Source organism: Bombina bombina, chromosome 2, assembly GCF_027579735.1.
Source record: "Bombina bombina isolate aBomBom1 chromosome 2, aBomBom1.pri, whole genome shotgun sequence".
NCBI lineage: Eukaryota > Metazoa > Chordata > Amphibia > Anura > Bombinatoridae > Bombina > Bombina bombina.
The window spans coordinates 350831589-350903677 of record NC_069500.1 but is presented as its reverse complement, the minus strand read 5'-3'; the positions used below and the strand labels follow the sequence as shown (position 1 = coordinate 350903677).

General features: G+C 37.7%; 1 protein-coding gene across 3 annotated transcripts; it reads left to right on the top strand.

The window, feature by feature from the left end:
* The first annotated feature begins 16521 nt into the window (after positions 1–16521).
* ATP2A2 (ATPase sarcoplasmic/endoplasmic reticulum Ca2+ transporting 2) lies at positions 16522–56315 on the top strand. 3 transcript variants are annotated; one of them, XR_008400629.1, is made up of 21 exons: positions 16522–17200; positions 18333–18350; positions 20133–20215; positions 23382–23486; positions 25229–25367; positions 30341–30421; positions 31307–31392; positions 31484–31948; positions 37408–37496; positions 37976–38078; positions 39220–39351; positions 39439–39561; positions 39821–40039; positions 40736–41071; positions 42858–43078; positions 43599–43801; positions 44101–44186; positions 44518–44651; positions 44735–44852; positions 44936–46489; positions 55504–56315. XR_008400629.1 is itself a non-coding variant. In XM_053701733.1 (21 exons), exons 1-21 carry the CDS (start codon positions 17083–17085, stop codon positions 55515–55517), a joined length of 2994 nt encoding a protein of 997 aa, XP_053557708.1. In that variant the 5' UTR covers positions 16522–17082; the 3' UTR covers positions 55518–56315. The 3 variants fall into 3 exon arrangements, 2 of the variants coding, with proteins under 2 accessions (XP_053557708.1, XP_053557707.1); XM_053701733.1 differs by having other exon boundaries at positions 44936–45056; XM_053701732.1 differs by lacking the exon at positions 55504–56315 and having other exon boundaries at positions 44936–46587.
* The last annotated feature ends 15774 nt before the right edge of the window (positions 56316–72089 follow it).

The following is a 72089-nucleotide window of genomic DNA, read 5'->3' as shown; positions in this document are numbered from 1 at the left end:
AGTCAAAATTATTATTACATTTAATCAGAAAACAAATTCACACAGGTTTTTGCATGAATTTTTGGACTTATCTAATACAGCAGTCGTGACTATGTGGAATCCTTGTCGGCCTCTTTTGAAAGTCATATCTTGACCTGCAGAGACCTTTCCATGTGATTTACCATTCAAATCAAACAGTTTTGTGTACTATTTCTGTAGGTCTTTCATTTAATTCTTTGTTTTCTAACAAACAAACAAATAAATAAATAAATAAATAAATAAATAAGTAAACTATGTATATTGTTTATATAAAGTATATCTAGCATTTAAATAAGCACACCTGCTTTGAGTTACATATGATGTGTGTAAACAAATACAATCACATTTGCTATAGATTCTTGTTTTCTAAACAAGAATGTTACAACCCCAATGTTACAATTGAATTTCAGCAGATCTGGACAATTGAATAAGGTCAGAGTCCACATCTGTCATGCCTGCTGGCTTCAGATTTCTGTTAAATCCTCCCCCTGCCATTCAGAACACCTCAAACCTTGCAGGATGCCTACAGCATGGCCAGTGCAAAGATAGCAAAGGTCCTTTTTTGCCTGCATTGCATAAGTGAAGTGAGTCAGTGGCAAACGCTCCTCCTTACTCTACTATGGGAGGGTTACAAGGATAAATTAAAAACATAAGCTTTGTCAGTATCATATACAGTTGAAAAAGAAACAGGAAATATGAACTTGTTCCAAAAATGCTGACACTTCTTGTATAACTTATTCTTAATAAGGCACTAAACTCCATTCAACACATCATATAATGCAAAACAGTTAACAGTAAAGAGCAGTTCTAGAAGTTATACTTTAGATGCAGTAACAATGTGAACAAAAACATCATCATATTTCCATTTGAATTGCTTTGTTCTCTTTCTCTGTTGTACAGCTGCACACAGTAACTGACCTCTATACTGCACCTGCTTATCGTCTCCCTACTGCAGTGTCTAGGATACTGCTGTAGCTGGTCATATGGTTGGAGGCAGCACTTGGTGGAAGCAGTCAGTTCAAGTAGCTTAGGAGAACACATTGTTAAAATAGGACTTGCCTTGAAAATCCAGTGCTGATTACACCTTTGAGGGTTAAAGGGGCTACAATTATATTTGAGGTGGTATATTGCTTCCAATACAAAATAAACAACACTATAAACAAACCAAGTCTGAAATTGCCAAAGGCACAGTTGTCTTTAGTACTTTCGAGTGCCACCACAAACCATCCATCCTCCATAAACTGCAGCCACAGCTTTTTAGCACTTAGACTATAAACTGTTTAATGAGACTTACTTGTAGGGACTACAATGTACCTATAATTTTACTGTTCATGTTGTGTAATTCAGTAAAAACATTTATGAAGTTTATTACAACTTAATTTTGGGCTTATAAACTTTCTGTAACCAATGTTCTCAGTTATGATTTTCAGTATTTTGGTTCATCGGCTATCATGGATAAATAAAGGCTGGAAAAGGCTAATAAAACTATTTAAATTTGGTAACCCAGAATCAGTCAATCAATTTCAGAATAACATCTTGAAATGTTCATCCAATACCTCACTCTGCTCAGAATGTGTTTGATTGGTTTGCTCATAAACAAAATCGTATTCAATAATGACAAATTACCAATGGTAAAGAGTGATATTTATCAATAAAAAAATAACTCTGGTCACAATTTGCAGCAATATTGGCCAATCAGAACACAGAAGGGTACTGTCATTAACCCTAACTGGTTAATTGTTAAGCCATTGAAATATTTAAAGGGATAGTCTACTTGAAATGTTATTGTTTAAAAATATAGATAATCCCTTTATAACCCATTATATTATATCATAACCAACACTGCTATATTAATACATTTTTTACCTCTGTGATTACCTTTTATATAAGCCTATGTAGACTGCCCACTTACCTCAGTGCTTTTGACAAACTTGCATTTTAGCCAATCAGTGTTGACTCATAAATAACTGCATGGGAGTGAGCACAATGTTATATAAAGTATATGACACACATGAACTAGCTCTGTCTGTGAAAAACTGTCAAAATGCACTGAGATAAGAGGTGCACTGAAATAAGAGGTGATTCTACCTAGGTTTAGCTTTCAACCAAGAAAACAAAGCAAATTTGATGATAAAAGTAAATTAGGAAGTTATTTAAAATTGCATGCCCTATCTGAGTCATGAAAGTTTATTTTTAACTTGACAGTCCCTTTAAATAAATAACTGCCTGACCCTGAAAAAAGAAATACTGTGAGGAAACAAGGCGGGAATCACATAAAATCTTGTGAAAACTTCTGGCAAACCCTCCACACTGCCCTACTGCCGCATGCAGACAAGCCTCTCTTGATAGGGGGTGATTTCAACCTAGCCCAAATACTACCACTAGACCGCAAAACTGAAACACACACAAAACGCCAAACACAACTCACTGCCAAAAGAAACAAGAAAGAAACTGACACTTTCTTCTTTCAAAAACGCACTAGGACTCACTGACTTGTGGAGACAAAGACACCCAACACAAAGGGACTTTACATTCATATCTAAAGCACATTGGCTATTTTTTGTGCTCCTCAAATGCATAGACAGGTCCCAAATATTGCAATCTTAGACATTACAATCTCAGGCCATGCCCCCATATGGCTGCAATTATGCCAAACCCCCCATAAACCCCCACAAAGAGCTTGGAGATTTCCCACATACCTGTACCATAATATAGAATTTCAACATCACCTAAGGGCATAATGGCTAGATTACCATACTTTTAATGCCCAGCACCTAAATACCCCTGGACTTTTTTGGGGTGCATTCAAAGCAGTCATGAGGGGACAAATAACCAACTTCACAGCACACTTTAATTCGAAACGCAAACATATAGAGAGAACCACAAATTCGTCTGTCTCTGCAGCATACAATAATTATCTGACCCACCCCTCCCTCCACAATAGAAATCAATATTATGAACTAAAGACACTAAGAGACAATGCTTTGAAACAGCAAGCTCTAGTATTCCAACAACACAGAAAGGGATGCTTCGACAGACATGGAAACAAAACTGGAAAGCTTCTCACCAACACAGTAAAACTCGCCTAACCCAAGTCATTGATAGCGGCCATAACCACTAGCAACGGCACACACACAGACAACCAAATAATCATGAAAGAATTTGTACATTTTTACACATCATTATATTCTAAACAAACCACACATCCTCCCGACAGGGACAAATTCTGGACACAGATTAAACCTCCTACCCTATCATCAGAACAATTAGAAATCCTGAATGCCCCTATACTTCTAAGTGAGGTATAGAAAGCTATAAAATCAGCTAAATTAGGTAAAGACCCAGGACTGGACAAAATTCCAATAGAGTACTATAAAATCTTACAGAGTGAGCTTAGCCCACTCCTAGCTCAAACATTTACTGCTTATTTAAAAGGTACAGTTCTACCCCCAGACGATTTTGCAGATGCACATATGTGCCTGATTTGAAAACCTGACAAGGACTTGACTCAGACCTCTTCTTATAGGCCCATATCGTTATTAAATAATGACTATAAACTCTGCACAGCCGTACTGGCGGAAAGACTCGCTGGGGGAGTGGGATAGGTCATACACACGGACTAGACCGGATTCATGCAACATCATTAATCAGTCACATCACTACCAGACGCATGCCTTCTCCTTATCCGCACATTATACTCCCAGCCACGAACTTCCGTTTTAGTGAATGGCGAGGTTTACCAGCCATTCATCTTAGAAAGAGGCACTAGACAGTGCTGCTCCCTCTCACCCCTTTTATTTAACCTGGCCATTCAGCAGTTAGGCATATATATTAGAAACGCAGTGGAAGGCATTAACATCAGACACCACTCACTACATCTAGCCCTTTATGCTGACGACCTACTCTTATACATTCAAAACCATAACTCCTGCGCGAGCTGCATTGAATGTAATGGCGCGGTCGGGTCGGGCTGTGACTAGACAGCTGGCCCGATGCGCTCTGAGGGAAAACCAGACCCGCTCAGTAGAGCACAGAGGGCGGGTCTGGAAAACCCTCTTCTTTTTATAAAAAATACCGGATATATTATGTAATAAAAAACTAGCACTAATATAATGTTATATAATTCTGCACTATGTGCAGAATTATATAACATTATTTTTTAGGTTTACTGGCACTTTAACATCACTCCCAAACTCACAGATATTCAATCCTTACTAAAGGGCTGGGCCAAACTACCCCTACCACTCTCAGGCAGAATCAACCTAATAAAAATGATAGCCATGCCCAAACTCCTGTACCCATTACAACTATTACCCCTATTATTGAAAACAATGGACGTGTCTACCATTAATGGAGCCTTTTCCAGATTTGTTAGGAATTACAAAAAAACAACGTGCCAGCCGACATAAATTAGCACTCCCACCAGATAGAGGGGGATTGAAACTTCCGAATATAGAGTGGTATAACTGGTCTACGTTAGCTAAGTTAACATTGGAGTGGTTGGTGGGTACCTCAGTATTCAATGATAGGCAACTGGAAGAAACCTTAGTACACCAACTTCACCTAGCTTTCCTACCGCATGCCCCACTACACTCCCTTCCATCCAAGGTCCCCTGAGGGCATGGTCTAGACTGTGCAGATGGTGGGGAACATCTCATACAGTGGGGCAAATAAGTATTTAGTCAGCCACCAATTGTGCAAGTTCTCCCACTTAAGAAGATGAGAGAGTCCTGTAATTTTCATCATAGGTATTCCTTAACTATGAGAGACAAAATGTGGAAACAAATCCAGACAATCACATTGTCTGATTCGGAAAGAATTTTTTTGCATATTATGGTGGAAAATAAGTATTTGGTCAATATCAAAAGTTCATCTCAATACTTTGTTATGTATCCTTTGTTGGCAATGACAGAGGTCAAATGTTTTCTGTAAGTCTTCACAAGGTTGTCACACACTGTTGCTGGTATGTTGGCCCATTCCTGTATGCAGATCTCCTCTAGAGCAGTGATGTTTTGGGGCTGTCGCTGGGCAACACGGACTTTCAACTCCCTCCAAAGGTTTTCTATGGGGTTGAAATCTGGAGACTGGCTAGGCCACTCCAGGACCTTGAAATGCTTCTTACAAAGCCACTCCTTCATTGCCCGGGCGGTGTGTTTGGGATCAAAGTCATGCTGAAAGACCCAGCCACGCTTCATCTTCAATGCCCTTGCTGATGGAAGGAGGTTTGCACTCAAAATCTCACGATACATGGCCCCATTCATCCTTTCATGTACATGGATCAGTTGTCCTGTTCCCTTTGCAGAGAAACAGCCCCAAAGCATGATGTTGCTACCACCATGCTTCACTGTAGGTATGGTGTTCTTTGGTTGCAACTCAGCACTCTCTCTCCTCCAAACACGACGAGTTGTGTTTCTACCAAACAGTTCTACTTTGGTTTCATCTGACCATATGACATTCTCCCAATCCGCTTCTGGATCATCCAAATGCTCTCTAGCATACTTCAGACGGGCCTGGACATGTACTGGCTTAAGCAGGGGGACACGTCTGGCACTGCAAGATCTGAGTCCCTGGCGGCGTAGTGTGTTACTGATGGTAGCCTTTGTTACATTGGTCCCAGCTCTCTGCAGGTCATTCACTAGGTCCCCCCGTGTGGTTCTGGGATGTTTGCTCACCGTTCTTGTGATCATTTTGACCCCACGGGGTGAGATCTTCTGTGGAGCCCCAGATCGAGGGAGATTATCAGTGGACTTGTATGTCTTCCATTTTCTAATTATTGCTCCCACAGTTGATTTCTTCACACCAAGCTGCTTGCCTATTGCAGATTCAGTCTTCCCAGCCTGGTGCAGGTCTACAATTTTGTTTCTGGTGTCCTTCGACAGCTCTTTAGTCTTCATCATAGTGGAGTTTGGAGTGTGATTGTTTGAGGTTGTGGACAGGTGTCTTTTATACTGATAAGTTCAAACAGGTGCCATTATTACAGGTAATGAGTGGAGGATAGAGGAGCCTCTTAAAGAAGAAGATAAAGGTCTGTGAGAGCCAGAAATCTTGCTTGTTTGTAGGTGACCAAATACTTATTTTCCACCATAATATGCAAATAAATTATTTCCAAATCAGACAATGTGATTGTCTGGATTTGTTTCCACATTTTGTCTCTCATAGTTGAGGTATACCTATGATACAAATTGCAGGCCTCTCTCATCTTCTTAAGTGGGAGAACTTGCACAATTGATGGCTGACTAAATACTTTTTTGCCCCACTGTATAATATCCAAACGACTACTACTACAAGGAAACTCTACCTTTCTGCAAGGAATGACTACCCAAACATTTATAGCATGTAAAAATAACCGACTAGTCTCACTAACCCAACTATTTGAACCAGGCACAAATAATCTTCTACCACTCGTCCAACTACAGGATAAGCATAATCTCCCGAGAAACAGCACATTCGCATATTTACAAAGTACACACTATGCTCGCAAAACTCTTAACTGATGGAAGATAGAATATAGGGGGCGCCCTTGGTCAAACGAAACAAATTATATATGCAAATAAAACTAAAAACTGAACAATCTATCTAATGATAGATTAAACAATATGACAGAATACAATTGGCAAGTCAATAAATATGACAGGAATGACAAAGTCTCATAAATCAGAAGCAGGGTATTAGTTAAGGGACCCAGGTGTAAGTGGTAAATCCAGGTCCATGCAGCTGTCTGTGGATAGATTAAGGCCAAGATCCAGGATCAGCAATCTGTGAAAGTATAGAGAAACAGAAGGGCCACATAGCCTAGTACTGTATGATTATGTGAGAGATGGTGTGTAGAATGTATACACTCACATTTAGTAGAGCAGCTCTCTTGGTGCAAATAGAGCAGGCTGGAATCAAACAGTCACCCAGCAGACTGACTTCCGGTGTGGCTCGAACTCCAATGGGTCAGGATACAATATCCCCATAAAATGGTACACCAAATATCAGGGTGTAAATGAGAATAAATGGTATTGTAGCAAGTGCAAAACTTACTTTATTAACAACAAGTAAAAACAAGCAACGCGTTTCTCAGTCCACCAGTGACTGTTTCATTAGGCTTAATACAAAAGTATAAAAAACTTTCCATATATACCATACAAATAACCCTGTTCAATAAGCAACACCTGAGGGGGAGGGGTGTTTAACCAATTAAGAATGTCATGGCAACTAGTATATACAATCCATCTGCATCACAATATGGTCAACACAGCACCTGAGGTGGGGGGGGTGTTAACCAATTAAACATGTCATGGTAACCAATATATACAATCCATATGCATCACAATATGGTAAACACAACACAGAAATTATGAATACATGTATACCCATTATTTTATACATAGAGAGGTTAAAAAATTCAATATGGCACACAAGCAGCTTTTGGTATTAGAATATGCACACAAGCAGCTTTTGCATGAGAAATCGCTATATATGTTAAATAGAAAGTCAAAGATACATCCATTTTGGGGATACATCACTGATATACCCTCTTCAGTTACGCCACGTGGAGTTGCGGGAAGGTTCTCACACTCAAACTGTACTACCGGTATGGAGGCATTTAAAGTTTGGGAACAACGCACCCAACAACTTATGGAGTGGCACTTTCAGTATCTGAAAGAGGATTTCATATTGCTACTATCTTCCCTAACACAGCTGCCAAAACATGATGCTAAGAGTACAGGCCCTGAACCGGGTGGGGGGAACTGCGCTACACCAGCACCCACAATTCCGGAAAATCCAGAGATTCCCTCAGGTAGATCCACACTGAACCCTTGGTATCGCAGGTTGGGGCGAACATCAGATTTCTGCTTTGCGTCGATTATGACAGCAGACTTGGAAGTTGAGGAGGCTTTGTGATCTGGCATATCCCATACACAGGAGGACACACTATTTACAGCCTCATGCGTGCGCCATGATCACCGATCCCAGCTCCAAGAGACTACCACAGAATGTGGAGACTACTGCACAACCTAACCTTACAGCCAGGGATGTGTCCTTTGTAAAGGGAGACGTCAGCTTCGAAGGGGGAATGCATCTTCTTGTAGATACAAAATCTAATCTCACTAATGGCGGATCAATTATGAAACTGCAGCTCACTCTTGGCACTATCGCAAGTAACCCCCTAGAAAATATGGGGTCTGGACATGAATCTGCTCTGGAGACATATGAGGTAATTTTTTTATGCATCGCCCTCTGGTAAAGTTAATTCCAAACGAGGTATTGGCTAAATTTGTTCCAGGACTATATCTCTACCTGTACTTGTTAAGAGAAACGTTTAATATCATATATATTAATATGCTCTGGTGACTTTTCAAAAGGTGGTTCATATCATGTACTGTTTATGTTGCTTTATACGGAGGATTATATATTACTGACCCTATATCTCAAGTTTTGGTTTTATATTTCCTGTTGTACAAATGTTTATTAACTATACACTACTTGGATAGGTCTCTTAGAATGTGAAGACTGTTTTCACTGTGTCTAGCTTTGAAGTTTTTTTCGGTACTGGGTATTGTATAATGTGACCGCTAATGAGATTGCTTGGATACTTTAATTTCATACTTCCATGTTTTACAAGTGCATGTGGCTAATGTATACTGCCTAACTCTAGATATGCCTATAAATAATATATGGTTGCTTGACAATATACATTAAAAGCAATATTATAGATTATAGGCCTTCATTTGTAGCCCCTGGTTCTCTCCACGGTTATTATAACTATTTTGGGTTCTCTACACCTTCTTAACATTATAGACACTATCGGCTAGATTACGAGTTTTGCGTTAACAGGGGTGCGGTGCTAACGAGCAGTTTATGCTCACCGGCGCTCACCTACAAACAACGCTGGTATTACAGGTTTTTTTTCAACCCGGCGTCAGCCGCAAAAATGTTAGCGGAGAGCAAAATTTAGCTCCACATCTCACCTCAATACCAGCGCTGCTTACGGTAGTGGTGAGCTGGCTAAACGTGCTCGTGCACGATTTCCCCATAGGAATCAATGGGGCATATTCGGCTAAAAAAAAAAAGTCTAACACCTGTAAAAAAGCAGTGTTCAGCTCCTAACGCAGCCCCATTGATTCCTATGGGGAAATACATTTATGTCTACACCTAAAAGCCTAACATGAACCCCAAGTCTAAACACCCCTAATCTTACACTTATTAACCCCATATCTGCCGCCCCCCGCTATCGCCGACACCTACATTATATTATTAACCCCTAATCTGCCGCTCTGGACACCACCGCCACCTACATTGTACTTATGAACCCCTAATCTGCTGCCCCCAACATTGCTGACACCTACATTATATTTATTAACCCCTAATCTGACGCCCCCAACATCGCCACCACTATAATAAAGTTATTAACTCCTAAACCTAAGTCTAACCCTAACCCTAACTTAAATATAATTTAAATAAATCTAAATAAATCTAAATAAAAATACTATTATTAAATAAATTATTCCTATTTAAAACTAAATATTTACCTATAAAATAAACCATAAGATAGCTACAATATAACTAATAGTTACATTATAGCTATCTTAGGATTTATTTTTATTTTACAGGCAACTTTGTATTTATTTTTATTATGTTAACCTGGTTTAAATCATATGTATCGGATCGATCACAATATGTCTCTGTCTCTAACATTGACTCCCTCCCTCTCCCAGTCACGTGTGGTGTTCCCCAAGGTTCCATTCTCGGCCCCCTACTATTCACATTATTTATAAATGATTTGCCTAATGTCTGCAAATCCTCAACTGTACACATGTACGCAGACGACACGGTAATCTATGCAAACAAATCTGATCTGCTGCAGCTTGAAACAGTGCTCCAAGACCAGTTCACAGAGGTAGAAAAGTGGATCTCGAAAAACAAACTCTTCCTAAACACTGACAAAACGGTCACAATGATCTTTGGAATGGGACCTAAAATACATAAATTACAAAATTCCCATCTTCGCATCAAAACAAAATCCAATTGCACGCTGACCGCAGTCCACTCTTTTAAATACTTAGGTATGTTGTTAGACCCCAATCTATCTTTTGGACTCCACATAGAAAAAATTGCCTCTAAACTTTATCCAAAACTAGGTGCCCTGTACAGAAACAAATCTTGCCTCAGCCCTACAGTAAAGGAAAAGATTGTACAGCAAATGCTGATGCCTATCTTGGATTATGGGGACATAGTATATGCACCTGCTCCGCAAACTCACCTTAATAAACTAAATACGTTGTATAACTCGCTCTGCCGCTTTGTGCTACAATGTAACTACAGGACCCACCATTGTGACATGCTAAAAGAACTAAACTGGCTGTCGCTAGAATCCAGACGCACCCTCCATCTTTCCTGCCTTGTCTTTAAGAGCCTTTCTGGGAAGCTCCCACCCTACCTGAGCAGAATGCTCTCCCCTGCTATTCCCACCTCCTATAACCTCCGATCCAATAACAGCACATTATTTAGCTTGCCTCAATACAAAAAAAAAGCAGCTCGATCCTCCTTTTCCTACAGAGCGCCACAATTATGGAATGACCTCCCTCACACTTTAAAAACTTCCCCAAGCCTAAAATCCTTTAAGAGATCCCTCTATACGATCCTCCTTTTCCTACAGAGCGCCACAATTATGGAATGACCTCCCTCACACTTTAAAAACTTCCCCAAGCCTAAAATCCTTTAAGAGATCCCTCTATACATATCTCAAAACAGAATGCTCCTGTCATGGATAAATATTTCATACCTGCTCTATGTTAAATGTTTGCATATAATGTGTATTTTTATTATTGTTTTTGTATTTTATTGTACCCTATTGTATCAATGCAATGTTTTGTGATCCCAGGACATACTTGAAAACGAGAGAAATCTCAATGTATCCTTCCTGGTAAAATATTTTATAAATAAATAAATAAATAAATTATTACTGGTAAAAGAGCTGATTACTTTGGGACAATGCCCAGCAAAAAGTCCTTTTAAGGGCTATTTGTAATTTAGTATAGGGTAGGGATTTTTATTATTTTGGGGGGCTTTTTTATTTTATTAGGGGGATTAGATTAGGTGTAATTAGTTTAGTGTAATTTGGTGGGTTTTTTTTCGTAATTTAGTTTATTTTATTTAATAATAGTGGTAGTGTTAGGTGTAATTGTAACTTAGGTTAGGATTTATTTTACATGTATATTTGTATTTATTTTAACTAGGAAGCTATTAAATAGTTAATAACTATTTAATAACTATTCTACCTAGTTAAAATAAATACAAAGTTGCCTGTAAAATAAATATAAACCATAAGCTAGATACAAATGTAGCTATTAGTTATATTGTAGCTAACTTAGGGTTTATTTTATTGGTAAGTATTTAGTTTTAAATAGGAATAACTTAGTTAATTGTAGTAATTTTATTTAGATTATTTTAAATTATATTTAAGTTAGGGGGGTGTTAGGGTTAGGGTCAGTATTCCCTATAAGGTCAGTTTTGTGAGCAGCCCAGCAGTGAAACAGTTAAAGAACCGCACCCTGCAATTGGCAAACACTGCACAATAAAGACTGCAAGGTATGATTCTCTTATTAACAGTTTCACTGCTGGGCCACTCACAAAACTTAGAGGGAACACTGGTTAGGGTTAGACTTAGGTTTAGGGGTTAATACATTTAATATAGTTGCGGCAACGTTGGGGGCGGCAGATTAGGGGTTAATAAATGTAGGTAGGTGGCGGCGATGTTAGGGACAGCAGATTATGGCTTAATAAAATTTAACTAGTGTTTGCAAGGCGGGAGTGTGGCGGTTTAGGGGTTAATATATTTATTGAAGTGGCGGTGATGTCCGGTCAGCAGATTAGGGGTTAAAAATGTATTTAAGTGTTTGCGATGCGGGGGGGGGCCTCGGTTTAGGGGTTAATAGGTAGTTTAGGGGTGTTAGTGTACTTTTTAGCACTTTAGTTAAAACTCTTAACTACTGACTTTTAAATGCGGTAGGAGTCTTGACAGGAGAGGGTGTACCGCTCAATTTTTCCAACACTCGTAATACAGGCGTTAGGCAAATGCCATTAAAAAGATAGGATACGCAATTGACGTAAGTGGAGTTGCGGTATGCTCGAGTAACGGAAGAAAAGTGAGCGGTACACCTGTACCTGCCAGACTCGTAATACCAGCGGGCATTAAAAAGCAGCGTTGGGACCTCTCAACGCTGCTTTTTAAGGCTAACGCAAAACTCGTAATCTAGGTGTATATTATTATTTCTATATGCACGCTTAAATGTTGTATGTCCCCTCTGTTCTGTCTTTGCCAGAATATTAGCACATGTTTACAACCCATTATATACCTCTTATTGTCCTACTTGCTGGCGATTCCATAAGTCAGGTTCCCAACTCCTCCTGACGTTATGGTAGCTCATAAGTGACTAACACAGTAGCGACCAGATCTCTGTAGTTACTATAAGGTTTTGTGCCTATTGGATAGATTGGTGGTCAGTTGTTAGTGGTCGGCATGGTGTGGAATACTATATCTGTAAGATTACAAGCAGACTGAGGTGTATTACTGTTTTTTAATAGTTAGATTCTCTATAAATCTTGTCTATATATACATAGTACCCTATAATTCAGATTTATATACTTTGCATATACTTTGTTATATAGAGTTCATACAGTCACATAATGTTATAGTACTCACACTGTCCAAAGACCTTAGATCCTGACCCCTATAGTCAAAGACTTAGGTTCAGTCTGAACATGTTGTGCCACATACATATAGATAATATCTGAGATTTTTCAAAATTCTGATTTACTTAGGCCATAGTTTCCAAATTATGGGCTGGTTGGCTCCACCCCCCCACCCCCCCCCCACCCCATTTAAAAGTACTCTGGTTACCTATTTAATAACCAAGGGGTAATTTGCGGTTTCCCTTGATATGCACCTCAGTTAATTTACCTTTCTCCAGCTCTTACAGTTATATTTCTTTATATTATAGCCTGTAATAGTATGGATAGAGACTATGCAACCACTTACTAGATAAAGGGAAGACAGATCAGGAAAAGGATTTATAATTTTCAGCTTTAAAGGGACAGTCTAGTCAAAATTAAACTTTCACAATTCAGATAGCGCATGCAATTTTAAACAACTTTCCAATTTACTTTTTTCATCAAATTTGCTTTGTTCCCTTGGTGGTACCTAGGTAGGCTCAAACGGATTTCTAAACAGTTGAAAACCTCCTCCTAGCTCAGAGTATTTTGAAAGTTTTTCACAGTTAGACAGTACTAGTTCATGTGTGTCATATATATATATATATATATATAACAGTGTGCTCACTCCCGTGGAGTTATTTAGGAGTCTGCACTGATTGGCTGAACTGCATGTCAGTCACAAGCACTGAGATAAGGGACAGTCTGCAGAGGCTTAGATACAAGTTAATCACAGAGGTAAAACATATATTAATATAACTGTTGGTTATGCAAAACTGGGGAATGGGTAATAAAGGGATTATCTATAGTTTTAAACAAAAACAATTCGGGTGTAGACTGTCCCTTTAATACAACTACAGCAAAGGATACAGGTCTCTGAATATGTGCATTGTATGTATCTCTATCTAGGTAGTGTTGGAGGCTGGTGCAAACCAAGAGCCCTGGGTGGCATAAGGTTCTGAGAATATCACTCATTTAGACTATTCTAATCTTACATCATCTATAATTGGTTGTGCTGTAATGGATCTCTTCCCCTTGTCTACCACATATATACAGGTACTAAATAGCTTTGATAACACATATATTATTTATATTACTATCTGTAAGTTTGCTTATAATTACTGTAGGACATCTTAAGATTAATTATTCCACTTTGTTATATTTATATACTTGTATCGGTTTTATCTGCTGAACATATGGAATAGAGGTTACCAATGTATTAATTTGTATATACATATATGTTGTATATATTTGCTCTATATAATTTGTAGGTACAGGATAATGGTATACTGGTTCCTTCTACTAGTTTAATTATTTAATTATATATATTGTATCTAACACTGTTTCAACATTAGTTTGATTCTCCTACTTATACAATATGATACTAGTATGTTGAGGTCCAATAGAGGCCTCTAAGAATCGAGGAGAACCTTCCCATCTCTTAAACTACTAGAAAATGTGAGGTTTATCTTCTGCCTGTAGGAATTGACCTGTGATGTAATATATATATATAGATTGTATATCTGTATTAATGTGATTGATAGTATTCTTCTTTTTTGCATTCTATGTATACCTTTTGAAGTATTGCATGTATGTCATGTTACACATTACACCTCAATTAAAAAAAAAAAAAAAAAAAAAAATGAGAATTATAGCACCTATGCCAGGGATGGCATCAATTTCTGTGCCCAAAACACCATTGGGCCAGGCTAAAAACAATTGCTTGTCATGGAGGAGGATCTACCTTACATATATTAACAGTAAAATCAGTGGCCCAATGGACATTAACCCTTTGAAAATATCAGTTACTTATTAAAAAATGGGAATAAGAGTACGTATGCCAGGGTTGGCATCAATTTCTGTGCCCAAAACACCATTGGGTCAGGCTAAAAACAATTGCATGTCATGGAGAGTTATCTACCCTGTGTATATTCATAGTAAAATCAGTGACTCAATGGTTATTAACCCTTTAAAAAATATCAATTACTTATTCAAAAATGAGAATTACAGCACCTATGCCAGGGTTAGCATCAATTTATGTGCCCAAAACACCATTGGGCCATGCTAAAAACAATTGCATGTCATGGAGGGGGATCTACCCTGTATATATTCATAGTGAAATCAGTGGCCCAATGGTTATTAACCCTTTGAAAATATCAGTTACTTATTCAAAAATTGGAATTACAGCAGCTATGCCAGTGTTGGCATCAATTTCTGTGCACAAAACACCATTGGGCCAGGCTAAAAACCATTGCATGTCATGGAGGGGGATATACCCTGTATATATTTATAGTGATATCAGTGGCCCAATAGTTATTAACCCTTTGAAAATATCAGTTACTTATTCAAACATGCGAATTACAGCACCTATGCCAGGGTTGGCATCAATTTATGTGCCCAAAACACCATTGGGCCAGGCTAAAAACAATTGCATGTCATGGAGGGGGATCTACCCTACATATATTAACAGTAAAACCAGTGGTCCAATGATCATTAACTCTTTGAAAATATCAGTTACTTATTCAAAAATGGTAATTACAGCAGCTATGCCAGTGTTGGCATCAATTTCTGTCCCCAAAACTCCATTGGGCCAGGCTAAAATCAATTGCATGTCATGGAGGGGGATCTACCCTGTATATATTTATAGTGAAATCAGTGGCCATTGGTCATTAACCCTTTCAAAATATCAGTTGCGTATTAAAAAATGGTATTAAAAAATGGGAGAGCACCTATGCCAGGGTTGGCATCCATTTCTGTGCCCAAAACACCATTGGGCCAGGCTAAATAAAAATTGCATGTTATGGAGAGTTATCTACCCTGTGTATATTCATAGTGAAATCAGTGGCCTAATTGTTATTAACCCTTTGAAATTATCAGTTACTTATTAAAAAATGAGAATTACAGCACCTATGCCAGGGTTGTCATCAATTTCTGTGCCCAAAACACCACTGGGCCATGCTAAAAACAATTGCATGTCATGGAGGGGGATCTACCCTGTATATATTCATAGTGAAATCAGTGGCCCAATGGTCATTAACCCTTTGAAAATATCAGTTACTTATTCAAAATTGTAATATTTGTATTGGTGCCAACATATTCCCTTTTTTTCCAGCTTGTATATCCAATTGTGGTATAAAGGGAATTCACCTCCGTGTAACTACATTATATGCATCATATTGTTATTTGAATAAGCCTATATTTTTATTTTAAAGTCAATTTAAAGCAGTCTGACTAAAAAATGTGAATAAGAAACCAACTTCCACGAATAAGAAACAGCTTGAATAAGAAACCAACTTCCTTGTCGTTCAGAAGTGTCGCATTTTGTGATCTATGAAGAAGGTTGCACCTTCCATTGTAACCACAGGAAAATAGTGATGCATTATGCGCTTAGATTATGTTGCCTATGTTGATCATTAAACCCGTGAGTTATGACATTAAATGACCGCAATGCCCGTGCTACATCAATACCCGTAAAGCACCGATACTGCATTTTAATATCTAACCGATTTTTACAAAGTTACGGAACAATCCTTCACATGCAAACGGAAATATAATGCCGATGCAACCGCTTGTTTCCAAAGGATTAAACATGAAATATGATTGTAATGGTTACCAACCGGCGGCAATAGAAGATACTAGTAGGGTGCTGTAGATACTATGGGTTTAAAGCGCACTATAAGCTACGCCCCATATCCTCAGCTCAGCACAGGACGAGCTCCCCCACTGGTACAAGACAAGCTACGTCACCGTGATCCGGGATCCTGCTAGAAAGTAAGGGGCGTGGCTTTGGATCCACCAATCAAAGTTGTCCACATGCAGCGACCGTGAGCCTGGGGTAGCCGTGGAATAAAATGCTATAGCGGCTTCGTGTAGTTTCCACTGGAAGCGGGAGCAGCGAAGAAGGAGGTTCTGTGGTGCTGGCAGTCGGCAAAAGAGGCCGTAGCCACAAATATCTGGTGGTCGAAAACGAGATTTACTACTCACCGGGACGATTACAACATTCTATTAACCCAGGAAAGGCAGATTAACGAGTAGGACTAACATCAGACACGAATTTATCCCGGTTTAGGCACGGTTCATGACTTGTAGTAATCGAACAGAGAACATTGTCCTGGTTGTGGTGCGGAAGTCACTGAGCATCGCTCACCTGGGCAAGGATCCGCATTCTTCTCTGCACTCGCGTACCACGATCCCTGTATAGGAGACCTTTGAATACCCAGACCGCTGTTAAGGCGGTGAGATCGCATGGAAAGCCTTCTGTGAAGACACCTCCCCGGCCTTATTGTCAGGCCACTACCGATAGACACGAACACTTTGTGTGGAAAAGGGACACGCAGTGGGGGAAGGGAGAAATAGGATCCAGCCATGGAAAACGCACATACAAAGACAGTGGAGGAAGTTTTGGCTCATCTTAATGTGAATGAGAGCACAGGGCTGGGCCTGGAACAAGTCAAGAAGCTAAGGGAAAGATGGGGCCCTAATGGTACGTGTGGGCAATTCTTAACCAGGGAGGATGGGTGGGGAGGGAGTCGGGGAATAATAGCTTTATACATGCTGCAATGCGTGCAGTGATGCCGGCGCTGAGGATGGCACGTCCATGTGTCAGATGATCCTTATGTTGTATTATAGTGTAGGAAAAAAATAGTATTGCAGGAAAATGACCTATTTTGTATGCATCACACCTGTGACTGCTGTGCAGCATACACCACAGCGGATTGGATATCAGTTGTATTAATGTGCAAAGGAAAAATATAATTTATATCCTAGAGCTGTTACTGCTTTGTCATGTAGATGAAAGCTGGTGTAGCACTTCCTGGAAGGCCTATCCTGTGTCTAGCCGGCATCTCCGTAAGAGAAAGGACACATAGAAGATGGCTGACTAGATCCAACCTCGTGTTTTTTTTTTCTCTAATGCAAAAACCGGTCTCTCCACTTACCTGGAAAATGCACTAAAGGTCTGGGTTTTATACCCCCCCCCCTTCTTAATCCATGATTCAGTCAGTCACCTTCCTATTGTGTTTCCTCATCCTTATTCTGCAAGAACTGCAACAGCTTGATTACATTATTGATATAAAAGTAATTTTAATATACAGTTCAAGTGTGAAGTTATTAGTGTTCAATTGTGTTAATGTTAAACCACTTTAAGTTGGTCACATCAGATTTACTTCAGAGCTGCATGTGACAGCCGTTTTAGTAATGGATATTGAATTAAGATACATTATATCAAAAGGTAAAACCAATGTTCAGAGGCAATATAGTTAATTTGTGTCCTTTTAAAAATGCTCTCCCTTGTTTGATGTAAAAGAATGACATGGTGGTCCATAGCCATGTGAGGCAGTACTTGCACAGCTGCCTGGTAATGACTTGGCTAAATGCAGCATCCTTCCTTTTGATCAATGTGAAGTGACTAGATAGTGTGCCAGGAAATCTACTTAGTAATTGTTGCAGTAGTAACATGTTTATATTTTGTAAAATGTGTAACTACATACTTCACTATAGCTTATCATATTGCAATAGAAAATGTGTATATATTTAATTTTTTGTGTGTTTTTTTTTTTCCTCTCCTTTTTAATTTTTTTTTCTTTTCTTTCCATGATATGCTGCTTCTTCAACAGAATTACCAGCAGAAGAAGGTAGGCCTTTCTGTGTGTATGTATGTATGCATGTTTGTTTTGTTTTTTTAAACCCTTTTTTGTCAGCAACATGCACACAGCTGTTGAGACCATGACAATGGCTGTTCCTTATGGTGCCTAGAAAGCCCAGTAACATACCCTTCTGACCATAAGAATCTTCAGAGAGATTAGTCTCCCTTCTGTACCTCTACCCTATAGGGCAAACACAAGAGCTTAGTTACATTTTTTTTTTTTTTCTTGGAAACCAAGAAGGTAATTTTATTTTTGGACCAATTACGCATGGTTTTTCTATTCTGCGTTTTCTTCAGTTGAATGCCTTCATATCAGGGCTTGAAAACATATGGAATAGAAATGTTTTAAAATAACTACCTTGATTTGTAGTAAATCACATATAGAAGGGATTTAACCCCTTTTTTCTTATTACCTGCCCTGGGTCCAGTGACCTACATAAGGGAATTCTATGAGTAGTGGGCTCAGTCTGGCTCACTGAGCAACAGGAGAAATGCATAGGCCCTTAAAGGGACAGTTTACTCAAAAATGTTCTCCCCTTTAATTTGTTCCCAATGATTCACTTGACCTGCTGGAGTGTTTTTAAATGGTTTACAAGTATTTCCATTACCCTTATATTGGCATTTTGAAATAGTTTATTTAGGATGTGTTATCCCCACCCATCCTGAAAGTTTTTGGCCTCAAGGCCAAGCTGTGTTAACACAGCCAGTAGAAGAAATACAAGAGAAGGTAATAAAATGTTAATTTTCCATTGTTCTCTCCAAGTATTGGTGATTTGGTTTATGGACAGATCTAAGATAAAGAAGCAGGTATATGTACACAATGTGATAAAGTAATGAGATCTGATTATACCTACAAGCTCAACCCATTTTATTAGGTTGCGGCTTTAAAACACAAAATCGGCTAATTCATATACACAAATAAGCCTTAAAGTGAAAGTAAATCCTAGCGTTTTACAAATGCTAGGATTTACTATTGAAACAAATAAAGCTCCTTTATTTGATTCAATCGATCGCCGCTCTTAGCTCCTACAGCAGCCCACAGCTAAAAATTTTTGGCTAAGAGGTAACGTTTTCAACTCTTAGCCAATAGCCATGTGGTAAATCTGACTTGACACCCATGGGAGCCGGATTTACCGCCCGGCTATTGGCTAAGAGGTGAAAACGTCACCTCTTAACAATTTTTTTTAGCCATGCGCTGCTGTAGGAGCTAAGAGCGGCGATCGGTTGAATCAAATAAAGAAGCTTTCTACGTGAAGTATCTTATACTTCATGAATGAAAGTCCCCTTTATTTGTTTCAATAGTAAATCCTAGCATTTGTAAACCGCTAGAATTTACTTTCACTTTAAGAAAGGAAATCTCATACATTTTATATTCTGCAGCTAGTAAAAAAAATAGTAAGTAAAGTAATTGGAAACGCATTAAGGAGAAAACAATTTTATAGTATACTGTCCCTTTAACTGTGGCATTATACACTTCAAAAACTAATGGAGCAGGATGACTTGTATCCTTTTCACCAACATTCATGATTAAAGTATACCAAGAGACTTTAGAGAGACATGTTGCTGTGGGACCCATATTGTCTAGTGATGTCTTTTTATTAAAATTTGATTTAAACTAAAGTCTGTCACATGTGAACCCACTTGCCTTCTTTACACACTTTTAAATAGAGGAACTTTCATATATTAGCAATGCACCCGTAATGATGATGATCAAAATCGCTACATCCTTATTAAAAGGTCTACATTTATCCTAACATTTCTGTGTTCTCAGGGAAAACACTATGGGAATTGGTTATCGAGCAATTTGAGGATTTATTAGTGAGAATCCTGCTTCTGGCAGCCTGTATATCATTTGTAAGTATACATGATTATTTCCTAGCTTGTGATGTCATGATTAATTGCAGTATTTTTCTTTATACTAGAAAGATGAAATAGGGATTATAAAAAGATGACCATTCTCGGTAATGGGAGATTGGTGATTACATTTGATAGCTGACCAGATTGTGTGTTCAAGTAGCATTTGCCTATGGCATTAAAATAAGCTTTCATTGACTTGCAGCTTCTACACTTTTTTTTTTTTTTTTTCTCGGGGCATGTGGTGCAGTGATGGTTTCAAGCATTATACCTGAGAAAGTGCTAAGATCTACACAGCTCAGTTTGGCTGCTAGGTTAATGATGAAGCCAGCAGGAAATGTGTGCCAGGGTTAGGGCAGCAGGCCATGGGTTTTGGCAGAGCACAAGCTCCATTTGCATTTATACACTCATAGTTCATATTATTTGCATGCACATGAGTAGCGGCACCATGACTCTAAATGATGGTTAAAAAAATCTACACATGCCTAATGCAAACCAAAACCATACAGAATAGCAGGGGCCCTGCACAACTCTACACTACTTTCAATTTCTTTTAAGCTATAATAACATTTGTCAATGTTTATCGCACAATTATCAATTAACACATTTCTGTTGCTATGTTTTTGAGTTGTACATTTTCTTGTCTTTAAGGGATGATGTAGAATTTTATTTATTTATAAAATATTTTACCAGGAAGGATACATTGAGATTTCTCTCGTTTTCAAGTATGTCCTGGGTACACAAAACATTGCATTGATACAATAGGGTACAATAAAATACAAAAACAATAATACACAATAGATGCAAAATTTTTACATAGAACAGGTAGGAAATATATTAGTGATGCACCGAAATGGAAATTCTGGACCGAAACCAAATCCGAAAATCCAGGATGCACTTGGCCGAAAACCGAAACTGATACTGAAAATGTATTTTTTTCAAATTATTTTCAAATATTTTTTTTTTGCTTAATTAGAGCCAATAAAAAAAGCCCACACTTTTATTGAAAGTAACACACTAAAATTGAACAAAAATATCTTAAAACAATAATATGCTACACAATAATTTTACCAAGAAAAAAAAAAAACAGGCAAAAAATGCAATTTTCGGCCAAAATGTTTCTGCGACCAACATTTTGGTGCATCCCTACTTAAAACAATTATAAATATCAATATACTGTATTATTCTTCATTTAGTTTTATGTAACAGAATCAGATTTAACCGGGTTTTTTTACCAATTATCCAAATAAAGTATAGTCCTAGAAAACTCATATGCAGAACCGTAAGTCAAGTAATAAACTTAAACAGCAGATCTAGGCTAGCATCAAATTTGAAACATGCTACACAATAATTTTTCCGAAAATAACAGGCAAAAAAAAAACGAAAAACGAAATAGCCAAAAATGCCATTTTCGGCCGAAACTTTCTGTGGCCGAAATTTCGGTGCATCCTTAAAATATATAATCAACCATGACAGGTGCATTCTGTTTTGAGATATGTAGAGAGGGATCTCTTAAAGGATATTAGGCTTGGGGAATATTTGAAAGTGTGCGGGAGGTCATTCCATAACTGTGGCGCTCGGTAGGAAAATTCTTCCAATGACAAATTTATTTTGTATTTGCCTGCTTATCTACTGTAAATTGTCTTTTTTTAATTAGTATGTAAATATAGTCTATCTGAAACGTCTTATTTTCTCTTGTTTGAAGTATACTTATGTTAAAGGGACAGTCAAGTCCAAAAAAAAACTCATGTTTCAAATAGGGCATGTAATTTTAAACAACTTTCCAATTTGCTTTTATCACCATTTTTGCTTTGTTCTCTTGGTATTCTTAGTTGAAAGGAAGCCTAGGAAGGCTCATATGATTTCTAAACCCTTGAAGGCCGCCTCTTGTCACATGCTTTTTTTATTTACTTTTCACAACAGAGCGCTAGTTCAGGGGGAGCTAGTTCATGTAGGCCATATAGATAACATTGTGAGCACACTTGTGGCAGACACTGCACTAATTGACTAAAATGCAAGTCAATAGATAATAAATAAAATATTGTGATCAGGGGGATGTCCGAAGAGGCTTAGATACAAGTTAATCACCTAGGTAAAGTGTATTATTATAACTGTTGGTTGTGCGAAACTGGGGAATGGGTAATAAAGGGATTATTTATCTTTTTAAACAATTCTAATTCTGGTGTTGACTGTCCCTTTAACCATTGAGCAAGTGGGTAAAAGTCAGTTTCATTTATATATATATATATATATATATATATATATATATATATATATATATATATATATATATATATATATATATATATATATATATATATATATATATAAATTTTTTTTGTAAAGCCTATTTATCAAGGAAAGAAGTGTGAAATCTATGTGTATGTGTCTATGTATTGTTGAGTAGGATTTCTGGCCCATTGTGTGATCTGAGGTCGTGTGTGTGTGGCTGACTGGATGTTGCACTACTGGTATGATCTGGGGCTAGTCTGAGGCCTGCTGTGGAATTATGGAAGAGAACAGGCTGCAGTTGAGTTTAGATGTGGACAGGTGACTCACCAAGGGGCTGTAGGGGGAAAGGATTTGATTTATTGAGATGTTTTAATCATCTGTGATAAGAGGCGTACTTCAATGGGTTAGAAATTTTCATAAGGGCATCCTTAGGTTTAGCTTTCATAAAAAATACCAAGAAAACAAAGCAAATTTAAAGATAAAAGTAAATTGGTAAGTTGTTTAAAATTGCATACCCTATCTGAATCAAGAAAGATTAATTTTGGCTAGACTGTCCCTTTTAACTATGGTTATTGCTAAATGGGCATTGTACTCAATTTAATAACTTTTTTTTTTTTTTTTTTTTCTGACCTGAATAAGCTAGTATTTTCTTTTCATATTGGTAGAGAGTATTTATCTTATTTTGTAGAGCGCCAACAGATTCTGCAGCGCATTTACCACCAGTAAAGCAGTGTGACTTGTCCTTTAGACAGTGATGATTAGATGGAACTGCTAAACCAATACTACTGTATTAAGTTTATTTTAAATACCTATTTTTATATAGTAACTGAGCTTCTGTTTTACACTAATCTAAATGCATTTCTCTGGAAGCAAAAAAACACAAAAGTTACATTTTATTATACGTCTAATGTATTTTTTTTAATTTTCTTTAAAGGTCTTGGCATGGTTTGAAGAAGGTGAAGAAACAATCACAGCCTTTGTAGAACCTTTTGTAATTTTACTTATATTGGTAGCAAATGCCATTGTGGGCGTGTGGCAGGTAAGCAAATATTTGTGGTATGGCAAACCTTTTGCAATAACTTTCCAATTCGCATATCTCTTGCTATCAAGCACAGATTTGCCTGTGTGTTCTTAAGTACATATTTAACTCAGGTGGTAGCATTTGAAGCATGAACAAGGCAACCTATTGTATAGAAATAATCCTGTAAAAGAAAGTAAATGGCCTCTTGCTCTAGATGTTTGTCCTTTTATGTACAAGATATGCAGTATCTCATTTATAAATAGACAATAGGTTTGACACTTCTGAAGCGTGGTAAGTATACCAGGAATTTGAAATATAACTTTTTATTGTAAACTTTAATGCACTGTTAATATTAATATTTATGTTTTTAATATAAAAATATAGTTGTTAAAAATAAAAAAATAAAAATTCTCCTCTTTGAATGCAATAACTGTTTCCCGTTTTCTTGACATGAATTTAATCAGATGTAAAAATTAGATCAGACACTACATTAGCTCATCCGGTTTCTTTTATTTAGAGCTTATTGTAGTGTCAACTTTTTTTGCATACATTAAGTACTCCATATGCAAATGTAGTAATAGGGTAAAACTGAGAAATGCAGATTTTTGTGATATATGTAATGTTTCTATGTTTCTTACATGCAGTAGTTAAATGTTAAGCAACGACACCCTTATTAAATGCTCTACTACATTAGAGCACTTTGTTTTGCACCTTGTCCTTTTAATCAAAGGAATACTTTTTTAAACATGCCACTACAGTGTTTTTGTATAACACACCCCCCCCCAACATTTAAAAGGCCTTATTAGTGGAAAAAAGTACACGCTCTAATATGTTAAAGCATGTATTTTCGAGACTAGTGACTCTGCACTGTTATTATTATAACCGCAAAGGGGTTAAATGCACAGTATTAAGTGCTGCTGATCCAACAGCGCTAGTTACATAGTTGAGTTGTAGAGCGGGGTTTGCTAGTCTTAAAATTACATGCTCTAGGGATTTGACACATTTCAGTTTTTTTTTTTTTTTTTATTGTTATGGCCCTTTAAATAGTATCTCTTGTAAAGTTATGCAATCTTGGCATGCCTTTCTTTGACATAGGTTGTAATTAACTTATGAAAAAGCATATTGCTTATAGAATCCATGTTAGACTGTATATCCTCTGCTAGAGGAACTAACAAAGCGGTCAGAAGTACTAAGATTCTATCATGGGACAAATACATTTTCATAAAGGGCAAAAGTTTCGCAATATCCTGTTGCATAATAGTTTGTTGTTTTTTTTTTTCCACTGTATTAAATTGTGTTTCTTTAATGATTATGTATTCACTTACTCAGGTGATATTCTAATTTGAAAATGTGTTGTAAGTTGATGATCTCAACCCTTTGTGATTAAAACAAATTTGAGAATTAGCGTTGCAAGTTTAAAAAGTGTTTTTTCAGTATTGCATAATTAATACAATACTCATGGTTATTTTTGATCCTTTAACAAGGGACTGAATAAAAGTTAAGGTAGTAAGAAAATATTGCAGTTGCCTATAATGCTGACAATATACAGTGACATATTTCAAAACAAATTTGTATATTTATTTACATAAGATGGTAATTTAAAACTGTCTAAGATCAGAAGACATAAATGTATTAAAGTATCCTAAGATGTCCCCATTCCTGCAATGGTTAGAAGAAAATATGGTGATCTTATTAGAATATATATGTATTTGCAATCGTCAATTTTTTTTTGTTAAATGTTGAATATCTAATTTTGTCAGGAAAGAAATGCTGAAAATGCAATTGAAGCTCTTAAGGAATATGAACCTGAAATGGGCAAAGTTTACCGACAGGATAGAAAAAGTGTCCAAAGAATTAAAGCAAGGGACCTTGTACCTGGTGATATTGTTGAAGTGGCTGGTAAGTAATATTCTCTTAAATGGTGCTCAATCTGACTCTGAGAGTTTACATTACAGTTAATGGTTTGTGTTTTAGAAATGTGTATTGCTGTTCACTACTCCAAATTCCTTTCAATATTTAAATCCTTTGTCTTTTATCCAGCAGAAAATGGTGAAATACCTTGTCACTTTTAATGTAGTAATTAGCCGGTGGTCTTATGATAGAAATCTATTGTTATTTAAACTGCAAAGTATAATAAATGTTTGCTTTAAAATAAATTTAAATGAGATGTATACGTGACTACGGGTGCTGTTATGGTTCACTAGCTGTATAATAAAGTAGTTTAAAGTTCTATTACTTTAGGTCCTTTTTAAAAACTACTTAAGTACTACTGTGTGCATCTCACTAAGGGCCTAATAATTTAACCCGCTCAGACAAGGTGGTCTAAACAGTCTCGTCGGTACTCCCCAGGTACCTCCAAAGAATTTTAGAAATTGTGAGAAGACTCCCATATTACAATATAAAGTCTAAAAAAAAATTCCCTGAGATTTCTGTTCATTGCCTCGAGTATTGGATCATCCAGCACTCTGTATTTAACCCTTGCTCCTGTTTTGCTTTACCAGTCACATGCAGCTCGTACAGCAGTGCATTGCTAACCACTTTTCTGAAGTTAAAGGGACATGAAATCCAAAAATGTTCTTTAACCCCCTTGAGTGCTAATGACGGCTCTGAGGCGTCAGTTTCCCACTCTGGTGCTAACGATGGCTCAGAGCCGTCACTAGCACTCTCCCAACTTGAGGGAGATATGGGGGCTCCCACCCGCTCCTACCCTGGCGATCGGTGCTGCATAATGAAAGCATCGCCGGGGCTTTCGTTTTGCGTGGTGACGTCACGCGCAATAAACGTGATGACGTCACCGCGCAACTTTATTTAACATTAACAATGTTAAATATAGGAGCAGGGGGCATGCTGCTTAGAAGCCTGTATCTCAGGCATCTAAGCAGCTACAGACCCCCAAGACCCACCGTTGGAAAGGTAATCGCCTAAATATTAAATATAAACCCCTTTAAGAAAACCTTGGCACCCAGGTGGGAAAGTGTTTAGCACTCAAAGGGTTAATGATTCAGAGCATGCATTTTAAACCACCTTCAATTTTAAAAATAACCCCATTCTCTTTGCATCCTTTTGTTAAAGCAGCGCACTACAAGGAGCATTGCTTGTGCTGTTTTAACAATAATACAGCTGTAAAAAAGTATATACTAATTTTAAAGCTTAAATTGATAAACCTAAACACAAGTTAACCAATTTAGAAGGGCACTTACTCTGCTGGTATTTATCAAATTTAGATGTAGGAGTCTCTAAACTTAGCTTGATGGGTGATTTTAATACTGAGCTATGAACTTTATACTATTTTTTTTTTATTTTTTTTTTGTGTGTAATTTACTGACTTTACATTGTGCTCTGTTACAAGGTTGTGAATGGAGTATGCTGCTAATACCTTTATGTTTAGTATTGTATAGCCATGACTGTAGAATGTGTAGAGAGATGACCATGTAGGGAAATTGAGGAGCACCTCACAGTAATGCATATCTGTAAATGGAATTCTAGGCTCCGTGCCAATGACTTTTGTATGTCCAGGCCAATTTGACTTCATTGACAGAGGTGAAAATGATTGTCACAAATCTGTTCTTATTGTTATGTGAGCATCTGTTTCTAAATCAAAGGAAAAGAATGTTCATTTGTACGTTGCTGTACTTTCTGTCCTCTGCTTTTAATAGCTTCTGGGGTTTCAGATCATTACATGGTGACAACCTGATTTCAACACCACAATGCTGTCCCTCATTTACATTTTATTGACCTGCCATGTGGAAAATCTGCATTAATAGATGCAAAACATTCAAAGGTTGCCAGTGTTCCATGGATTGAGCGGTGGCAAGTTGCCCCCAAAACGTCTAGAGCAGTTTTACATATCTGAGCTTGGTATTTTGTAATTTTTTTTCCTTGTTTTCCCAAAATTCATAATAAATTAAAATTGCTTGTCTGGTTCCACACCAGGATAATAATGATGCGTACAGAGCTGAATAGCTTTATGCCCTGTATTATTGTGATTATCTCCCTACTGTCACCAGAGAGGTTGGGCTAACTCAACTATCTATGTATTTATACCACAGAAACCAACTTAAATGGGCATTATAGTGTAATAATAATTAGAAATGTGCCTTCAGATTTTATGCACATTTTATTAAACAAATGCATGTTTCTCACTACCTGTTTAAAACCCTGCAAAGAATCAGCATTAATGCCACCAAAATATATTTTTTAAAAAGCTTAATTTTTATTGCTTTTATATATTCATTTTTTTTTTTTGTTTTAAAGGGGCATAAAAGTACAATGGTAAAATTCTTTAATGGGCTAAAGCATTTTGCTATTACACTAATGCCTCTGTGATAAAGCCCTATCAAAGGCTTTAATAGGGAATGCCTCCTCCGGAGCAGCAATGTGCTGCCAATTGTGAGCCAGGGCATTTTATTGTTGCTCTGCCTGTTAACCCCAGTACAAATGCAGCTCCTGTGTGTTTAACGTCTGTGCCAGAGTTACACAGCTGGAGACGCACAGTGCAACAGTAAGATGCCGAAGCACAGTACACCATTTTTACTGTAGCACTTTTTGTCCTCCTGATGCTAGATTAGCACACTCGGGGCCGGCACTAGAAATTTTGGGGCCCCTAACTTAACCATTGATCAGCCCCCCCTTTGACATGTGCAATTTTTGACCAAGTGACTAAAATGTATATGCACTTTATTCTTAAGTGTAGTCAAACTTGAAAATGTTGTAAAGGTAGTAACACAGAGACACTCATACACTGAAACGCACACTCACACATAAGGATTCACATATAGACACTCTAGCAGACACGCAAAAAAACTCAGACACAGACACCCAAACAGACACTCAGCACTTGTTTACATTGACCTGACAAGTAATGAGGTAAACTACAGTTTTGTCAAAAAAAGTAGATTTACAAAACAAAATATGGAGTTCTGATTATCTTTTTGTCAAGGAAGATGCCAACTAAATGACAACAGCATGCAATGGCTGAAAGGAAAGGGCCCTGAACTGCCTAATCAATCATTTAAAGGTTAAATGGTGAATTGGTGACTTCCGGAAAGGTCTAATTAGTCTCAAAGTCTGTAGGAAGATGTGAATAATCAGTAGTAAGGTCAAATGTCCTAAAGTGGAACAGACCATGAACACACAAACTTTCACATACACAGACAGCTTCAAAACATGCGCACACACACACACCCTCACAGAGACATCCACAAAAAACAGATATACGCACACAGACCTACATACACACCCCCACCCTCACAGAGACATCCACAAAAAACAGACATATTGCTAAAAAAAAATGTTTTTATGGGCCCCTGGCCCCACCATACAACTACTGTCACACTGAAGTTACAATCTGAAATTGCACAAAGAAATAAAAAATGAAGTCCTACCACCTCTGCAAATGAAAGTGATCTGCCGTCTGACACACTGTACAAACTTAAGTGCCAAGTCTGTCTCACTCTGTGCATAGTAGTTTAGTGCACACTCAGAAATCCTCTCAAATGCTAATCCTTTACTCCGTGTAATAACATTTCCCACGCTCAATAGCACTCAGCTGTAGTACCCTCTGGTGGCTGACAATTTTTTATTTTTAGTAGTTGATCTTGCGTCATGGGGCCCCCTGTCCCATTGGGCACCTGACAGGAGTCACCCCCTGATGGTGGCCCTGAGCACACATGAGCTAAAATGCCGTTAATGCTGTCCCTGCCCTTCAAAAGTTGTAGTGTTTTTTTAAAATATTTCTTCAACATATTTAATAAATATGAAATGTACAAAAGCAACAAACTGTATACAAAACATAACTAACTTGCTGTATGTGTGGGCTTCTTGATTGTTTGGGTAGAGCTACTTTAGAAAGTTTTACAGATATTTACATGATTTCAGTCATATTAATACCGTTAACCTTTTGATCATGGGGTGTGACTTTGTGATAACTGAAAACCAGCTGCTATAATGTGTCTCTATATAAACCTTGCAACACCAGGGGAGTATATTCAAATAGTTTTCCCATTTTTGGCCTTGATCATTGTTTAGCCAGTGCTATTTTTTTCTTGCTGCTCAAGGACACACTGGCTAAGATTAGTTTTCAGAGAATTTTGGTACAGAGGGAAGAATGTAAAAAAAAAAAATAATAATGCATAGTTATGCCTTACTAGAGCTTTTTTTTTGTCAAACAAGCTATTGCTGCTAATTGCATAAGCGGTTCCACTAGGACTGCAAGGCATGTACGTCCCTACTGTATAGTGATCTGGGAGTTCAGTTTTGTCCATTGTTAAAGTCACTGTTAAACAGTGGAAAGATGAAAGCATTTTAAGCACACAGGCTAAAGAGGATGGTAATTAATCTGATTTGGCACTTTTTTGGCTTACTGACCTAAAAATCTTTACACTTGACTTGTAGTTAACTGAAAGTGTTATACCTATATTTGAGGAGTTGTTGTTTTTGTTGATTATTAATAATAATTATATTTTTATTTATTGTTGGTCTGTTTTAGTTTAGAGAGGTTTTTTTTTTATAGAGAATAAGACAAACATTATAAACACTAGTATTGCTATAGGATATTTTTACTGTATTGCCCTGTAAGAAGGCAGTAGTCCGGCCGCCTTCATTCAGCTTCTAGTCATTAAGAGAGCCTCAGAGTATAACTAAGTTGTCTATTACTCTTCATTCCAGGAGTTCCAATGAGGAGATCTCATCTATTACCAAACCATACTGTCTCGTCTGTTTTTTCTTTTTCTATATGTGTATATATAATTAATTTTACATGGGTGGATTTTTGTGTTTTTGTTTTTTTTTTTTTTATTTCAAACACCATTTTTAATTGTTAGTTCTAAACATTAGCTTCTTAGTAAACAAAGTTGTATGTATTTAATTTTCAGTTGGTGACAAAGTGCCCGCAGACATACGTCTAGTTTCAATCAAGTCTACAACTTTAAGAGTAGATCAGTCTATTCTCACAGGTATGTACAATATTAGTCTTTTGGTTATTAAATACATCTATACATTCAAGTTTTTTTTTTTATTTTTTAATTGAAATATTCAAAATACCAACGTGAATGTCAGAAGTCATTTGGCTGAAAACAGTTTCATACCTACATAGTAAGTTATTTCCTGGCCTCCTTCATTGGCTCAGTTGTGCCTTCATTTGCTTGATGCAAAATCCACATTCTTGTTTTTTTATATTCATTCACGATTGGTTAACTGGTTTACGTAATGTTTGTACATCTGTTAATAATTAAGATTTTTTTTTTTTTTTGTTTTGTTTTTTGTTATAATTTTGACTTTTCTTTAAAATGTATGTACTGAAACATCTTATTTCTTGTGCATGGGATAAGTTCACAAATCATTCATTCCATTACACAATGAAAAACCTAATTTCAGACTTATCTATTTTAAATTCACAAGTCACACATCTGACTTAACTCTATCACTAATTTCCCTTTAGACTGTAGGCTATAAGAGAGCTTATCTACCTCCTATTACAATTTGTATAATACTGTACCATTGATTGTGACCAAGCACTATGCATTCCTCTGATTTCATTTAGTTATTATAGTTTATGTAATGTTCCCTCACAAATGCACCCTCTATAATTTGGTATCGGGATTATAATTTGCCGCATGTATGTAATAGACCTTTTGTATTGTGCTTACAAAATGTTGCTTTATAATTAATAAATTGATAATAAAAATAGTATGCATATTGATTACACTGAATTAATTTATTTTACTTGGGCCTATTTTTGTTTTTCTTTTGTCACTGCTTTGTCCTGATACAGTAGTACAGTGATCCGTTAAAAGTCCTCAAATATTTTTAAATGTTTTAAATACATTTTTATTCTATAGGAGAGTCTGTGTCTGTTATTAAGCATACTGATCCAGTACCTGATCCTCGTGCTGTAAATCAAGACAAAAAAAACATGCTGTTTTCAGTAAGTATAATTCATAGTTTGATTTGGTTATTTAAAGTTATGAGATTTTATTACATTTTTAAAATGCCTTTTTTTTTTTCTCTCTATCCAGGGTACAAACATTTCTGCTGGTAAAGCTATTGGAGTTGTAATAGCAACAGGTGTAAATACAGAAATTGGAAAGATCCGTGATGAAATGGTAGCTACTGAACAAGAGAGGACTCCACTTCAGCAGAAACTTGATGAGTTTGGAGAGCAACTTTCCAAAGTGATCTCATTGATTTGCGTTGCTGTTTGGATCATCAATATAGGCCATTTCAATGACCCGGTCCATGGAGGCTCTTGGATGCGTGGGGCTATCTATTATTTCAAAATTGCAGTCGCCCTTGCTGTTGCTGCTATACCTGAGGGTCTTCCTGCTGTCATCACCACCTGCCTGGCTCTTGGAACCAGGAGAATGGCAAAGAAGAATGCAATTGTGAGGAGTTTGCCTTCTGTAGAAACTCTGGGATGCACCTCTGTTATCTGCTCTGATAAGACTGGCACACTAACAACTAACCAGATGTCTGTATGCAGGGTAAGAGCAATTCTTTATTGTAGTCTGCATGTATGGCTCTCAAATGCCAACAATGTTATATAGTGCGTTTTTTTTTTTTTTTTTTTTTTAATATTTTTTTTGTTTTTCCTGGAAAAGATGTATGTTTATTTCCTTGAGCAACAATACATTGCAACAGTGGAGCATACTTTTTACAAAATTTACCATCCTTGGTGGACTCGTTCAAGTAGGGAACCAGTCTGTCTGCAATCACCACTTGTGATGTTGCACTGTATGGTGAAATTTAACATTGCACAAGAGGATTCTTGTGCAATGCCGCCCCCTGCTCTGGTGGAACCAATTGCGCTAGAGCAGGGCTTGTCAATCACCCCGTGCAAGTAAGTGTTTGGGTGATTGATCTGGACACCCCTGAGGTGGAGGAAAGGCAAAAAAAGTTTCGGCACCAGGTTTTCTCATGCAAATCCACTCCACATAGCCCAAAAAGCATCAAATGCAGCTTTATAAATCTAGCCCTTTGTGTTTACCTGCAATGTAAATACACAAATACTGACTATGCGGGTGTATGTACGTTTGATGTACATATGTAATATACATGCAAGTTTTACTGTATGGTTATAAAGACATGCAACAATACCCAAAGGCAGATTGTGTTGTTTTTTTTTTTGTTTTTTTTCACTTTCGGCAATGAAAATGGTTTTGGGTGAATTTCTGCAGATAATGTTGAATCGAAGTTAAATTTATATTAGGTAGTTACACTGAACCACCATCTCAATTGCAATGTGTTGATTAGCTGGAGCATAAATCAATTTGTAAAGTTTTATAATATATTGCAGCTGCAGAGATAAAAAGTTACGTTTTTAAAATGTCTCTTGAATAAATTTGTTTTAAAACGGTAAATGTAGTAATAAAAAAGGTGCATTGCTCACAAGAATGTCTTATATTCAGGAGTCACAGCATTGTAGACAAGGAAAGGCTAGGGGGCAGGGCTGAATAAATCCACGATAACCAGCCCTGCTCAATATTTGATTGTTCTCTGCAACAGCGCTTCACTATGGTTGCACTGTGTTAATGAAAACCAGAGTGCAGCCAAAGTACAGCTCTGTTTGACTAGAACAGCTTCATGCAGAGCAGCGCTGTAAAGCAAAACGGCTAACAGTTCCTGCATGTTTCCCGTTGTTTCTGCAGACATGCTGCACTTTTTGTGATGACATCTCCAATCACAACATGTTCGTTCTTGGGGCAACAATAGAATTTGAATTGTATCTCATTTGTATGGAAATGTGTTTTACCTGGAGCTGTATTTATATGTAAATAACAGAATTTGAAAAAAATACATTTATTCTGCTACAGAATAATTTTTAGTTTTGTCAATTTTTCTTGAAAACCACATAAAGGTGTAACTGTGCTACAAAGCGCTACAAGCATTTTGTGGTTTTCACAAGTCTGTAGCTTTCTATTCAGCAACTTCATCTCGGGGAAAAAGACACTTTTTTTTTTTTTTTTTTTTTTTTTTTTTTTTTTTCCTGATTTGTAAACTGCAATTAAATGTTTCCACAGGTGTGTGTATTTGTGAAATCAAATTTAGCTCCAGTAATGCCAGAACCTGGATAAGTTCCATAGAATAACTGTTTTGCTGTTATCCCACCTATAAACTACAGAAGTGGTAAAAAATAAAACCCACCAATAATACAACTTCTATTAATTTAAAGGGGCAGTCTACTCCTGAATTGTTATTGTTTAAAAAGATAGATAATCCCTTTATTACCCATTCCCCTGTTTTGCATAACCAACATGGTTATATTAATATACTTTTTACCTCTGGGATTACCTTGCATCTAAGACTTTGCAGACTGCCCCCTTATTTCAGTTTTTGACTGACTTGCATTTAGCCAATCAGTGCCCTCTAATTTGTAACCCTATGGGCGTGGGCACAATGTTATCTGTATGACACACATTAAATAAACGCCCTCTAGCTGTGAAAAACTGCCAAATGCATTGAAATAAGGGGGGGTCTTCAAGGGCTTAGAAATTAGCATGAGTCTACCTAGGTTTAGCTTTTAACAAAGAATACCAAAAGAACAAAGCAAATTTGATAAAAGTGAATTGGAAAGTTGTTTAAAATGACATGCCCTATCTGAATCATGAAAGTTTAATTTTGATTAGACTGTCCCTTTAATTTCACAAGTGTATAGTGTAGTTAGTTTCTCCATGTAATCAGTTGCAGCAGTAGCGCTGCAGCCAATACAAATCAAGTACCTGTGCTGTGAGAGAAAAACAGCATTTGGCCTCCGTTTTGTTGACAAGTGCCAACTAACTGACGTTGATCCAAAATGTTTATTAGCTGAAGGCTCCATTAGTCTCAGCTGTAAATTGGCCCATGTGAATATTCAGGAAGATATCACTAATAGTGCTGCAGCCAGGCAGGATTCTGCCACCAGTGATGGTGGAGCCTCTGCCCACAAGGACTTGGAGAAGGTGCTGCAATATAGGAAAATAGAGAACTTTTTATGCAAGCCATTGAGAAGTCTTTTTTTTTTCTTTGTTGGATCTAAAAGAGGGCATTTTAATATTAATTTTTTTTTTTTTTTTTTTTCTTTGTTGGATCTAAAAGAGGGCATTTTAATATGAATTTTTTTTTTTTTTTTTTTTTTTGCGATTTATTAAAAAAAAAAAATGTTGCTTTTGTCTAGTTGTGGCAAGTTACTGTCCACCAGGAGTCCTTTTATAAGCTTCTGACCTATGGGCAGCAAGACCTGAATATACATGCACTTCCTGTTTCAAAATTAAATTAAACCACTTTTAGATTTGCATAAACTAGGCAGATGTGGGAGACCTTGCTTTAGCAGTTTTGTTGGTTGGAAGCAGTTTCTGAATATGTCAGAACTGCAGTAATGCATCAAGACACGTCCTTATCTATTGCCATAGGTGTCATCACCAGAAGCCTGAACCTGCCTTGAAAATAGACTGCTGTAGCTCAGGCACCATAGAAACGTTGTTGTTGTTTAATTTAACCTCTGTGTAGGAGCTTCAATTATGTGTGAGCTGGGCTGTGGCTGCCTCCTACCTATTTTACTAGTGAACAACCAGCTTCACCCCATGCACAGATGCCACTTCTGAGTGGTGGTGCAGCTATGAATCAAGGTTTCATTGGTCTCTGTAATATTAGGACCTGGAAATAAATGAGCATGTTTTGTTTTGGCCACAGCTTCTGATTCACTTGTATACAGACAGTGCAGGGTTCATATGTTAAAAAGCCACAGTGTTTAGTTACATATTCTCATCTTAGGTACAAATTACAAAGGAATTGGCTACTATTCATTTTTACATTGAAATATTCCTTTAAATAAACAGCAGTCGTGGGGATTTTAGCCTTTTTCGAGACGCTGAAACATTCTGTGCTCACGCATCGCAAGATTATTACAATTGTACTTTGTCAATACAATGTCACCTTGAATGTTAGTTGGTGCAGTGTAACAATCTCTTTTGATTTCATACGTCAAATAATAAACACCCCCCACCCAAGGTTTTTTTTATTTTTTTGTCATTCTTGTCAGTCCCGCCTGTGGTGCATTGTCTCGCTGTTAAATTGACCATTCATCCGTAAAAACCCTTATGATTTCATTCCTTATAGCATTCTAAAGAGAAATCAGACTTTGCTCTTATAACGGTATACAAAACAAAATTGGTTTTTCTCTTATGTTTTATTTCAATTAACCTTTTTTAGAATTTTGCTTCAGAGTCAAGCAGTTATTGAATAAGTCTTAGATTAAAGTATTCACTTTTAATCCTATCTTAGATTGTACTTTTTTTTTTTTTTTTTTTTTTTTTTTTTTGTATATCTCACACACACTATTTATATATTATTGCAGAGCTACGTAAGATTTAATTTTTTTTTCTTTGAAAGAAATAAAAATTAAAGGGACAGAAGGGCAAAAAGAAAAGGCTCTAATATGTTTATCGTTGCACTACTGCTTGCATATACAAAGAGGTTAAATATTCGTCTCTAGAGCACCTAGTTCCCGTCAGAGCTTTGCTTTTTACAGAGCATACCTAGTTATGGTTTTCACTAAAGGATGTCAAAAGAACAAAGTAAATTTGATAAGAGAAGTACATTGAAATATCTCTTAAAATTGCATGCTCTGTGTTTAATTTTTGGTGTTTGTCCCTTTTTAACCTATTTCTGCCGGTGATAGTGTTAACTGTAAACGCTATTGGTAAAAATTAAATCCTGCGATCGTTAATGTGATTGTGTGATTTCAAGGTCAGGATTGGATCATGGGGACCTGCCTAGGCTGCTAGGCTTTTTATTATTATTATTGGTTATATGTAGAGCATCAGCAGATTCCAAAGGTGGAGGGGCTGCAGGACACTGTATAAGGTAGGATGTTTCATGCCGTCCTATTGGCGTTAAAGCCCAGTACTGTTAGGACACATGGAACATCCTAACGGTGTGAAGTGGTTAAAGGCATAGTTTTAGATCCTCTGTTATCCAAACACTTAAAGTACTATCAGATCTCAGTCCTACCCAAACAAGGTTAAAGGGACATGAAACTCAGTTTAATTTCTAATGGAGTATGCAATATTAAGACTTTTCAGTTTTATTTCAGTTATCAAATTTGTTGATAAGAATACGTAGGTAGGCCCAGGAGCAGCAATGCAGTAGTGCGAACTAGCTGGTGATTGGAGAGTTACACACACAGTAGTGCATTGCTGCTTTTGAGCTGACTTAAACCCCTGCAAAGCTGTTAAACACACACAGCTCTTTCGCATTACAGCCTTTTATTTTTACACTTGTAAGGGTCATAATAGTTATAAAATTACATGCTCTAATTCTTTAGAGCATGTAATATTATAACTATGGACCCTAGACTACTATGTGTTTAATTCCTGCAAAGAGTTTAAACGCACACTAGAAGTTCCGCTCGAGACCCACAGAGCACCGTGGATCCCAAGCAGAAACCGCCACGGATCTAGTAGTTCTAATTACACATCTGAGTTGTTGCAATCCACAGCAGTTTCCAGTTTAGGATCTGCAGTGCTCTGCTGGTCCCAAATGCTACTTCTGCTGTGTGCTTGACAAACCTTTGCGGGGGTAAAACGCATAGTAGTGCAGGGCCGCTAATCTTAAAATGACATATACTAACAAACTATTTTTAACAAGTGGCGATTAAAGGGTCAAACAATGACATGCTCTACTTACAAAAATGTATGTGTATGGATACAGGGGTTAATATAAACTGCAGATGATCTCCATCCAAATACAACGCACTTTTGCCTTAATGACAACTGATGAGCGGTTGAATGGGAGCTAATTAAAATTTAATCAGCAGTTTTATCTTCATAGAAAATATTTCAAGCCCCTTGTGTTCTGAATTGGATAGCATGTGACACACATTTCCATTTTAGCAGGCTTTTATTTTTACTTTCATTAAAGCTGCTAGTGTAAATATTAACCATATATACATCTCTTCTCCCTACAGATGTTTGTTGTGGATCGAGTGGAAGGAGATAATTGTTTTCTGAATGAATTTTCTGTTACTGGCTCGACATATGCTCCCATGGGAGAAGTGTAAGTGTGAAAGCCCCACTGCTACTTTAGGCGTATCACTGTAAAATAGTCATTTTATCCTATTGTTAGCTGCATTCACAAACTAAATATCTTAAAACCCAGCCAGTGTTCTACACACACACAATGTACACACGCACAGTTTATCGTTATGGTCTTGAATTGCTGGCAAAGGTGTGTGTGTGTGAACAATAAATGTTTTAAAAGCATTTAAACTGCCATTTTATTAGCTACATTTCCATTGTTTTGCTGGCATCTGCAATGCCTGTTAAGAATAGAGATTAAACAATCACTGTGTCAAGTGTAGCAGGGTTATAGACACTTTCAGGCTCCATTTTACAGCAAAGCTTTTTAGTTTTGATTTTGATGTGTAGCTTTTTATTTACATGATTTCTTGTTTTCAATGTGATTGCTTAAATGTTTTCCCCCATCATATTAACTGCTTGCTTCAAATCCTTTTCTCCATTATTTGATCATTACAGGTTAAAAGATGACAAACTGGTAAAATGCCACCAATACGATGGCCTGGTAGAACTTGCCACAATCTGTGCACTGTGCAATGACTCTTCTTTGGATTTTAATGAGGTTTGTTATCAGATTTCTTGAAATGTCTTAAGTAATATGTGTAAAAGTTGAGAATTAATGCTTTAGAAACGGAACAAAACATAAAATGCACGTTCTGTCATGACTTGGTTGACAAACCCTTCGAAAAAGCTGAAGACCCAAAAAAGTGAATCCTATTGTTTAAACGTTTGTACTTTATTTTTAATCCTGTTCTAATTAACATATTCAAATATTTTACATGGAAGAATCTGTTTCGCTACTAAATGTATTGCTTGAAAGGACATCATACCAGTGCACTTTACATATCCAAACAGAGAAGCAGTCTGCCAGGAACACACAGCTCAGTGGCTTGTTCTATGGTCCGGTTACCATCTGGTGGGAATAGCTTCTTTAAGCTCAATTGTGCTTTTTACAGAGCAAAACTTTCCAGAAATTTTGGGGCCCCTGACTTAACCATTGATTTTTTAAAAAAAGTTTCCAATCTACTTCTACAAAAAAAAAAAAAATGTGCTTTTATTCCCATGTATTCTTTGTTGGTGAGATACCTAGGTATCTGTCTGTAGCACTACGTGACTGGAAATAGTGCTGCCATTTAGTGCTCTTGCAAATAGATAGTTCTTGCAAAACTGCTGCTGTATTGTGCTCCAGACACATCCACGCTCCTGAGCTTACGTCGCTCCTCTTCAACAATGAATACCAATTGATTAAAGAATAATGGAAGCAAATTCTGTTTCATTAAAGAGAAAATTTGTGTTTTATGTCCCTGCACCACTGCAAACTTTATCAATTACACTGTCATACTAACATCCTGATGTTCTGGTTCAAAATACCACTTCTCGTACTATGAAGTGTTTCTTGCAGGGTGGAATAACTATTAAACTTGCATACAAAGAGCAGTATAGCAATGTTGGACTTGTTAATGAACTTGCATCCTTGAAACCATGTAGACCAGATTGTGGTTGAATTTGGAACCGTTTCTTTATCTTAAATCTCACTTTTCCCCTCCAAAAAATATCTTGCTATTGCCTTACCACCTCACTGATATTCTAAAAACTCACCAGGCATTTACCTAAACTGCCCTGATAAAATTAATTGCTTTTAATAACTTTTATTTCTCAACTTCTAATTTTTCAACATTGTTTTTTTCATTACCCAAAAACAGGTTAAGGGAGTTTATGAAAAAGTTGGAGAAGCTACAGAGACTGCCCTCACCTGTCTAGTGGAAAAGATGAACGTGTTTGACACTGATTTGAGAGGGCTCTCAAAAATAGAGCGTGCGAATGCCTGCAATTCAGTAAGGCTCAATATCTTCATTCAGTGCCTTTGTAACTGAAGATTTCATCACTGGAATACTTAACTTTTTTTCTTGTCTCATTTGTAGGTCATAAAGCAGCTGATGAAGAAGGAATTCACTTTAGAATTCTCAAGAGATAGGAAGTCTATGTCTGTGTACTGTACACAAAACAAACCAAGTCGCAATTCTGTGAGCAAAATGTTTGTAAAGGTAAGCAAAATAAACATTAGGTGTCAGTCTACATTTTTATGTGGGGGGGGGGGGGAATAAAAATTAAAATGGCAGCAAAAATATTTTTTTTAACATAGCAAAAAAATTTAATCCCTGTTATTCAAATGGGTAATGATTGAAAATGGGTTATTGTACATTTTGGGTAGTAACATAGTGTACATGTGCTTGCTTCTTCATCATTGTCATTGCTTATGGGAGCAAGCAAGGGTAGAGGTAACACTTGTTTTTCACCCCCTAGGGTGCACCAGAGGGATTAATAGAGAGATGTACACACATTCGTGTTGGGAGCTCAAAAGTGCCTTTAACTGCTGGAATTAAGCAGAAGATCTTGAGCGTGATTAGGGAGTGGGGAAGTGGCCGTGACACACTGCGCTGCTTGGCCCTGGCAACACATGATAATCCGCTAAGGAAAGAAGACATGAAATTGGAGGAATCGTCTAACTTCATTAATTATGAGGTAGGCTTGTAAATGCGCTCCTGACACGTGCATTTATGGTATTTAATAACAAAACCATCCTTTTTTTATTTACACAGTATAATGCCTTAGTGTTGTAAAACTGTCATATTATGATAATTAACATCTGCTGCCATTTCTGTGCACTTTCACATTTTCAGATGTCTGTTTGCTTCCGCCTTGGTTTTTTTGGATGTCAACAGATGTTCGAAAACATGTAAAATAGCATAGGGTAAAACAGAAAGCAGGAGTTCCAGACCCTGTCTCTCTATGACCTTAATTTATCCCAGCATGTGGTCTAGCAGTTTTTCAATTATTCTGATTGCAATGACAGAAGTAGGAATATTTTTTCCTCTTCCTGTGGACTGATTAGAAGGAAGAAAAAAAAATAGATTCTGTGATTTATTTGCAATTAAAGAAGCATTGTGCTCACTTTTTGTATACTAAATAACCAGTTTTAGTTTATAGGTTTGTGGAAGCTTGATCCTCTCCTCCATTAATGAAATTGGGCTTGTCCCAATTACCCAATGCAAATTCAAATGGTTAGATCAGTTGTCATTTCCTGCTAGTTTTTAATTTAGCCTTGTTGCTCTTAAATATGCATCATTTCCTCTTGTGAAACTATTTTGAGCAAAGTCTAGCAGTATATAGCTTGATATGTTTCCCGTATTCATTTATACATTCATATTTTGATTCCAGACCAATCTGACATTTGTTGGATGTGTTGGAATGTTGGACCCTCCAAGAACGGAGGTTGCCGCTTCAGTGAAAATGTGCAGACAGGCTGGTATTCGAGTTATCATGATTACAGGAGATAACAAGGGAACTGCAGTTGCTATTTGCCGTCGTGTTGGTATCTTCCGTGAAGATGAGGATGTATCTGAGAAGGCTTACACCGGCCGTGAATTTGATGAGCTGTCCCCAGCAGTGCAAAGGGAAGCTTGCATGAATGCACGTTGTTTTGCTCGTGTTGAGCCTTCACATAAATCAAAAATTGTAGAGTTTCTACAATCTTTTGATGAAATAACAGCCATGGTGAGTAATGTACTTCTTTTTTTTTTTTTTTTTATTAGGCTTCAATTTTAAAAAAAAAAAAAAAAAAAAAAAACTTAGCAGTTTTGCTTCAAATTCAGCTCAATTATAGTATGCTATAAAAAAAAGTTTGGCTTTAAATGTAATTACAACTTTCACTTGACTTCCCCACTCTAATAAAGACAGTATGTAAAACAACTGTCAACCCTTTCTCGGTTCCACTCAGATCTGTAGATTGACATAATGGCATAGATATACATATACACACACAAACATATTCCATCTATATCTCCCACCTCTCAAAAGCTCACAATCATCCAAAACCCACTTGGCCATAAATGTAGCTCTTTTGCCCCTGTTACTGAGGAAGAAGTCCTCTGCCCTTATATTGTCCTCTCACCTCACTACCTGTCTCCTCATCTCTAAAACACGCACTGTGGTCACACCTATCCTCAAAAAAACATTCTCTCGATCCAACCTCCCCATCCAACTACCGCCCTATTTCCCTACTCCATCTTGCCTCAAAGCTTCTTGAAAAGCTGGTATATGCACGTCTATCCCATTTCTTTACATTTCCCTCCTTGACCCACTGCAATTTGGATTTCGACCCCATCACTCCACAGAGACAGCAATCGTTAAGGTTACCAATGACCTACTTACAGTAAAATCTGCTTATCCCTCGATCTGTCTGCAGCCTTTGATACTGTTGACCACCCTTTTTTGCTCCAAACCATTCAATCCTTTGACATTTGCGACACAGCTCTTTTGTGGTTCTCTTCCTACCTGTCTAACTGTACCTTTTTAGTGTAGTCTTTTTTGGGGGCATCCTCTGCCCCATTACCACTTTCTTTTGGGGTACCACAAAGCTCTGTCCTTGGTCCCCTTCTCTTCTCAATCTACACATCATTAGGTTCCGTAAAAGTTCCACAGGTTTTAATATCATTTGTATGCCAATGAGTCCCAAATCTACCTCTCTGCACAAGACCTATCTCATTCCTTGCTAACCCATGTCACTAACTGTCTTTATTTATATCTCATCCTGGATGTCCTCTCAGTACCTTAAGCTAAATCTCTCCAAAACTCAGCTCCTTATTTCTTCCCCCCCCCCCCCCCCCCCCCAACTCTCTATAATTGTCTAAATCCATCATTACCCCTACCCAGCATGCCTGATGTCTTGGGGTCAAACTTGACTCAGACCTTTCTTTCACTCCTCACATTCAGTTCTTGGCTAAAGCATGCCGCTTCCACCTTTTTAAAAACATCTCTAAAATTAGACATTTCCTTATACAAGACAACTAAGATTTTAATCCACACTCTCATTCTTTCCCGCCTCGACTACTACAACTCCATCCTCTCTGGTCTCCTTAGCTCCTTTACAATCCATAATGAATGCCTCTGCCAGGCTCATCTTCCTTACATGTCTTTATCTGCTGCACCTCTCTGCCAATCCCTTCACTGGCTTTCTCTTGCCTCCAGGATTAAACACACAATTCTGACTGATATACAAAGCCCTCAACTGCACTGCTCCCTCGTATATCTCAGACCTTGTCTCCAGATACTATCCCTCCCGTCCCCTTTGCTCTGCTCACAACCTACTCTCCTCCTCTCTTGTTACCTCCTTACACTACCTTTTACATGACTTCTCCAGACTGGCTCCCATCTTGTGGAACTTTCTGCCTTGCTCTACAAGACTTTCCCCTAGTTTTGTAAGCTTCACGCACTCCCTAATTCAAGAGCTCCCTTGATTGCAGAGTAAAAGAAAAGCATTGAATATTTATTTCTTTTTCAGACTGGTGATGGTGTAAACGATGCACCTGCCCTCAAAAAGGCTGAGATCGGAATAGCCATGGGATCTGGTACCGCAGTTGCTAAAACTGCTTCTGAAATGGTGCTGGCCGATGACAACTTTTCCACTATTGTAGCAGCTGTAGAGGAAGGGCGTGCCATTTACAACAACATGAAGCAATTTATTAGATACCTCATTTCTTCCAACGTTGGAGAAGTTGTATGGTAAGACAATAGTTTAGTATGTAATGTATTTGTTGTTTGGCAAACTGTTGCAAGAAAGCAATTACGGCAATAGTACCTAAATACTGATTACATTGTGATAGTTTTACATGTGCTTTTTTTTTTTTTTAGAGCTACTTAGTACCACTACACTAAAGTCAAAATGGTACTTTCATGATTCAGGTTGCATGCAATTTTGATCAGTCTAATATACTTCCCTTTATCAAATTGTGCTCAGTTTTTATATTCATACTTTCTGAAGCACTGGCTCCTACTGAGAATGTACAAGAGTTGATAGTCTATATGTATTAGCTTTCTGTGATTGGCTGATGGTTGTCACATGACACAGAGGGTAGATTTTTTTTATTTTTTTTTTAAATTTGTTAAATCTACTGCTTACTTGACATTCAGAGTGCTATTGTCTCGCTGTGAATTTGTTGATTAGGCACTTCTATTGTAGTAATCCTTTAAAACCTTTTTTTTTTTTTTAAATTCTTAATTTTTTTTTTTTCTGTTTTTATAGTATTTTCCTCACTGCTGCTCTTGGCTTCCCTGAAGCTTTAATACCCGTCCAGCTTCTGTGGGTTAACTTGGTGACTGATGGTCTTCCAGCCACTGCATTGGGTTTCAATCCCCCAGATTTGGACATTATGAGCAAGCCACCACGCAATCCAAAAGAACCACTAATCAGCGGCTGGCTTTTCTTTCGTTATCTAGCTATTGGTTGTAAGTACCATTCTCAGCACCGATTAATTCCTACATGTGTTGAGGCTTTCTTACTCCCAGAAATCAGGCACACTTTCAAGTATCCAGGCTGTGTAAACAATAATGCATTGTCATTTTGAATGCTTTAAAACGAATGCCCAAACACTTTAAGGTTAATTCAATTCTATAAAAGCACACTACATGACTATCCTTAATATGCAGGGATTGACTTTATCACGTAGGTGGTTGTACTTTACATATAGTAATACAACCTATATGGACACTCTCTTGAATGCTAATTACTTAAATTATTTTTATAGGTTATGTTGGAGCTGCTACAGTTGGTGCAGCTGCCTGGTGGTTCATTGCTGCTGACGGTGGTCCTAAAGTTTCCTATTACCAGCTGGTATGTATATATTATACCTCCATTAGGCTATGTTGCTAGCTTACCGAAGTTTATAGTGCATGGTTGTGGTTAGGAACTTGTGATATATAGATATGTGAATGCCAGCTGATTAATGAAATTATGTATGGCTTATAAGTTAAGTATTTTTTATCATTGGCTTATAGGTGTATCTATTGATACTTATTTCACCCAATGAGCATTAGTAGGAATCACATACCAGCCAAAGAGCATTAGTAGGAAATATACAATTGATAAATTTGCATACATTTGAACAGCAATTGTTTCTAGTTGTATTTGTTACACCTGCAACTCCCTCTTTGTTATATTTTAGAGTCATTTCTTACAATGTAAAGAAGACAATCCAGATTTTGAAGGTGTCCAGTGTGAAGTTTTTGAATCCCCATATCCGATGACCATGGCACTCTCTGTCCTAGTCACCATTGAAATGTGTAATGCTCTAAACAGGTAACTTATCAGTGGAATTTTGAATACTAAGATAGCTATTGCCAGCTTGTGCAGAATACTGAGATTTTTGAGTTTTGTTTTAGCTTGTCGGAGAATCAGTCCTTGCTGAGGATGCCTCCATGGGAGAACGTTTGGCTGCTGGGTTCTATCTGCTTATCCATGTCTCTTCACTTCCTGATACTTTACGTTGAACCGCTACCAGTAAGTCATCACCATTTTGGCAGTAATACAAAGATAATCTATGTATGGTTTACTTATTTATTATTTCCTACTCTTTTCTACAGCTCATCTTCCAGATAACACCATTGAACTTGATACAGTGGCTGATGGTGCTGAAATTTTCATTACCGGTTATTCTTCTGGATGAGACACTTAAATTTTTTGCCCGTAACTACTTGGAATCTGGTAAAGAGTGTGAAAAGCCTGCAGCCACACAGTGTACTTTTTCCGCATGCACTGAAGGGATTTCTTGGCCGTTTGTGTTCATCACGTTACCCTTGGTTATCTGGCTTTACAGCACGGATACTAACCTTGCTGAAATGTTTTGGTCTTGACTGACAGTTTAACAAAATGGAAATGTTTAACTTAACCAATTCATCTTTTTTTTTTTTTATTATAAAATAATTGTTTATCGCAACTGTCTTTCTGCTGAAATTTCACCTGAACATAGCTCTGGTGAAGGCAAATTTTTGTTTTTCACACTAGTTCTTTTGCTTCCCATTGAATCCAAAGTGGATAAGAGGTTCATATGTTTGTTTTTTATACACCTAGTGTCCATTGACTTGTACAGAAAACTAACACTATTTTATGCAAACAACTTTTTTTTTTGTAGATGAAAGCATGTACAGTGTTCTGTTTCGTAATATTCATCCTTGTAAAAATAAAAAACAAAAGGAAGCAAAAAAGGAAATACAATTAATCCAGTGGACATTATCTGCAGAAAATTGACAGCATACGTAGGGATTGTGTGATTAATTTTCTAAAACTAAAGCATGAATCTGTCTTTGTGCATGGTCACAGATTTGATTTGCTGTCATTATGCTGTCTGTTTAATGGTCTATTTTGGCCATAAGCCAGTTTTTCTGCACTAAGCAGAGTACTGCTACCTCAGTCAGTATTTTTGTGTTTTAGGATCTAATTTAGCTTTTTTTCTCCTTGTTTACACCATTTTGTGTAAGAGGTAAGCCTATACTTGCTGGTGCAGAAAATTATTTTTTTTTTCTGGTTCACATCATTTGAATCCCTACCGTAGATTTTAAGGTTATTTATTTAAATGTCTAATGTATTTTATTGTAACAGATTTTTTTTTTTGGCCAGTGTTGCCCATGTCAGGGGCTATACTTCACAATAGTCAAAAATAAATCTTTTAATGGACAGATAGAAAAATTGTCTTGTTTTACAACTGCTTTATCACCTAAGTTCCTTATGCATCTTTATTTTGAAAGGTCTTTCTATATAAGAACATTTTGTAATATGTGCGTGTGATCAAAAACTTGCACTGCAAAATGTAAAGGCTGCATTATTTCTTATGCTTTAGTGCACATCATTCTTTTTATTATGCTGCAAGTTAGTCCACTGACCTGTACTAACCAGAGTTTAGGGGGTAACTTGACCTTATTAACTGTGTGCGGTTTTGTAAAATCTGTAAATAGCACATGACCAAATGAACATATTGTATAGAACAATTTTTTTATTTTTAAGTGACACTAACTATCATCATTTTACTATAACTGTAAGAGCATGTTTCCAGGTTGCTTTTTCTCAGCCACCAATGTGCAAGTCATTAACCATCCTAACTGGTGTTTTTCTCCAATGCCTTCCAACCTTCATCAACTAAAGTGAGTATCCATTGTCTTGGAAAAGCTCAATCTAGCTAGTTCATGTAGTGAAGAAATATGTTTTGTTGCTAAAGAATAAAAGGTTATGTTTTCCAATACTTTTCACTGTGTTTGTCGTGCCATTCTAACTCATTCATTACCCTACCTGATGGGCAGAGTAGTTTCAGATTTGCACTGTTTTTTTTTTTTACCAAGCCAACCATAAACCCTAAACGTAACTTGCCGACTAATCTTATGGCTAATTTAGGTACCATTTTTAGTGAGTGTGGTTTGTATATTTACCTACAAGTCTTAGATATCAATTGGGTCCACTAACCTTAAATTTTTTTTTGATATATAAATATTCTTCATATACAGTGCTTTTAAATTTAATGGGCGTAATAACCTATTCTAGTACAAACCCTTAATCTAATAATTCATCAATACTATTAGAAAGGAAAAAAATAACCTGTAACTGTTAAAGGGTCTGAAAAGACAGGGGATACAGGAATATATATATATATATATATATATATATATATATAATCTCCCTCGATTTGCGCCGTTTCAGAATAACAACCTTTTTTTTTTTTTTTTTTTTCAATCTTGTGACTGCTATTGAAAAGCTTTGGAAACCAAAGTGCACTAATAAAAATAGCCAGTAGGTGGAGCTTTCCGCTTGTTTTGCAGCAAAGATATGCAATTTAACAGCCTGATATTGATCTGTGTACACAGAGCAGACATTAGCTATCGAGCAACAAGTTTTATTAGCCACTTCCCTATAATATTCCTGTCCAGCAGCTTCAGGTGAGGGTGCATAGAATAGGTGCATACCCAATATTATCTAACATGCTAACAAAGCAGAGAACTGATTGCAGAAAAATGCAAGTACAAAAACGTTTTTGTTCATTAAACTTAGTTTGATGATGATGCAGTCTGTTGTGTAATTATTTTATTAGGTGATGTTTAGCAAATGTTTTTGTTCATTAAACTTAGTTTGATGATGATACAATCTATATTATTATCTTTATAATGATGTTTAGCATTTAAAGTCTTCATTTCAAAGCTTTAATTTCAAAGCTTTAAAAATAATGTATTAGGTGTTACGTATGACAATTTTTGAGAGGGGCCTGGAACCTAACCCCCTCACTTCCCATTGACTTACATTATAAACTGGGTTTCAATTTACAATGGTTTCAATTTACAACCATTCCTCCTGGAACCTAACCCCAGCGTAAACTGAGGGCTACCTGTATATGTGTATGTGTGTATATTTTTATATTTATTTATATATATATTTTATTATTATTATTATTATTATTATTATTGCATTAATGCAGTTCTGGAGTCCAGAACTGAGACAAATTTGGCATAGACAGGCATAGTAAAAAGATACACATTATATACAAAAGATCAACCACACACAGCAGTCATTCAAATTATATGCATAACTTCCTATATATGTTCAAACACTGAAATTCACAACCTAAGTCAAAATTAATAAAGGAACATCCTATATGGCCATAATAGAGACTTGGAGTAAACAGCGCTGTTACTTAAAACAACACTCAAAATTGGTGTGCAATGAAAAAATGTGGTACCATTCAAGGACATCAAAAATATTATATAGGCGTTAATAAGCAGACAGATAAGCAGGTTATTTTCTCAGCAAGTCGGCTGTGTATGAGTCTCGTAGCTGTTCATGAGGCAGTCACAATATACTTGATATCTTAGTTTGCTTACTTTACTCATGACACTGAGTGTGCTTCTTTCAATCTGGTATTTTGTAAATGGGTTGTTTTAGAAGTCTGCATCCAGGTGAGTTGCTTTCAAACAGCCAACGCGCGTTTCACCCACAATCCTTTGCGGCAAGGGCTTCATCAGGGCTGTAATGAAGCCCTTGCCGTAAAGGATTGTGTGTGAAACACGCGTTGGCTGTTTGTTTGGAAGCAACTCACCTGGATGCGGTCTTCTAAAACAACCCATTTAGAAATTCCCAGATTGAAAGTGTCATGAGTAAAGTAAGCAAACTACGATATCAAGTATGTGACTGCCTCATGAACAGCTACGAGACGGATGCAAGTACAAAGCTTAAAGGAACCAGTGTTGAACTGAGGTCTGGCAAAGGAGGGAATGAAGGCTTCATGTAGTATATATCCGCTCGGTTTGTACTATAGCGGTGTATCATATGAAGCCAAATTGCGGAAGGTAACGTTCCCTATTTGTTTGCAACAGTTCTGTATGACTTGCTTAAGTTCCTATAATAAATCTGATACTCATACACAGCTGACTTGCTTTTGACTGGCTTGCTGAGAAAATAACCTGCTTATTAACGCCTATATAATATTTTTGATGTCCTTGAATGGTACCACAGTTATTCATCGCACACTAATTTTGAGTGTTGCTTTAAGTAACAGCGCTGTTTACTCCAAGTCTCTATTATGGCTACATAGGATGTTCCTTTATTAGTTTTGACTTAGGTTGTGAATTTCAGTGTTTGAACATATATAGGAAGTTATGCATGTAATTTGAATGACTGCTGTGTGTGTGTGTGGTTGATCTTTGATATTTTGTATATAATGTGTATCTTTTTACTATGCCTGTCAATGCCGAATTAGTTTCCGTTCTGGAGTACAGAACTGCATTAATGCAATAATTAAAAAGTGGTTTAATATATATAAAGAGTGCTGTATCCCCTGTCTTTTCAAGGACCCTCTAACAGTTACAGGTCTTTTTTCTTTCTAATAGTATTGATGAAACCACTAAGCTTCAATGCCTTTTTCTGCTGCTAGTTGGTTTAGTCCATATGTCTAGCCCTGCATACATCTTATGGGGTTTTGTATTTGTTTTTTTGTGTATAGTTATTTAAAAAGTATAAACGGAACAAGGTTTAATTATGTATATTTTTAAGGGAATTTCATAAGACATTAAAGGGACACAACCCCATTTTTTTTTTCTTCCATGATTCAGATAGAGCATACAATTTTAATCAAGTTTCTAATTTTACTCCTATTCATTTTTCTTTGTTCTCTTGCTATTTTGTTTTAAAATCAGGAATTTTTTTTTTTTTTGTTCAGCGCCCTGAGTAGCACTTGCTTGATTGGTGGCTAAATGTAGCCAGCAAGCACTACCAAGTTGCTGAACCTGTAATGGGCTGGCTCTTTTTAGCTTACATTCATGCCTTTTTAAATAAAGATGGCAAAAGAACGAAGAAAATTTGATAATAGGAGTAAATTAGAAAGTTGCTTAAAATTACATGCTCATTCTTAATTATGAAATGGGTTTTGTGTCCCTTTTAAGAAAAACTTACTATATAAAACATTCATGCAGAGTCAGATAAATATATGCAGCAACTTTATAAGCTTTTTTTTTTTTTTTTTTTATGTGTAACAGTTGCTCGTTCTCGGTGGTAATGAACAGGCTCTGTATTAAAAGAATTGTACACTAGAAGGATGTTGGCAAACCCTAGGGATCTGTGGTTAAGAAAATCTCAGAATACTAGATATGAGGGTTACAAATAGCTGTGAATATTGTATGCTGCTGGTCCCACTTTTTTTTTTTTTTTTTTTTTTCCCTCTATGTATGATTTAGAATTTTAAATAACCAGAGTAACACAGGAAATTATATAAAAGCAGTATTGCCTCCTGTTTATCTATAGAAAATATATCGTCTTGCCAAAGCAGAAATACAAGTTATTAGAATAAATAAAACAATGGTGTTAGCTAAAATGCTTGATTCCATTTAAAGGGACAGTCTAGTATAAATTAAACTTTCATTATTTAGATAGGACTGTTATTTTAATCAACTTTCCAATTTACTTTTATCATCAAATTTGCTTTTTTCTCTTGGTATTCTTAGTTTAAACTAAACATATGTAGGCTCATATGCTAATTTCTAAGCCTTTGAGGGCTGCCTCTTATCACATGCTTTTTAAAACTCTTTTCAACACAAAGAGACAGAAAGTACATGTGGGCCATATAGATAACACTGTGTTCAGGCACAGGGGGTTATTTAAGATTTAGCACAAAACAATGCTAAATTTAAGACAATAGATAATAAACAGTCATGTGATCAGGCGGCTGGAAGAAGGTTCTTAGATACAAGGTAATCACAGAGGTAAAAAGTATATTAATAGAACTGTGTTGGTTATGCAAAACTGGGGAATGGGTAATAAAGGGATTATCTTTTAAAACAATAACAATTCTATGGTAGACTGTCCCTTTAAGGTACAATGTAAGACTAAAAGGAACAATCTAGAAATACATTTCCCATACATGAATGAGAAATGTAAGTAGCCATGGAAACATCTATGGATATTCAACTCTGGCAACGAAAATACATTTTTAATTCTAATAAAGACAATGTTTTTAATGGGCAGCATTCTACCAGCCCCATTTAAAAAAAAAAAAAAACAACAAATATATAATTTTATTTGCATTGTATAAAACTTATTTATTTTTTATTTACATATAGCAATAGTTAAATGATTATAGAAGTGATGCATTGTTCCCTGCATCACTTCCAGTCCCATAAAATATACTGCAACGATACCAAAAAAATCTCATGATTTTTAATGGCAAATTAATTTCTTGTTTTGCAACCGAGGTTTGTTCCGTGCCCTTTCATCTCCTTTTTTTATGTAGACTGCAAGACAGTACAGGAATTGGCACCTTACAAACCCTTTCCTCTCAAATTTTATGAAAGTCTTTGTATAACTTTAGTTACCCTATTCTTTGTAGCTTCCTTTTTGTAGTTGCATTTTATGGGCTGTAATTACACATCATCCCTGCCCCTCCCCTCACTATATAGAAGACCCCCTATTATTTTGCTGTCTTGGCTTGCCTTAGTAACATCAACATAATGAAGTTACTGTTTTGTAGAGGGCGGACAATCAACCTGAAAATCCAAATTTTCAGGAAGATATCGGCAATTACACTTCCTAACAACATCTTTTATGTATTTTTTTTTTCTCCCCACATAAGCAATTACCCATAGCATTTAGGCTCTGTTTTTGTATCTTGGCCCCCTTCTTTGCTGTCAGGCGATCGTAATTGGGGACAGGGTGTTACTTTTACTTATGCTATGTGCCTTTTTATATACATTCTACATCAGATATGCTATGAAAATAAAGCTTACTTCATATAGTGTCTTTAAAACACTGAAGATTGTTTGCTGTGTTATGGTAGCTGGCCAGTTGGGGGAACATTCGGTTTCTTGTTTTGATACTATTTTGGAGGCTGCTTGTTACAGTAAAGAGCACATATTTATTTCAGTTGCAAAAAAGGTTTGCATAGAAAATGTTCAAGACATTTTCCAACAAGTGGCAATCTAAAAAAACAAACAAACATCCCCCCCCCCCCCCGCACAAGAAAAAAAAAAATATATATATATATATATATATATATATATAATATTTCACTACTTTTAAGCAGTGCCTAATAGTTTGTGGCATATACAGGTTACATATTTTTATGTTAGTCTTTAGAGAGTGTGGAACAAGCACAATTAGAGGTATTCTACAGCAAAATAAATAATGAATGGCTAATATCCCTTTTATGGCAGCAGTTTGTCTAGTCTAATGTGGCAGACATTATTTTGGATGTTTATTGTGCCTTTCAAGATCCCATGAGTATAAAATATCAGAGGAATCTGAAATATCACCCCATTTTATTTTTTGCCAAGCCTCAGAGAATGGTTTCCTGGAAATGCACAAAATTACAGGCCATCCTGGATGAAGCTACATATATCTACCTTTTTTTTTTTTTTAGCTATTGGATATGATTAATGCCAAAAAGTATGGAGAAAATTCTTTATTTTTTTGTCTGGGTTCATAATTATTATCGGTTATTTGTAGAGCGCCAACAGATTCCGTAGTGCTATAAACATAGGCGGTATACAAGGTAGCAATTATAGGGATCAAATGGTTAGAGGGCCCTGCCTAGATTCGCACTGTTGAAGTCAGCTCTTGTGAAGGTGATCTGCAAGCAGGTTAGGCTTACATTCTAAGGGGTTACATGGGAGATGGCAATGGAGGAGAGGAACTGGTATTGTGAAAGGTTAGTGTAGGTTGTATGCATCCCTGAACAGAAGAGTCTTTAGGGAGTGCTTGAAGCTTTCAAAACTAGGGGAGTCTCTTGTGGAGCGAGGCAGAGTTCCACAAGATGGGAGCCAGTCTGGAGAAGTCCTGTAAACGGGAATGTGAGGAGGCAACAAGAGAGGAGAGTAGGAGGTTGTGAGCAGAGCGAAGGGGATGGGAGGAAGAGTATCTGGAGACGAGGTCTGAGATATAGAGGGGATCAGTGCAGTTGAGGGCTTTGTATGTCAGTCAAATGCATATCAGCATGGTTTTTTTTTTTTTAAAAGGATATTTAATTGATTCAGCTAATGCACTCTTTCAGATTTTTATAGTGTCGGACAGTCCAAACCTGGTTGGAACTCTTTGGAAAGTTGCCCTCAACTATCCCACTGGTCACTTATTCTATGCTCTTCCATACAAAGTAAAATGGACATTGAGCTGGTGATTCGTCCGATCACATGTAGCAAGGGCATGCTTTTTATGAACCCTGTATTAGTACATATTTTAGCATCCTATGATGGAGAGCTAATCTTTGTTTATTTAAGGCAATTGATCAGTGGACATGGTACTGACAAATTTATTAAAACTGCATTTTCAATAATGTCTGCTTAATACAGCAGTAAATGTATGCTAGCAAGCAGGTAGTGGTATCCTCTTTTTTTTTTTTTTTTTTTTTTTTAATATATATTTTCCAGTGACATACTTGGTCCACTCATGCAGGAAGCAAGATAAATTTTACAATAGGTAGAAATGCGTCTGGACTTAACAGCTATTTCTATTTTGGCATCAAACCATTGCCAGGAAAACTCGCCTAAGAAGATTCTTCTGAAGGATTGGAGTTTCAACAAGTCATATTAAATGTTAGGTACACAACTGATGGAGCTTATGGCTTTCTTTCGCATTTAACGGCTGCTTTCTTCTACCGTATAATATTCAGGGAGAAGCCTTTACCATAAGGGGGTGGGCTCTGCCTTAGTCCAAGGTACTCTTGATCTTTATGCAAGATGCACCTTCATATCCAGATGTATAAACCCTGCATCCTACAGCTGAGTAATAGAGAATTTGGATTTTGAGTCTCTGGTGGTTATACCTTTTGTGAGCTAAGAGTATTTATCTTCAGCTTATTATAATTGGAAAAGCTTTGAGCTTCTACATAACGGTTTCATAAAAAGGTTTGTGTGATGAATCCGAAGATCTCCACTTTATCATCCATTACTCTAGGTGCATGGGCTTAGAAAATGTGTAGTAAAGTGTATATATTTTTCACCAGCAGATTCTCATATGCCCTAGATATACATATTTAGTGCATCGGTGGGTTTTACATCTATTCCTGGAAGCTGTGCTGACCACTCCCTTTGAACCCTCTACACAGCATACAAACATGCAAAGTCTTTCTGGGTGGATTTTGTTAGATCATCTATCTTTCAAGTCGTGAAGACTCCTATTTAAGGCATTATTATGGTGTTCTCCCTAAATTTCTGAATCACTAAAAATTGAATGTGATTCTTCCTTTGGCAAATTTGCAGGAAAGATCTGGGTTCAGCATTTGATTTTTTTTTAGTCTCCTTTCTACTCTAGTGCCTGGAAAATCTTTGCTGTCAATTGTTGCTAGAGGGATCCAAGGTAAATGACAAATAATTAAGCACAGTGCTATCATTTAATTTGCAAAGTAATTTGTCTGAGGAAGGGGGGGATCCATCCACAAAACATAATAAAAATGTGCAAAGTCTTTTCATAAATTTTGTTACACACCCACACACACTGTCTGAATAGTGGATGTAGCCAGTAAGTCAGTTCTTTAGAGGGCACCCTGCTATTGCTTGGTTTCACACGTTCACATTTTTTATTCTCATTACCTTGATAAAAGGGCCCTTTTTTTTTCTTTTTGAATGTTCCTTTTAAGTAAAAGGGTGTTGATGAGCTGTTAGCAGCTTGAGACCCTCTGTCTTCATTACTCTTTCAAAGTGGCTGATGGAGATCCTGGCTGCTGTCAAATTAACACAAATCTACCCTAATGTAAATTTGTGTGTTGTGGTGGTTTATTGAATATTTTCAACCTACTATACTTGCTGAAGACAGGCTGTTAGTCTTCATAGAAAATAGAGAACTGCTTCATCTTTAATGCTAGTCTTAGATTAGTCATAAAACCTGGTGTGCATGGGGGCTTTCAAGCTGTGATAAAATAACAGCAGTATTTGTGTAGCAATGCTAAGTTTTTCAACAAATGTCACAGCAGTAGTATAGTAGTAAGCCTTCTTTAAATTGAAATGTTAGGGAATATGGGCATCCCAATATAATTTCAGGCTTATGATAGAAAAGAATTGCAGCCACCTGTGACAGTGCTGTCATTAACTATGCCATGTGGTTAAGCACATATGACCTGTAAAGGTTGTTTTATTTAGTTTTTGCTGTGCTGCTGGTAGGCTTAAGATTGTTTTTTAGTAAATCAATTTGTATCAAATATTAAGATGCAAAAATGAAAAATACTTGAGTATCTGTGGACTTATAGGATTATTTTGACATAATCAGCATATCAAATGTGTCTGAGTGATATCCTCAATTATACTAGTCCATTGCCATTTCTTTAATAGACTTTTTTTTTTTTTTTATAGTCATCATTAACATTCTTTTGAGTTGTGTATTTAATTCACTACTTCACCTGAATACTGACTCACTGACTAATGCACCGTTTTGCATTTAAAATTCACAATGCACCCAATAACATTTTAATGCATTTAGTGCAATATCCTCTGTAGTTCTTAGTTCTATAAAAGTTATTCAATTTTTGTTTTGACAAAATGTTCCTTCCTGCATACAAAGTTCATAGATCTAACAACTTAATAAGTGAATTATTTAGCTTCTCTTTGCGGAGAAGTGTTTACACCAACCTATTCTAATTGTTATTGCGTTTTGTCAAACTGTCCGAAAGCTGATGTCCTCTTTCTTCTTTCCTTTTCAGAACAACTGGAGTAATTCCCTTAAACAATTTTACAGAAATGTAAGGTTTTGTTGCGTGCATGTGTGTTTAGACACTGTTACCTGAAAAAATAATAATTAAAAAGCCCTTTCTCTGCATGTATTCTTAATGTGCTATCTGGAGGGAGAGAAAAGTGCAAGGCCAGCGTAATGAGTTTGGTGTTCAACAGATGCGTTTGGATTATCCACTGCTTGGAGGAGATGCACAAATTATCCTTATAAGATGCTATCCTTTTGCTGCTGGAGGGAGATCCTGGATTATATCAAGTAACAGGTCCCTCTTGCATCAAATGGACTAAAGAAATCTGAAGCAGCACAGCCAAGTTTCAATGTTTTCTGTCATGTAAATTGTCATCAGTTCATGTACAATATCATGTAGTGCATGCTTTCAGTTGTAAGTAGCCAAATGTCTGTATTCTATCATCTGCTTTCTAAACAGCTATGTATATTATGCACTTCTATTTATAAATTCATTGATAAAAAGCTACAGATGTTGAATGTTTAAATGTAAACCTCCAGTTCGGTTTCTTAAGTTGATAACGTTTTAACTTTTTTGTGCAAACGTCATTTTTTTGCACTGTAATAATGTAACTTATTAAATAATTCTAAAGCGGTTGACAGATCTTGGTGCAATACAAATATTGTGATGCTTTTTATTGAAGACAATGTCAGTTAATTCAAACGCATGTATGGCCTTTAGACAATTGTAAATAGATTTGTTTATTTCAATGCTGACATAAGCATCATACAGACGTCATGGTTTCAGGTAAATAAAAAAACATGTTCTACAATGGACACTGACTAAAGTTTTTATTTTCCTGCTGTTTTTGTAAACATGAGATTTTCTTTTCAGTCTAGTGATGGATAGAATAGACTATTACATAAAAAGCATGTAAACTACATTTTTTTCTATTTAAGATGTTTACTTGAACATGGTTTGTAGTTGGTATATATGCAACACATGATGGGGGTATTAGGCATTTTATTTTCATTGTAGATGGCATTTTAAAATATTCTATAGTTTTTTTATTAAAAAAGTGCTACTATTCTCATGTTTATTATCATGCCATCAAAAAGTGATGGTCCTAGCTTCATGGAACAAAAACTGATCTCTAGATCACATTGCAAGATACATGTGCATATATAAACATTATTGACCCTTAGACTTAAACTTTAAGTCCTAATGCAATGATTAAAATAGTGGAAAGTTCCACTTTTATGGTAAATTTTTAATGGAAAAGATTTGAGTCTCAGTCCTATTTTATTATTGTTTTAAGTGGTTTCCTAGGTAAGTATAGTGTGCTTGACATTTCAGGTCTGAGGGTTCTCTTATTATAATAATAATAATAATTATAATAATAATTTATGTGGTTAAGAGTGTGCACTTTTTCAAACATTTGCTCTTGCTTTCAGGTTGATTATCTCTGGTGGGGGATCAGATAGGAATCTAAAAAAAATCCAAATATAAGTCTTCTATAGTAGCATTCTGAGTTTGGGATTCCATTGGCTACAGAGCTAGGGCTAGTAGAAATTTGGAGAAAGGCCTACTTTTTATTCATGAGTTAAGAAAAAACAAGATGTAATATAAGCATAACAAATTAAAAAAAACAAAAAAAAACTTGCCACAATTTCAATCTACATGTTTGATTAGAAGCTTTGAGGCCTAAGCGCCTGATTATCAAAAACTCTCCAGCATGGAGAGAAATCGGTTTTCTGACGAATTCTGCGATTTGAATTTCCGAATTACCCTATCAACGAAACTAAACTAATCCGAATGCATTTGTACCGAATAAATCCGAATTTGTTCGGATTTATTCGTTACATTCGAAATGTCATATTCAAATGTCACATTCAAAATAGTATTTCTAGTCTACAACAGTGTTTAATAAATGTAATCGAACATGCCTCAAGATAATTTTGTTTCTAAAACTTTTCGAGGGGTCTAGCCATACTGATGAGACTTCTAAGATCCTCTCGACTTAGCGGAAAGCTTTAGATCATCAGGCCCTTATCTCAGAAATGTTGTGTGAGCTTGTGATGGTAGTCAATTTGGCAAGTATAAGTTCTCTGAGAACATTGTTCATGGGAACTCGTGCAGTAGATGGCTTGAATGATGTTCTTGGTCCAGGTTTTACAAAAACATCAGTTTTCCTTGCTTATGTCCTCGTCGTCATAAAGACACCGTAGGATCAGGTGTACAAATTTCATCACTGCATATCCTTCAATTTTTTGCAATACGGATGTAAAGAAGCATCTGATCTGATAGTACTCTGATACTGCCTTAAAACAGTGACATTTCCTTGTACCTGGAATTCTCTCACTTATCAAACCTGCCTTTGAGATTTAGTTAATGAAATTCAGTTACTTCCTTCCTTTTGACATAGATGTATGTAACCCCTTAATCTTCTTGTTGCAAAACAGAAACATATCTTCAGGGCTGAGGATTTGACCCTTTGTTGTCCTCTGCAAACTGGCTTGGTGAATTATTTTTTTTATTTATTTACTGGCTTGCAGATCCATCAGAAAAATAGTAAATCTTTTATGTCTCAGGATGGATACCCTGTACCTTCACTAGTGAGATATTGAATTTCTTGCTGAATTTGCTCTAGGACCATGAGCTTGTTAATAGACAGAGTTTTGGCACTATTATTCTCTTCTGGAATAGTCTTTGAAAAGAAATCTGAATTAATCATTTGATAAGTTTCAGAAATCTTTCCTACTTTAGCTCTCAAAGCACTTTGTCTTTTTATCTACACTTATCTTCCTAATCTTGGATGCAGGAGATACTCTAAAGAGAATATTTGGGTAATAGTATTTTCTCTGTTCCATACATGTTTCTTTTTCAATCAAAAACATTTTTCTTTTGTAAAATTATGATGGTCCACGGTCTTCCATAACACATGGATATATTTCCCGCCACTAGGAGGAGGTCAAGAACCCATAAAAGAGCTTAAAATCCATCCCACCTATCTTAGTTTTGTTCTCGGCCTCGTAGGAGATTGTTGAGAATAGAGGTTGTTCCAGCTACCTGCTTATACATTACAAATTGGCAGCTCAGACCTATGAGAGACCCAGAGTATCTGGTGAGTATCATTTCCAAAGAAGAAAGAAAAGACTCTCCATAGCAGTTGAATGATACAGGGACATTCTCGGTTATCTGCATAGCATTTCCCCACTTCAGCCAAAACTAACCACCTCCGGAGGGTATTTCCTACTGCAATCCTCAGCGGTACTCTATACCTGCACTGGATAGGCTCTCTACTGGATACTGCTGCTGCTGCATTGACATAGATCAGTGTTTCTCAATTGCGGTCCTCAAGTACCCCCAACAGTCCAGATTTTCATTTTAGCTGATCAGTAAACATGGTAACCAACCTGTTCTCACCCATCATCTGATTATTTCACCTGTGCTCTAGTTCAGCTATAATGAAACCTGGACTGTTGGGGGTACTTGAGGACCGTGGTTGAGAAACTCTTACATAGATGACATGCCTCGTAAGCCAGTGGAAGGGTGCTGAGTAAGGTAAGTGCCTTTACACAGGACAGACACAGCCCAGAGGCTATTTGTAGGTACTCTGACACAGGTACAGCATTCACATGGGACTTAACCTGCACTCCTCATTACACTTTTTTTTTTTTTCTCTCCATATCGGGTCCGTAACGCTTCTATCATCATTGGGAACACTTTCATGGAAGCCTCTGGAGGCTTTATGGGTATTTTTGGGGTTATTGCTACATTTTAGGTGTATGGTCCATTAAGAGAACAGGCAATTGCTAAGTGCAAGATGCAGTTTAGTATTGGTGGGTTCAGGGGACCAATGTTTTGACATTTTCAAGGGGATATTATGCTTGGTGTACAATAAGGGAATAATTAATTCCAGTACCTGTGTAAGCTCAGGGTCAAGAGTTCCTACCCCAATCGGTTCATTGTCCAAAGGAATTTATAGTCCTGTTCTGGATTTAACATCCCTAAACATGTTGGTCAGGGTTTCCACTTGTATAATGGGAACACTCATCACTGTTTTTACTCTTTATCCACAGGGTCAGTTTATTGCTAGTATAGACCTCTAGGATTCTTAGTTGCGCTATACAAACTTTGCCAGTTTACCACCCGTGTTGTATGAAATCTTGCCAGTGCTCAGAATCAGGACATATAAGTTGCTCCTTAAATGAATGACATACTAATGCAAGCTTTTTTCCTGTTAATAGCTCATATTCTCCATCTTCTGTCTTTATTCAAGACTATGGTTGGAGTATTGATGTGTACACCAAAGGCTCATTATATTCTGCTATAAGAGTAGCATTTACAGGAGTCAGATTCAATCCTTATGCATCTAGTTTCCTGACTGAACCTCACAATGAAGGATTCAGAGGGTGTGTCTCTTCCTACCATGAACTACCTTTCGTCGGTAGCTCAGTGCATGGTGATGGAGGGACTTATGGTAGCTGCTTCAGACGCAGTTTATTTTGCCCCATTTTCACTTGAGACTCCTTTAAAGGGACATTAAACACTAAATAAATGATAGCTAGAATGATGCATTCAAAGAAAAGATTGGTCTGAGAATAACATGTAGAAGTCGTTTTTAAAGTTTCATTAGCTGTTTAAATATGACAAAATAAGTGTAAAGTTTTAGTGCCTATAAAACAATGGGAGCTGCCATGTTGTGACTTAGGTTACCTTCTCTTCTGTGGCCAATTAGGGACAGTTATAAATAAGTCACTAGAGTGTACAGCCAATGACTTTGTGGAATATAAGTGTTTTGCAATTCCATCTCTAACAGGAACTGAAAAGCTCACAATTTCAGAATGGAATTACAGGAAAAGGGGACAAAATAAATAATGAAAGTATATTGCAGAATTTTTTATCAATATTCAATTGATCATTTTATACAACCATATCATAGTGTTTGATGTCCCTTTAATGTCTTGCTACCTCAGTGGTCAAATAATTATTTACATTTGGTATACGTATTGCTTTGGTTTCTCAGTCTTTTTTTCTTGAGGACACAGTCTGTCTTTGACCCTTGGGACATCCTTTCTTCATCAGTCTTGAGATGGATGCCTGTCTCTTTGGCTGGGGGGCAGTCTGGTTTTCTTGAAGAATGCAAGGAGTGTGGTTTCCTCTAGAGGCAAGGTTATCAATCCACATTCTGTAACTGAGCGATCTTTGGGTTCTCAGTCCGGGGCCCTATTGAAAGAGGTAAAGTGTATCCATTTCCAGTCGGACAACATCTTGGCGGTATCCTACATAAATTTTCAAGGGGGGTATCTGTAGTCCACTGGCCGTGCAGGAATTGTCTAAAACGGTCTCAGACAGAGGATTCTTTGCTCCCTATTGGCAATTCACATACCAGGTGTGAATAACTTGGAGATGGGTCATCTCGGCGGTCTATTCGTCTATTCAAGAGAGTGGTCTCTCCATTAGGACATTTTCAATCACTCAGAGATCAATATGTGCTTACAGGACATAGATCTATTGACCTTTGATTTAAATCACATGCTTCCAAGCTATTGTGCAAGATCAAAAGATTGAAAGGCTCTCCTAATATAAGTCTTGGTGTGGCCATGGGACTTTCATCTAGCATACCTATTTCCAAGAATCATACTTGAATCATACAGGAGTCAACTTGAGTAATATAAATTGCTCCAGCCTGACTCCTCAGGACTTTGTATGCGAATATAGTTCAGATTCTTCTTGTGCTCCATGTCTCAGAGGAAGAGCAAAGACCTGTTGGCTCAAAGTCCTTTTTTTCATTAGGTATCTCTAATCTCTTTTTTTTTTCTTGTTATTCCTTTTGGATTCCTAGACTCCCATTTTTTACAGAATGGCTTTGACTGGGTTTGTCTGCTAATTTATAAACTTTATAGGAAGTTGGTACTTCCTGAGGTTCAGACTTTTGTCCAGGTATTAGTTGGAATTAGGTTTCTTGTAATTCCTATTTCTCGACCCTGAAATCTGAATCTAATTTACTTTGCATTCAACGTTTTTTTGGTTGAACCAATGCATTCCATTGGTATGTACTTTTTACCTTGAAAAGTATTCTTACTATTAACAAGCTATTCAGCAAAGAGAGTTTCTGGGTTGTTAGCCTTGTGTAATGATTCCCATTTCTAATTATTCACAAGGAGAATGCTATACTTTGTCCTAAATATGATTTCTCCAACATAGGTGTGTCCGGTCCACGGCGTCATCCTTACTTGTGGGATATTCTCTTCCCCAACAGGAAATGGCAAAGAGCCCAGCAAAGCTGGTCACATGATCCCTCCTAGGCTCCGCCTACCCCAGTCATTCTCTTTGATGGCTAAGAGTTTTTTGGTGTTTAAATGTAGTTTTTATCCTTCAATCAAGTGTTTGTTATTTTAAAATAGTGCTGGTATGTACTATTTACTCTGAAACAGAAAAGAGATGAAGATTTCTGTTTGTAAGAGGAAGATGATTTTAGCAAACGTTACTAAAATCGATTGCTGTTTCCACACAGGACTGTTGAGATGAAGTAACTTCAGTTGGGGGAAACAGTTTGCAGACTTTTCTGCTTGAGGTATGACTGGCCACATTTCTAACAAGACTTTGTAATGCTGGAAGGCTGTCATTTTCCCTATGGGGACCGGTAAGCCATTTTCTTAGTTTAAGTAAAAGAATAAAGGGCTTCATAAGGGCTTATAAAACTGGTAGACATTTTTCTGGGCTAAAACGATTACTTTTCTAAACATATTTGGCAGATTATAACTCTTATAGTTATTATAATCTTGGGGATTGTTTTAAAAAAAACGGCAGGCACTGTATTGGACACCTTTTTCAGATGGGGGCCTTTTCTAGTCATAGGCAGAGCCTCATTTTCGCGCCACTAATGCGCAGTTGTTTTTGGAGAGCAAGGCATGCAGATGCATGTGTGAGGAGCTGGAACCACTGAAAAAGCTTATAGAAGGCGTCATTTGGTATCGTATTCCCCTCTGGGCTTGGTTGGGTCTCAGCAAAGCAGATACCTGGGACTGTATAGGGGTTAAATGTAAAAACGGCTCCGGTTCCGTTATTTTAAGGGTTAAAGCTTTCAAATTTGGTGTGCAATACTTTTAAGGCTTTATGACACTGTGGTGAAAATTTGGTGAATTTTGAACAATTCCTTCATACTTTTTCACATATTCAGTAATAAAGTGTGTTCAGTTTAAAATTTAAAGTGACAGTAACGTTTTTTTTTTTTAAAACGTTTTTTGTGCTTTGTTGACAAGTTTAAGCCTGTTTAACATGTCTGTACCATCAGATAAGCTATGTTCTATATGTATGAAAGCCAAGGTGCCTCCCCATTTAAATTTATGTGATAATTGTGCCATAGTGTCCAAACTAAGTAGGGACAGCAATGCCACAGATAATGATATTGCCCAAGATGATTCCTCAAATGAGGGGAGTAAGCATGGTACTGCATCATCCCCTTCTGTGTCTACACCAGTTTTGCCCACACAAGAGGCCCCTAGTACATCTAGTGCGCCCATACTTATTACCATGCAACAATCTAGTGCGCCCATACTTATTACCATGCAACAATTAACGGCTGTAATGGATAATTCTATTGCTAACATTTTATCCAAAATGCCTACTTATCAGAGAAAGCGCGATTGCTCTGTTTTAAACACTCAAGAGCAAGAGGACGCTGATGATAACTGTTCTGACATACCCTCACACCAATCTGAAGGGGCCAGGAGGGAGGTTTTGTCTGAGGGAGAAATTTCAGATTCAGAAAAAATTTCTCAACAAGCTGAACCTGATGTTGTAACATTTAAATTTAAACTAGAACATCTCCGCGCACTGCTTAAGGAGGTATTATCTACTCTGGATGATTGTGACAATCTGGTCATTCCAGAGAAATTATGTAAGATGGACAAGTTCCTAGAGGTTCCGGTGCCCCCCGATGCTTTTCCTATACCCAAGCGGGTGGCGGACATAGTAAATAAGGAGTGGGAAAGGCCCGGCATACCTTTTGTTCCTCCCCCTATATTTAAGAAATTATTTCCTATAGTCGACCCCAGAAAGGTCTTATGGCAGACAGTCCCCAAGGTCGAGGGGGCGGTTTCAACTCTAAACAAACGCACTACTATTCCTATAGAAGATAGTTGTGCTTTCAAACATCCTATGGATAAAAAATTAGAGGGTTTGCTTAAAAAGATGTTTGTTCAGCAAGGTTACCTTCTACAACCAATTTCATGCATTGTTCCTGTCACTACAGCAGCGTGTTTCTGGTTCGAAGAACTAGAAAAGTCGCTCAATAAAGAATCTTCGTATGAGGAGGTTATGGACAGAGTTCAAGCACTAAAATTGGCTAACTCTTTTATTTTAGATGCCGCTTTGCAATTAGCTAGATTAGCGGCGAAAAATTCAGGGTTTGCTATCGTGGCGCGCAGAGCGCTTTGGCTAAAGTCTTGGTCAGCGGATGTGTCTTCCAAGACAAAATTGCTTAACATCCCTTTCAAGGGTAAAACACTGTTTGGTCCTGATTTGAAAGAGATTATTTCAGACATCACTGGGGGAAAGGGCCACGCCCTTCCTCAGGATAGGTCCTTTAAGGCTAAAAATAAGCCTAATTTTCGTCCCTTTCGCAGAAACGGACCAGCCTCTAATTCTACATCCTCTAAGCAAGAGGGTAATACTTCTCAACCCAAACCAGCCTGGAGACCGATGCAAGGCTGGAACAAGGGTAAGCAGGCCAAGAAGCCTGCCACAGCTACAAAAACAGCATGAAGGGATGGCCCCCGATCCGGGACCGGATCTGGTGGGGGGCAGACTTTCTCTCTTTGCTCAGGCTTGGGCAAGAGATGTTCAGGATCCTTGGGCACTAGAAATAGTTTCTCAGGGTTATCTCCTGGAATTCAAGGAACTACCCCCAAGGGGAAGGTTCCACAGGTCTCAATTATCTTCAAACCAAATAAAAAGACAGGCATTCTTACATTGTGTAGAAGACCTGTTAAAGATGGGAGTAATTCATCCAGTTCCAATAGGAGAACAAGGGATGGGGTTTTACTCCAACCTGTTCATAGTTCCCAAAAAAGAGGGAACATTCAGACCAATTTTAGATCTCAAGATCCTAAACAAATTTCTCAGGGTTCCATCGTTCAAAATGGAAACCATTCGAACGATCCTTCCTACCATCCAGGAAGGTCAATTTATGACCACGGTGGATTTAAAGGATGCGTACCTCCATATTCCTATCCACAAGGAACATCATCAGTTCCTAAGGTTCGCTTTTCTGGACAAGCATTACCAGTTTGTGGCACTTCCATTCGGATTAGCCACTGCTCCGAGAATTTTCACAAAGGTACTAGGGTCCCTTCTAGCAGTTCTAAGACCAAGGGGCATTGCAGTAGTACCTTACTTGGACGACATCCTGATTCAAGCGTCGTCTCTGTCAAAAGCAAAGGCTCATACGGACATCGTTCTAGCCTTTCTCAGATCTCACGGATGGAAAGTGAACATAGAAAAAAGTTCTCTGTCCCCGTCAACAAGAGTTCCCTTCTTGGGAACAATAATAGATTCCTTAGAAATGAGGATTTTTCTGACAGAGGTCAGAAAATCAAAACTTCTAAGCTCTTGTCAAGTTCTTCATTCTGTTCTTCATCCTTCCATAGCGCAGTGCATGGAAGTAATAGGATTGATGGTTGCAGCAATGGACATAGTTCCTTTTGCACGAATTCATCTAAGACCATTACAACTGTGCATGCTCAGACAGTGGAATGGGGATTATACAGACTTGTCTCCGACGATTCAAGTAGATCAAAGGACCAGAGATTCACTCCGTTGGTGGCTGATCCTGGACAACCTTTCCCAGGGAATGAGCTTCCGCAGACCAGAGTGGGTCATTGTCACGACCGACGCCAGTCTGGTGGGCTGGGGCGCGGTCTGGGAACCCCTGAAAGCTCAGGGTCTATGGTCTCGGGAAGAATCTCTTCTCCCGATAAACATTCTGGAACTGAGAGCGATATTCAATGCTCTCAAAGCTTGGCCTCATCTAGCAAAGGCCAAATTCATAAGGTTTCAATCAGACAACATGACGACTGTTGCATATATCAACCATCAGGGGGGAACAAGGAGTTCCCTGGCGATGGAGGAAGTGACCAAGATAATTCAATGGGCGGAGGATCACTCCTGCCACTTGTCTGCAATCCACATCCCAGGAGTGGAAAATTGGGAAGCGGATTTTCTGAGTCGTCAGACCTTCCATCCGGGGGAGTGGGAACTCTATCCGGAAATCTTTGCCCAAATAACTCAATTATGGGGCATTCCAGACATGGATCTGATGGCCTCTCGTCAGAACTTCAAGGTTCCTTGTTACGGGTCCAGATCCAGGGATCCCAAGGCGACTCTAGTGGATGCACTAGTAGCACCTTGGACCTTCAACCTAGCTTATGTATTCCCACCGTTTCCTCTCATTCCCAGGCTGGTAGCCAGGATCAATCAGGAGAGGGCTTCGGTGATCTTGATAGCTCCTGCGTGGCCACGCAGGACTTGGTATGCAGACCTGGTGAATATGTCATCGGCTCCACCATGGAAGCTACCTTTGAGACAGGACCTTCTTGTTCAAGGTCCATTCGAACATCCGAATCTGGTTTCCCTCCAACTGACTGCTTGGAGATTGAACGCTTGATTTTATCAAAACGTGGCTTTTCAGATTCCGTGATAGATACTCTTATTCAGGCTAGAAAGCCTGTAACTAGAAAGATTTACCATAAAATATGGAAAAAATATATCTGTTGGTGTGAATCTAAAGGATTCCCATGGAACAAGATAAAAATTCCTAAGATTCTATCCTTTCTACAAGAAGGTTTGGAGAAAGGATTATCTGCAAGTTCTCTGAAGGGACAGATCTCTGCTTTATCTGTTTTACTTCACAAAAGGCTGGCAGCTGTGCCAGACGTTCAAGCGTTTGTTCAGGCTCTGGTTAGAATCAAGCCTGTTTACAGACCTTTGACTCCTCCCTGGAGTCTTAATCTAGTTCTTTCAGTTCTTCAAGGGGTTCCGTTTGAACCCTTACATTCCGTAGATATTAAGTTATTATCTTGGAAAGTTTTGTTTTTGGTTGCAATTTCTTCTGCTAGAAGAGTTTCTGAGTTATCTGCTCTGCAGTGTTCTCCGCCCTATCTGGTGTTCCATGCAGATAAGGTGGTTTTGCGTACTAAGCCTGGTTTTCTTTCGAAAGTTGTTTCCAACAAAAATATTAACCAGGAGATAGTTGTACCTTCTTTGTGTCCGAATCCAGTTTCAAAGAAGGAACGTTTGTTACATAATTTGGACGTAGTCCGTGCTCTAAAATTCTATTTAGAGGCTACTAAAGATTTCAGACAAACATCTTCTTTGTTTGTTGTTTATTCTGGTAAAAGGAGAGGTCAAAAAGCAACTTCTACCTCTCTTTCTTTTTGGCTTAAAAGCATTATCCGATTGGCTTATGAGACTGCCGGACGGCAGCCTCCTGAAAGAATCACAGCTCACTCCACTAGGGCTGTGGCTTCCACATGGGCCTTCAAGAACGAGGCTTCTGTTGACCAGATATGTAAGGCAGCGACTTGGTCTTCACTGCACACTTTTGCCAAATTTTACAAATTTGATACTTTTGCTTCTTCAGAGGCTATTTTTGGGAGAAAGGTTTTGCAAGCCGTGGTGCCTTCCATTTAGGTGACCTGATTTGCTCCCTCCCTTCATCCGTGTCCTAAAGCTTTGGTATTGGTTCCCACAAGTAAGGATGACGCCGTGGACCGGACACACCTATGTTGGAGAAAACAGAATTTATGCTTACCTGATAAATTACTTTCTCCAACGGTGTGTCCGGTCCACGGCCCGCCCTGGTTTTTTTAATCAGGTCTGATGAATTATTTTCTCTAACTACAGTCACCACGGTATCATATGGTTTCTCCTATGCATATTTCCTCCTGTACGTCGGTCGAATGACTGGGGTAGGCGGAGCCTAGGAGGGATCATGTGACCAGCTTTGCTGGGCTCTTTGCCATTTCCTGTTGGGGAAGAGAATATCCCACAAGTAAGGATGACGCCGTGGACCGGACACACCGTTGGAGAAAGTAATTTATCAGGTAAGCATAAATTCTGTTTTTACTCCTAAAATAGTTTCTTAGGAAATTTCTAATCAAGAAATGGTAGTTTCTTCATTGTGTTCAGATCCTGCTAACTCTAAGTAACGACTTACATAATCTTGAGGTAGCCAATGCTTTAAAGTTCTGTCTCCAAGCTACTACAGATTTCAGACAAACTTCTAGTTTGTTTTTTCTCTACTCTGGGATTGAAAAATTATGCAGATTTGTAAAGCTGCAACATGTTTTCTCTGCATACTTTTTTCAGAGTTTATCTCTTTGAGTTTTTGCTTTTGGCAGGAGACTCCTTCAGGCCACAATGTTGGCTAAGCAAGAACTAGACCAGAGCAGCTAAGCAGCCCCAAGGAATTTAAAACACTAAATAAACTCTGTCACTCGCACAACCACGACTGTCAAAGAAACTACTCAGCTATACATTAATTATGTCACCACGCTTCCATTCGCTGCCACATGCATCACGTGACTGTGACATGCAGAATTTTCAAATGACAATCCCGTGAGCCCCTCAACTCATTGGGATTCAGCTGTCAACAACAGTGTGGGTGTCAGCTGAAATTTCGTGGCTGGCCCCGTGGTGACAATGATGTGCAAAAAACCTGGAGATAAGAAGAAATATGGTGAGCAGCATATGGGAAAGGAGGGAGGTGCATCATAGATGCAGACTGATGTAGTATGATAGCTAATATACTGCTTTGGCTACCAGGATGTGCCATACCACAGTTCTATTCTATACTTTGCAGTCCTCAAAGACTGAGAGCAAGCTAAACTTGATCTGACAGACACATAACAAATGTGATATTGAATAAGTTCACAATGTATCATAAGTATATGAAAACTCATCTATCTGGGTTTGGGGGGGGGGGGGGGCAGAGGGCAGCAGGGGCCCCCAAAAAATATCTTGCACCAGGGCCCTCTAATAGTTAGGTCCACCAATGCAAAGGGCCTTTCCGTGTGTGTAGTTAGCCAGTGCAACTTCTTTATTAATAATTGGTGCAGTTTATGCAGGAAGTCAACTAAATTTTAATTGTGCAGAATAATAGTGAACTATTGAATTGCACTAGCTTATTTTCTCTTGTAAGATGTATTGAGTCCACGGATTCATCCTTACTTGTGGGATATTCTCCTTCCCTACAGGAAGTGGCAGAGAGAGCACCCACAGCAGAGCTGTCTATATAGCTCCCCCCTTAGCTCCACCCCCAGTCATTCTCTCTGCCTGCTTAAAGGGACACTGTACCCAAAATATTTATTTCACGATTCAGATTGAGCATGAAATTTTAAGCAACTTTCTAATTTACTCCTATTATCAAATTTTCTTCATTCTCTTGGTATCTTTATTTGAAATGCAAGAATGTAAGTTTAGATGCCGGGCCATTTTTGGTGAACAACCTGGGTTGTCCTTGCTGATTGGTGGATAAATTCATCCACCAATAAAAAAGTGCTGTCCAGAGTACTGAAACCCAAAAAAAAGCTTAGATGCCTTCTTTTTCAAATAATGATAGCAAGAGAACGAAGAAAAATTGATAATAGGAGTAAATTAGAAAGCTGCTTAAAATTGCATGCTCTTTCTTAATTACAAAAGAAAAAAATTGGGTTCAGTGTCCCTTTAACTGCTAGGAAGGGCAAAGAGCTATGTGGTGACTAAAATGTTATTTTTTTATTTCTCAAGCAAAAGTTTATTATTTTAAATGGTACCGGTGTGTACTATTTACTCTCTGGCAGAAAAGGGATGAAGATTTCTGCAAGGAGGATGATGATCTTAGCACTTTGTAACTAAGATCCACTGCTGTTCTCACAAGGCCTGAAGAGTACTGGAAAACTTCAGTTGGGAGAACAGTTTGCAGGCTAAGCTGCATATGAGGTATGTTCAGTCTATATTTTTCTAGACAGACTGTGTTAATTCTAGAAAAGGCTGGCAATATCCCCATGAGGGAAGGGTAAGCTGTATTCAGATACTTTAATAGGAATTTCAGCTTGCTTGAAGGGCTCATTAGTTACTGGTGAGACTGTTAGGACAAAAACGTTTTGTTTATTGATGCATTTATAACGTTTTTTGAAGGGACTAAAGGGGTCATTGTGGCTTGGTTTTGAGTTTTGTAACTCACATGGTTAATTAAGAGACACTCTGGTGTTTCTCAGATAGGCCTCAAAACATTGAGTGAGGTGGGAGGGGCCTATATTCGTGCCTCAGTTGCGCAGTTTCCTTTCCTCTGAGACATATCACTGCTTCTCCTGAGGTTCCTGCTGTGTTTGAGAGCTGTTAAAGAAGTTTTTTCCCACAAATCTTTCAGAAGGGCAGGTAGGAGCCACAGCAGAGCTATGGCAAGGTGCTGAAAGTCTTTTTTACTGGGTTTGATGGTTTTCAATCCGTTTTTGCCATTAAGGGGTTAATTGTTTCTTTGCATAGTTGTGCAAGGTTACTAAGTCTTTATAATGCTAATGTAAAAATTTCGTTAAGTTTACTGCTTTTTTACACTGTTTTGCAGAACTGGTGCAGCTTTTTTTCTCTTAAAGGCACAGTACCGTTTTATTTCTAAGTGTTTTTTACTTTGATTACAGTGTTTTCCAAGCTTGCTTGTTACATTACTAGCCTGTTTAACATGTCTGACACCAAGGAAAATCCTTGTTTATTATGTTTGGAAGCCATTGTGGAACCCCCTCTTAGAATGTGTCCCAATTGTACTGATATGTCTATAAACTATAAAGAACATATATTAGCACTTAAAAATAGAGCAATAGATGATTCTCAGTCAGAAGTAAATGAGGGTTCGCCATCTAGCTCTCCCCAAGTGTCACAACCAGTAACGCCCGCACAAGTGACGCCAAGTACCTCTAGTGCGTCAAATTCTTTTACTTTACAAGACGTGGCCACAGTTATGAATACAACCCTCACAGAGGTTTTATCTAAACTGCCTGGTTTACAAGGAAAGCGGGACAGCTCTGGGTTTAGAAAAATGCTGAGCCATCTGACGCTTTAGTAGCCGTATCTGATATGGGCCTGAACTGAAAGAGATTATTTCAGACATCACTGGAGGGAAAGGTCATGCCCTTCCTCAGGATAGATCAAATAAGATGAAGATCAAACAAAATAATTTTCGTTACTTTCGGAACTTCAAGAGTGGTTCCGTTTCAGCTTCCTCTGCTACAAAGCAAGAGGGGAATTTTGCCCAATCCAAGTCAGTCTGGAGACCTAACCAGGCTTGGAACAAGGGTAAACAGGCCAAGAAGCCTGCAACTGCCTCTAAGACAGCATGAAGGTGTAGCCCCCGATCCGGTACCGGATCTAGTAGGGGGCAGACTCTCTCTCTTCGCTCAGGCTTGGGCAAGAGATGTTCACGATCCCTGGGCTTTAGAAATTGTGTCCCAGGGATATCTTCTGGAATTCAAAGATTCCCTTCCAAGGGGGAGATTTCATATTTCTTGATTGTCTGTAAACCAGACAAAGAGAGAGGCGTTCTTACGCTGTGTAGAAGATCTTCTTACCATGGAGGTGATCCGCCCAGTCCCAAAAGAGGAACAGGGGCGCTAGGGTTCTACTCAAACCTGTTGGTGGTTCCCAAAAAAGAGGGAACTTTCAGACCAATCTTGGATCTCAAAATTCTAAACAAGTTCCTCAAAGTTCCATCATTCAAGATGGAGACCATTCGGACTATTCTGCCTCTGATCCAGGAAGGTCAATATATGACTACCGTGGACTTAAAGGATGCGTATCTACACATCCCTATTAACAGAGATCATCATCAATTCCTCAGATTCGCCTTTCTGGACAGGCATTACCAGTTCGTGGCCCTTCCCTTCGGGTTGGCCACAGCTCCCAGAATTTTCACACGGACATCGTGTTGGCTTTTCTGAGATCTCACGGGTGGAAGGTGAACATTAAAGAGTTCTCTCTTCCCTCTTACAAGAGTTTCCTTCCTAGGGACTCTGATAGACTCGGTAAATGAAGATATTTCTAACAGAGGTCAGAAAATCAAAACTCTTAACCACTTGCCAAGCTCTTCATTCCATTCCGCAGCCATCAGTGGCTCAGTGTATGGAGGTAATTGGACTCATGGTAGCGGCAATGGACATAGTTCCTTTTTGCCCGCCTACACCTCAGACCACTGCTAGGCTGGGGTGCAATCTGGAACTCCCTGAAAGCACAGGGCTTATGGTCTCGGGAGGAATCTCTTCTTCCGATAAACATTCTAGAACTGAGAGCGATATTCAAGGTGCTTCAGGCGTGGCCTCAGCTTGCTGCAGCCAAATTCATCAGGTTTCAGTCGGAAAACATCATGACTGTAGCTTATATCAATCATCAAGGGGGAACAAGGAGTTCTCTAGCGATGATGGAGGTAACCAAAATAATCCGATGGGCAGAGGATCACTCTTGCCATCTCTCAGCAATCAACATTCCAGGAGTAGAGAACTGGTAGGCGGATTTTCTAAGTCGTCAGACTTTTCATCCGGGGGAGTGGGAACTCCATCCGGAGGTATTTGCTCAGC

Bases quoted from the DNA above. Each gene is read 5' to 3' on its own strand.
- ATP2A2 (XM_053701732.1), top strand. From the start codon at position 17,083: ATGGAAAACGCACATACAAAGACAGTGGAGGAAGTTTTGGCTCATCTT. The intron at 31,949-37,407 runs GTAAGAGCAATT...TTCTCCCTACAG, and splicing joins ACCAGATGTCTGTATGCAGG to ATGTTTGTTGTGGATCGAGT. The intron at 44,652-44,734 runs GTAACTTATCAG...GTTTTGTTTTAG, and splicing joins ATGTGTAATGCTCTAAACAG to CTTGTCGGAGAATCAGTCCT.